Consider the following 56,027-nt stretch of genomic DNA (forward strand, 5'->3'; position numbering starts at 1 on the left):
GTCTTGGAGCTGAGAAGAGGCTCTTTCTGGCCATTTTTTCACAATCTTGGTAGTGGTGGGCGCTTTCCTTCTTAAAGGGGTGTATGCAGGGATTAAAAACACAGAAAGGTGGTCTGACTGCCCTAAATGAGGCAGTGGAATTGACCTGTAACCTTTCTTGACATTTGAGTACACCTTGTCCAAGATGTTTTCCCCCCTTGTTGCACATTTGATGTGCTGATGGAATTTGGGAAGAACTTTTTTTAAGTCTGCATGATTAAAATCCCCTGCTACGATGTGAACGGCGTCAGGATGAATAGTCTGATTGGAGTTTAGAGCGTGCAGCAAGTAGCTTTGAGCCGTGTTTGCGTTAGTGTCAGGTGGGATGTAAACAGCTGTAACCAAAACAGCGGCAAACTCCCGAGGTAGATAGAAAGGCCTGCACTTAACAGTGAAATATTCCAAGTCGTGAGAACAGTGATTGTCTATGATTTTAGCGTTGGTGCACCAGTCCTTGTATATGTAAATGTAGAGCCCACCACCCCTGGTCTTACCAGAATCTTTGTTTCTGTCCCAGCGGAATGCTATCCATCCAGCTAGATCCATAGCTGCATCAGGTATGAGCGGGTTCAGCCATGTCTCTGTTATAACAAGAATTGTTCGTGGCGATCAGCAGTGAATGTGTGCACAAATCATGTGTATGATTTGTCTAAGATTGAAAGTGATCCTCTCAGGCTGGGGTCGAGATTTGCTTTCAAAGCAAATACTGTTGTAAATTGCATCTGCCTTCATTTTCTGTAATTGGAAGATATTGCTTGAAAAAAAAAAGATTGGAAAAGCGCAGTGGTTGTTTAAAGCCACAGAACACCTCACCCATTGCTCCAAATTGCGTCTTTATAACTGCTTGTGTCAGAGATCAGTAGCCTTGACTACTTCTGTCAGAAATCAAAATAAAATGTCAGAACAGAGTATTTCAGTGAATGCCCACTTTCTGTAGAAGTAGGCATATGAGGGGAAACACAGGTCTACCTCATGTCACATGTGGTGCTGCAAAAGCACGGAAAAATACGCACACAGTAGTTAAGCAGTACAATTTCGGTTTTCAAATGGCTGCTATTGATCTCTCCTTATGGCGACATTTCTGGCAAAAGCAGAGCTCCAAAGTAAACACAAAGCATGTGCTACCTTTTTCCTCACTTCCCGTAGACCCAATTGTAAATGAATCTGATGCCTGTAAAGAGCTTGTAGGACCTGTGGATATGAGGTGTCTTCTGCATGAACTGGTCTGACACACAGGTCAGCAGTGGGCCCTTAAAGGGGATATCGGATGTCCATTTTCCAGAAGTTGTTATGATTCTTTAGGGTTTTCATGAAAAGTCTATAACATACTTAGGTTAAAATTTCTCAGTGATAATGTAAAACAACACCCTTTTAGCTTGTCAAAAGCAGCTCTGTTCACAGCAACCCGTTTCGGTGCATGTTCCTTTAAATGCAAATGAGCTCTGCTCATCTCGCCCCTTTCTTCCATGGGGTGACCAGCAGTTCTCTGAGACTGTTTAAGTGTCCCTATTATGGGTCATGAGAGGTTCATATTTTGGCTTTGGGAGTCCCCAACAACAGGTTGATATGCATGCAAGGTCAAAAACCACTTTCGTTGTCTTATATGCATTTATTTTTACCTTGTTTGGTGAACGACTCCCAAACAATTCACTCAATGATAAATTTTTCCAAACCCCTCTTTTGCATGATACTAATCTGCAGTGATTGGTCCAATTGGTCAATTTCATTTCCATTTCTACTGATGGTTTTACGCAGCAAACACGCAGAGCCGTAAATGTGAACCAGTATATCCCACAGGGGAAGCCCACCACACATAGAGTGTAAGTCTGTGGGAAACAATTTTGCTGTAGCAGTCTTCAGTAAAATGACAAGGACACAACACACGGTTGGGGCTATAGTGGTATTGCTGTAAAAATGAACTTTAAGCATTGATTCTTCACAGCCTCGTCCTTTGGCAGTTAAAAAAAAGGCTTTACTCTCACAGTGCAGAGCACAGCGTCTTCTCGACATGATGCTATGCACAGGAATCTGCTACGGTGTTTGAGGGAGGGGGGTTCAAGTTTTCCCAGGTCTGCGCATGCAACAATTTGGCAGGCAATATGCTAATGTTTCATTTTCACGAAACAGCATGGGATTCGTTTTAAAAACGACTCGTTTAAATAATTCAGAGTCAACTCTTTCTTTTGAGAGACAATAACACTGTGCACTTTCAGATTTAAAATTTTGCAGGACGTTTTCATTCACTTAGAGCTATGCACACTGCATGAAAGGTAATTTTCAAAAATCCATAATAAGGGCACTTTAACTTTAGCCATGTTCATTGTGGAAGTTGCTAACACATTATTAGGAAAGGCAATTTGCAAAGATTCATAAAAAAAAAAAAAAAAAAAAAAAAAAAAAACGTATACTGACTCTGGAGGTGAATCTGGATCACGAATTATTCACGCAAACATAGATGCATTTAGACGCATTCTCTTAAAAAACAAAAGTAATCCACTGTGTCTTCAGCATCTCAGATGTCTGGAGTAAATGATGACTGCTATGTTCATTATTACATCCAAAAACCAACACTCTTAAAAATAAAGGTTCTTTATTGGCATTAATGGTCCCATGAAGAACCCTGAATATCCATGGAACCTTTCAAATGCAGAAAAGGTTCTTTATAGTGGAAAAAGTTTCTTTAGATTTTTTAAATGTTATTCAAAATGGTTCATTTAAGAACTGTTCACTGAAAGGTTATTTGGGTAACCAAAATGGTTCTTCTGTCTTCCACTGTAAAACACCCTTTTGGAGCCTTAAGTGAACCAAGAACCCTACATTTTTATATAATATAATTTGGAAGAAAGATTTGTATTTGCATTACAATATGACTTTAACACACTGCCCTGTCAGACAAAGACATTTTTGCTCATTCAAAACAACGAGATGTTCTGAATGAATGAACAATCTCTATTAGGGTGACAGTGTCAAACTTGATAACCTGGCAAATGTATACTAAATATGACAAAAACACCCCAATTAATATTTAGGGACTCGAAATTGTGAATTGTTTTTGTGAATCTGTTCATGTAAATGAATTGTCTGAAATAACTGAATACTAAAATTATTAATTATTACCCCTTTTGAACAGTATAGTGTAAGTTTAGCATTGCCTTTTAGTTATTTCCCAACACTGCCCAACAGCTAGCACTGGCTTGTTTTCATGTGGTTGTTATAGCTTTCCAGCAAAAAGCCTTATCCACATATCAAGTGACTGCCATCCAGGAGACCTGGAAATTACGAATCCACAAGTCACCAGAGCTCAGAGCACAATGAACCACACAAGTTATGTAGAGAGGATGACATTTTCTAGGTACCCTTTTTACACCACTACACCAGCAGTGTCCTTTAGGAAACAAACCTTGGTTAAACTGTACAATGTACAAGCGGCCACAAATGACATCAAGTTTAGGTTGTGCTACTATAAACAAGCATGTGCCGAGTCCACTTGGTGAGTGCACCGTGTGGTAGACACAGCAGAGTAAATCACACACTGAGCCAGATCCACAGCTCCTTAGAGACCAATTGAGCACATAGAGAGAGAGAGAAAATAGACACAGCATATAAAACCACAATAACCTTTAGAAATGCTACAGTACGAAGACTTTCTATGGTAATAAAACAGACTAAAGACTAAACCTTATGAATTCAATATAAAGTCTATCTTTTATTACTGAATCCGCATTATGTAGTTCCTGAAACCGAGAAAACATAAAAAATATAAATATTACATACATAAATATATATATATATATATATATATATATATATATATATATATATATATATATATATATATATATATATATTTATGTATGTAATATTTATATTTTGCTGTTGAAGTGGTCCATCATCTTAAAACGTTTGAGCTACTCTTGAGTTACTTTGGGATTTTGGCTAAATATTATATATTTTATTTTTGATATTTTATTATTATTGTTATTATATTTTATTTATTATATATTTTATATTGCATATTTTATTTATTATATATTGTATATTTGATTTTTTCAATATATTTTATATTGTAATGCAGATTTAAAAATAAATAAATAAATAAAATGCCCCTTTTGGGGTATTTGAATATGTATAAAAAAATGTATATGTATATGAATATGTATTTTGCCTTTACCCTTCATTGACCCTTCTCATAGCGTTAAGTGACGACGTCACTGTCATCCACCAATCAGCTGACAAGGGGCGGAACTAGGAAAACATGTCGTCTATATCGGAGCTCTACGATGTCAGTTGGGAAGGTAAATTACTTTGTTTTCGTTAACAGCGGTTATTAAGATATTCAGTATCTTTCTATAGTAATTCTATCGATACCCGAGTAATTCATTTTGTACAGGTTTACGAACTATGTGCCTTATTTTTTGTGCTTTTCGTTGAAGACAGCATGCTATCTGGGTAGCCGGTTAGCTTTTGAAGGCAGCCTAGTAGCAAAACCTGTGTTCTAGAAAATATAATTTTATGTTAATATGAGATGAAAAGGTTAAGTGTGTATTTTACTATTATGTTGTGCTTTATTTAAAGTGTAACGTCGAGACGTAAGTTAAGCGAATTAAAGTTACTAATGTAAATCTTTTTATGACACTTTGGTCTGTTTATGGCGAATCCCTTGTGGATTTGAGGATTTGCAAAGATCAGATCAAATGTGATGTTAATGCACCTGAATATCATGTTGTTCACCTACAATCAGACAATAAAGAATGATTCAATTCACTTGAAATTATCATCATTTTCCGTTGTTTTTATGATAACGCTGTTTGTTTCCCTAAATCTGACATCTTAATTCAGTGCATTGAGGTTTATAATAACCATCACTGATTAATTTAGATGAATTCATCACTGATATATTATATGATGCATGACTTACTCTTTAGTCACAACTTGGTTTCTCAAATTGGGCTGGAGTGCTAGCAAACAAGGATTTCAAATACTATGACATTGTGATGATACTTTTTACTTAAATTGTTTTTCTGATCATTTAATTTGTAATGATGGAAAAATTAATAACTATGCATTAAATATGCATAAAATCATAATTGCTGCTCCCAGACCTTTGTAAACCCACTATATGTGCTTTTATTTTAAATATAAAAAACCCTCTGATATTTTTGGCCTTTAATCTGTTTGTAGTTTATTTTTTTTTTTTGTATTTTTATAAAATACTGTCATTATCATGTTGTATTGTTCTTTTATAGACTATCCTAAAAAGGTTTGTTTTTGTTTAATTTAAGCAAAGTATATAGTCAGAAAACAAGTCCGTCTGATGGAGCACTAAAGATACTAAAGCCAATGAGGAAGATGAATATAGAAAGTTGTTATGTTAGTTTCAGTCAAGGACTAATGTGTTTCTTTATTGCATTTCAGAGATGCGTGACAAACTCCGTAAGTGGAGAGAAGAGAATTACAGGAACAGTGAGCAGATTGTGGATGTCGGTGAAGAGCTGATTAATGAGCATGCATCTAAACTGGGAGATGACAGTAAGTACATTTACAGTAAACAAAAGCAAAGTTATAAGAAGTTTTAAAACACAAATAACCTTTAGTCTCAGTTTATTATAAGCTTAATGGCTTTTTATAATTAGATCCGGTTTAGGTTGATGTCTGCCTGGCAACGATCAAACGCATTTCTTAAGCACATATGGACACTAAGCGCACTCCTTCAATAGAAGAACTGACAGATATTTAACAAATAAATAGGCTGAATAACATAACATTTTATTGCGTGGAACAATCATAGTCCTCGCAAAACATTGAGGTTATATTCCCATTAGACAAATAATAGGAACATTTACCACAGCAGGCGATCTGAAGTCTGACAGTAATTGTCTTGAAATGTATTAAAGGCGTTGAGTTTGTTACAAAAACAGTGGTTTGATGGCTGTAGCGGCAGTGATTTAAAGTGGAATGAACTTCTCGGAAAGGGTTTACTATTAAAATGTGAGATAAAACACTCTGAGAAGTTGTTTCTAAATTCACTCTTAAAAGTACTGCCACTAAGAACTAAAGATTTTTGTTAAATAAAAATATATACAGATAAACTTCACTTGACTGCTTAAAGTTTTGCGGTCTGTGGAATAGTCTGGGCAATAAAAGTTAATTGGTGGAAGCCATTAACCTTTATTTTTCTTTAGGCAAGACTTTTCAAAAAATAAGCAGTTATGCCAAATTTCAACATTTAAAATGTTTTTTGTTTTTTTTTGGCTGAAATATTTGGATCCATTAATGGGTCCAAAACCAGGGGAAAACAAAATGATAAAAACACATATGAAGTTGCTGAACACTGGCTTATTTTTCTCTCTAACAAAAGTATTGTCTGTCCAGTGTCTGACCGCTTGAATATGACTATTGCAGAAGGTGGAAAAGAGCACCAATTCTTTTTTCTTTCCCTGGTCTTATCCGATAACAAAATTACTCTTCAGTTTTTCTCTTGACATTGAAATGAGGTTATAGTGGAAGCAGCAGAAACATTTCAGATGGCTTAATATTTATTTGCTTTGGTCAGTTATGGGTTTCTAAGCCAGACAAGCTAATGAAGTCCTGCAATCGTGTTGTCAAACATAGCCACTAAAGCCAAAACTCTCTTCAGCTAAAATCATTATCTCAGAGGTGATCCAATCCTTCATACTGGCTCTAAAACTCACTCCTATAATTGACGATTTTGGTTTACCAGTTGGAGAAATTGGGCTCTTTTTCTACACAAATCTAATTTTTTTCCTTCGTTATTTCGTTACATATTGTTATTTTTAACCACATGTAATCTCAAATAACATTTATTAAATGTCTTTTGGCTGTTTCGTAAGAGAACAACACTACTGTTTGAGGAATCTTAGCAAACAACGATGAAAGATCCAAGCTGTAAGCTGCCAAACAGTTCTCAGTAAGGCATTTACTGCAAAACGTAAAAGCAAACAAAAAAATAACAAAGGTATTCGTGGTTATAGGAAGTTTTTCAAATTTCTAATTAAGGAAAGAATGAAGCAAAGATCAGGGAAAATCGTCGTATTTTACTTCTCACAAATTGCACCTTGATACAGACGAAGAGCACTTGCTGAGTGATGCGAGTTGTATTTTATCGATGCATGGTGAACTTTCAGTTTTTTGTTGTGATTATGATTCATACTGTCCTTAAAGAGCAGGGTAAATACTTTACACAGCTTGTTTTTATTGAAACCAGCTCTTAAATTGGCTGTGAAACAAGATGGTAATTATCAAAGCAAGACTTGGAATCATAAAAACAGCTCAAAAAAACTCCAGGCCTGTGTTTGTTTTGGCATATCAGTTTTTTTCTTGTTCAGTGGGATTTTATGGTTCTTTCTCAATTAGCACATTTGAAATCATTCAGCTGATAGACTCGGGCATGCTTGTCAAAACACACTTGTCTGTCATGGAGCATTAATTTCATTAATTGGATCCATTAGCCAAGCCCCCTAATCAGTTTTCTTTATTGTAAATCGAGTAGCTAAAGCCACTCGCTTTGTTACGGTTGCCAGTTGAACATTAAACGTTGCCATCTTGGAAATTACTTAAGCATTTAATTGTAGGAATTTAAAATTCCTGTAATCTGTCAAAGTAATGACGCACTTCTTGGGCCGAGACGACGATAGCTGCGCAATTTCATCACATAACGCATGTCATGACGAATAGAGGGTGAAATTCGCTCACCCTTTGCGGTGTTTGACTGAACTGATACATAAAACTGATGAATACGCTAAGGTTTTCTTGTCAAAATTCAGTGTCTTAGTTTTGTTTGGCGGCGTGGCGTGAATTTCCTGAGCGTTTCCACGAAACCTGCCAGCTCGCCCACACACGGCGATTACGAAGACAAACTATGTCGCTGATGGATGCTAAAGATTGTCTTTTCTAATGATACAGAGAAGAAACATCACAAAGGAGTTCACATAGCCTCGATGTTCATTTGTCATCTTTGCTAACATGATGAAAAATGGACTTCCTAATATGGTGTTATTTTATGTTTGTCTCCTGTGTTCAGTTTGGATAATTTACGAGCAGGTGATGATTGCGGCTCTGGACTGCAGTCGTGACGATCTGGCCTGGGTGAGTTTTCTTTAAGTAACTTTACAATGGTACGCACTGTATAAAGGTCCTAGATTTTCCAAACTGACAACTTTCAAGCTTTTGTGTACTGAATGTTTTTTCAAAAAGACGTTTCACCAGCTGAACAATCGGTTTGTTGTCGAACATCAGTACAGTTTTTGCCAGTTGAAAATGCAACGTTTCGCATGTTTCTTTTGAAAAAACCAAATAAATGGATTAAGATTAAAACCAGGGATGTTCTGGATCCTCCTTGTTGACTTGAGACACTTACAGTAGTCAGTTTCTGAGGTTCTTACCAGTGGCTAGGAAAACAGCGGGAAAAACCGTCTGTGAGTATGATGGGTCAGCCGGGCTAAGCCACAGAGCAAACTTTCCATCTTAACCAGGAAAACATTGGATTTGACAGTAACCATTCCTCACCAAGTCACGAGTGTGTGAAAAAACAGGGGCCTGTTCATCTCAGTGGGAAAGAACTGGTAAAAGTAGCATCCTGCTTCTGCTTTTTATAGTAGCCAGTGTGGAATTGTGGGATCCCGCTGTGCAGTGCTCTGAATTCTCACCCACGTCACTTGTAATTTTTCACGTCTTCCCTCACAGCTGTATGGTCGACCTGTTTATCATGGCACCCGTGGACAGGAAAGTTACTGTTTCATTTTTGGTCAGCAGAAACCTTAGCTGTAATATTGTCTTGTCAAACTAGTCACATCACACTTTTTAGAGTAGATCTATTTAGTTTTTAAATGCTGTGGATGAAAAAAATGTACGAAGCCCACATTTCATCACCCTTGAGAGTTCTAGTATAATTTTCAAGTGCTCTATAATCCAGCAGGCTTTGCATAGTCACTCAAACTGTGGTGCCAAAAATGCATGATTTATTTATTTGGGCAAACAATTATGACTTATGTTTAATGTTTCAGTATTTTTGATGTTAACCCTGTAAAGTAGATTTTGAAAAAATTGAATTATCTATTAATTATTAACCTTTGAATTATTTCTGTAGATTTTTTTTGTTCTTAAAAAAAACTTTTAATTTCTCTCTGTTCTAGTCAAAAACAAAGAAGGAAAGCAGGTTCTCTATAAATAATTAACACTACTGTTAAAAAAGCTTTCTGAAAAAACAAATATTACAGTTTCCTCAAAAATATTAGGCAACACGACTGTTTTCAACATTGATATTAATAATGAATGTTTCTTCAGCACCAAATCCGCATATTAGAATGATTTCTGAAGGGTCACGTGACACTGAAGACTACTACATTTTAAAATATATAAAAATAAAAAAGATATTTTTATTTGCAATAATATTTCACTGTATTACTGTATTTAATTCAAATAAAATTAATTCCTTGTCGAGCATAAGAAATGTTTTTCAAAAACATTTAACTGCATAACTTTTGAACAGTAGTGTAAATTTATAAATATATTAATATTTTATCTTAATATTTAGGGGAAAAAAACAAACAAACACATTTTTTGGTTGATTCTCACACTGGCCCAAGCAATAGCAAGAATTTACAACAGGACTTTGACAGACCAGTGGAAGACAGGGAATGTTTGGAAAACCAGTTTACGGAGACCGTTTGTTTGGAAAAGTTGCATGTTCGCTTGGTCAACCCTATCACTGTTGTTATGTTTTGCGTAGAGTTGCCTACAGGAGCTGAAGAGGCAGTTTCCAGACAGTCACAGAGTGAAGCGATTAGCAGGGATGCGGCTGGAGGCTCTGGAGAGGTAAGACACACCACAGCACCGTCTTAACACCATGGCCTTGGATTAGCAACAAGGGAGGGTGAAGGGGAGGTTCTGGGACGTAAGTGGCAGGATGCGTGGGAAGGGAGGCTGTTTATTTTGCAAGCCACCGTTCCTTCTGCTAAGTGGAAAAGCGAGAGAGAATGGTTTAGCCCTCGGTTGTCCTGTGGCTCTTTTGCCTGAGCGAGGAATTCTGAAAAAACGGAAGTGGTCTTTCCCGCTATTATTCTAGGGGTCCCTCTATGCTTTTTTTCCCCCTCTTTCTGTTTTTGGCTCCCTGGTTGGGAAAACAAAGCCGGCCAGACCCGTAAACATAGTACCTATGTTTTGCGTTTCCTCTCCGAGAGAAATTCGCCTTGTCTCTCTGTTTGAGCAAACAATTAAGAAGCTCATAAATTGATGTTAATGTATAGAGTTTCAGCAGGATTTCAGATCTGTGTCGGTCTGCGCACCATATCTTCGACGTGTTTATCAGTTATGCCAGAGGCTGTTCCGTAATTGTGAGTGATTGTGCCTGCACGGTCAGATTAAATACACTGCAAATTTGGGTTTAATTGTCATCAGACGCTCTGCTTAAATGAAACTCTCCCCTCCACTCCCACATGGTTGAATCCTACATAAATAGAGTAAGTCAAAGCGGCTAGTGCCATGTGAGATGTGCCAGAGAATGATTGAGCTCTAATGTGGATGTGAGAAGAGAAGTGGCGTTGGAGTTCAATGATAATAAGAACCAGAGCTGCTTCTGTTGTTGGTTGTGGGCTGAAACAGGTTTTGATCATAAGACTGACGTTAGCTTTGCAGGTTGTCCCTCGTAAAAAAACAAGCTTGATTTCATCTTTCATTCGACATGACAAGTGAAGTGCTTGTGGTATTGTCCTCCGATTCTTCAGAAAACACTGTATGAGATCAGCATCGTAATTCATAACGTCTTTTCAAACACTCTGTGCTCTCCAACCCTCAGTTCAGGTTGAAGGGCCCGTCGGGTGTATTTATTTATTTTTTTGCATCTGTAACTCATAGACGTCTCTCCTCGGAATGCTTTTTAACCGAAATGCACTTCGAAACGATGCCTGATTTGTGGTGGAAGTGCAGGCTGATTTGTTTAGAGGTAAATCAAAGTGCAGGCAATCACGTTTGTGGATTACGCTCTTTGTGGAGCTAGTAAACCTCGCACAACACTGGCTATTTGAGGAGGTACGATAATGACTGTTTATTTCTGCCGCTTGGATACGTAGCCTCAGCCACTATAGAAACAAGCCGCTCTGTATACAAAAAGTTGGTTACTGTCAATTTTATGTGATAGCCCTACCACTTCATTTCACTGTGTTCCTGTTGATTATCCTTAAACATGATCTCTCTGTTGAAGGTATGAGGATGCCAATAAGCTGTATGACTCAATACTACAAGATGACCCGACTAATACGGTAAGCAAAAAAGTGTGGTTAAAAGTTGTTTTGCTGTTTAAAAAGTTTTTTTTTTCTCAAGTCAGCCATATATGTTAAACGCTTTCTCACCTCAGTGACCTAAGCTGCTAAAATCACACACACGCAAACGCAGTACACACAAGTGTGTGAGGTAACAAAGAACATTGATTTATGGATTTCAGTTGTATTAAACACGGCCGGGGCAACCTCAGCAAAAATAAATGCCTTGTTTTTTGAAGATGGGGATTTATCACTTTTCCTGAGACTCCATAGAGAGGTCCCGGGGTGCTGATTTTTTTCCCCTTCGTTTTTTTTACCTTTAACCTTTGGATAACCTAAAGGAATAGTTCATCCAGAAATGAAAATCCAGTCTTCATTTAATCACCCATATGTCATTCTAAATGCATAAGGTTTTGTTTCTTGACGAAATAAAATAGTTTTTGGAGTTCAAGTGAATTGGTTGGTCTCACAAAACCATTCTTGATTATTCATCTACAAATTGACTCATTCTGTTCTGGAGTTCAACTCAATGACTCAGTGATCCACTAGAAGTGAGGATCAGTGAATAACAAATTACATTTTGGTCTGTTTCTCACACAGTTACATTATCATTCAAAAGCATACCAATGCTCCAATATTTGATAAAAACAATACGGAATAAACAGTAATATTGTGAAATATTATTGCAGCTTTAATATCAATATTTCTAAATGTATTTTATTCCTGGCAAAGGAATGACAAAGCTGAATTTTCAGCAGCCAACTCTAGTCATCAGTGACAGATGCTGATTTTGTGCTCAAGGAAACAAACTACTAAATATTTAAAACATATTTGCTGCTTAATATTTTTGTGAATAGTATAATAATTTGTATCTTTCAATAGAAAGTTCAAAAGAACAGCATTTAGGTTAAATTCAGGTTGAACTGACAGGGAAAAATAGTCTAATTATCCTGAATTAACCCTTATTTGAAATCTGCTGCAACATTATAAATGTCTTTACTGTCACTTTTGATCAATTGAATGCTTCTTTTATGAATAAATATATACTTAAAACAGTCTTACTGACTCCAAACTTTTGAACGGTAGTGTTTTTTTTGGGGGGGTGAAATTTCCCTTGTATGTGTATGTGGTTTAGTCTTTATTTATTATTTAAAGATCACTTGGGTATTAAAAGCCCAAATGTACTGTTAGCTATTGATTTGTCTTGTCTTGGCATAACGCATGAAGCCTGTTTTTTATTCACTTAATATTTGAGTTTCAGTGGAGTGGTTTACAGTATCCAAGTATGCTCCATGTTTTTCCAATATTTATCCTCCATCACCTCAAAACATATTGTACCTGCCCTTCATTCTTACATAAGGGCTGTGTAGCAATGCAAGAAAATAAATGTTTTAAAGTGTTTTCATAACCTTATTTGTTTTGGCCCATCCCTGTAGACACAAAACATATTTTTTGCGCTGTCTTTACACATGGACTTGCTTAAATGTTTTAAACATTTTCTCTCGGCTGGCAAAGTGTGCGTGATGAAGCAGATACTTTTGTTCTTTGGACATCGTGCACGGATTCCACACCTCACCGTCTGTCTGTTTTGAGCACATGGAGACTTTGCTGGCAAAGTCAATAAACCCTAATGTGCGCTCTGGCGGGACCCCCTTCCCCCTGGTGATCTCTCTCTGCGTGTTTTCGGCCTTAAAGAGACAGTTCACCCATAATTAAGAGTCTGTCATCATTTGCTCTCCCACATATTGTGCCAAACCAGAATGATTTTTATTCTTCCATGAGAAATTTTTAGTAATGTCACTCTTTTGCAGGCAATTATGATGAAAAAGGTATGTCAAAAGTTTCAGAAAGTATGTAAAAACAGGATAAAAATATAATAAAAAATGCAATGTAATTGGTTATTACACTTTCTTTTTGAACCTTCTGAAGTCATAGCAATAGCCAAAAATACATTGTATGGTCAAAATGATTCTTTTATGCAAAAAATCTTTGGGGTATTATGTAAAGATCATGTTCCATGAATATATTTTGTAAACTTCCTACCTTAAATATATCAAAGCATAATTTTATTAGTAATATGCATTGTTAATGACTTCATTTGGACAACATTAAAGGCGATTTTCTCAATATTTTGATTTTTTTTTTTTTTGCACGCTCAGATTCCAGATTTTCAAATAGTTGCATCTCAGCCAAAAATTGTCCTATTGTCCTAACAAACCATACATCAATGGAAAGCTTATTTATTCAGCTTTCAGGTGATGTATAAATCTCAATTTCAAAAAATTGACACTTATGACTGGTTTTGTGGTCCAGGGTTACATATGATAGCTTTAAAATGTTATTTACTGATATTTATCTCCTTTATTGGACTGATAATCATTTTGACTGCATCATTGAATGAGGATTTGAATTCAAGAACCAGATCAGTTAGATTCATAAACTTATTCAGACTGGTTTTCTAAACTAAATCAATGATTCATTGATCAGATCTGACTAGAAGAATAATTATTTCACACATCAGACATTGCTGCTGCTTTCAACTAAACCTGCCAAGGTGACCAAAAACGACTTTTATGATCTTTGTTTGACTTTAGGGTAACTTTTTGACAATTTTTATCATTTTGGCGACATTGACAGCCTCTGTCCTCATTCTGTTTTGTTAAGATGAAATGTGGCCAGGATATTCTTAAAAAAAAAAAATCGCTTATTGCATTTCACTAAAGAAAGTCAAGCGGTTTTGGAACAAGTGAATAAATAATAACAGAATTTACATTTTTGGGTTTTTCATTTTAAACTATTGCTTCAAGCTATCACGGTCTTCATCTTGTGAGCACAAAAAAAACTCCTGTCCTCCGTCCTCTCGTCCCTGCATTTGTTATATCATTACAATTGATATTTATTTAACTATGTTACTGTTGGACCGAACTACTCCCATCCGTCTTTCTCCCTCTGAAAACAAGAGGCCTGCACTGTTTGTTTTTTGTGCACTTCAACCGAGGCACTCTCCCTATTCCCATGATCAAGGTTAAATTGCAAGCACATTTAATGGCGTGTAAATGGGAAGTTGAGAAGATCGGCGCAAAAAGGATATCATCAAACCAGTGCGGTTACATTATTCTTCACAATCTAGTAATCATATCGCTTTGCCCCTCTGTTAACATCCAAAAGATATGAAACAAATTTCCCTTCAGGGAAATATGTTTCCCAGTGTCCTAGTGTTATCCAAGCCAAATACGCTTTGGAAAAAAATGTGGCAATAGCGTGATTTTTGCAAACGTCCCCATCAAAGTCTTGCGTTTTACATGAACTTCCGTAGTAATAAAAACCATGAGGTGAAATACGATATTCCATTACTAAACACCTGCAGGTAGAAATATAATATTTACACGCATACCTTTTGTGAAATCTACTGGGTAAACTTAACTCAAAATTGTTAAACTGCATTTTAACCCAAATTTGAATTGTCATCATCAATATAATGAAATGGTCCTTTTACACACAGTTCAGCAGAAAAATCGCTGGAAAATACTGTCCAACCACGTCTCATTACCTCATCAGTCTCTCGCAGAAACCGGCTGCAACCATCATCTCCTAAAAGGAAATGTGCATTTGTGAATGATCACTCAGACAGCCGTCATTTTTTTGAACCAGTAAGTCTGGGAAATGAAGTTAAATGGGCTGACAGATTCTTAAAGATTTGCTTGATCGCTCTGTGAAATGTTATGCTGTAGGATTTTACTCTTTCAGGACTTATCATTAGGTGGCTCTCTATGTCAAAAGACCAAAACAGGCCATCAGTGTAGCCATCAGGGGCACGTTTCTCCAGGAATAGCAGAAAAATCCCATATCTTATCTTCATGCAAAATGCACATTGACAGGACATGGAAGGCTTGGTCACCCACTTATGGAAATGGTGTAGGCGAGAACCATGTGAACCACCCTGACACAATTCGTTTCAGCCCAGGTTTTTCTGATGGCCCTGAAAGAGATTTGCCTGTTTCCTGATATCCAAATGCATGTCGCCTCCCATCAAATCCTATGCGTTTTGAGGAAGGGAATGGAAGAAAACCATGGAAGAGTTGTTGTGCAGTGGCAGCTAGACTGTATTTTCCCACAATACAATCCCAGGCGGGGTGACAAGAGTTTGTGGTATGGGAGGGATGACATCATCTAGGTCACCTGTCTGTAAATGCGAGGCTTATCTAAATGCTGTGTTTTTTAACATGTTCAGTGGAATGGGATGAGGGCACGATCCAAGAAAATGGAGGAAAATTGGCGTCTACTGTGAGGACTTGTGAGGCATCCCAGCATGCAGAGCTGAGATTGGAAACTGAACTGTTGTAATTATAGACTGTGGAATAGATGTGGTACCCATTAACCAAAATTGTTGAATCAACAAAAATTGCTCAAGGTTTCTCTGCCATGGCGGTGTCCAAAAAATGTTCGAACTCCTAGCCCTTCCATCGCTCATTATGGTCCAATACCTACAGCAATGATTTGGAGAAGTTCTTCCTGGCTCCTGTCAACCTGTCTGTTTATTACTTTATCTTTTTATCTCTCTCTTTATCTCTATCTTTATCTTTATCTCTCTCTCTCTCTCTCTCTCTCTCTCTCTCTCTCTATCCATCTGTCTTTTCTTTCCATCCATCTGTTGTTTCTTCCATCTATCCATCTATCACTCGTTCTATCCGTCTATTGCTCATTCTATCCATCATCTGTCTTTGAAGTGGTTTACCTTTACTCACCTAAAACGGTGCCAATTGCTAAACATTTAAGTGTAATGTTAACAAGCTGTTTATTTTAACACTGATTGACATAGCAGGCTTAGTGCATTCACTGAATTTCAGCACTTTCACTCTGCCTGTAATTCAGCAGGATAAACATGGTTGTGCTTGTGAAAGCAATTGAGGTCAATAAGAATCCTCCTGAGGTTGACCCCTAGAATTACACACAATTACAGTGCAGAATATAAGATGGAGTTTGTAAAGGTCAAACAGATTTCTTCTGAACTGAAACTACATTTTGGTCCAACTATATATTTTTTCATACAGTTCTTAGAAAACTGTTTTTTTTTTGGTCTATAAAGTGAAACTCAGTGGTGTCTTAATGTTGCTTTACACCCTTTTGAGTTTCATTTGTGTAGACAAGTACAGTTGGAACATTCTTTAAAATAATATGTGACATGAGGGTGAATAAATTATGACAGAATTATCATCTTTCCTTTTAGCATTGCTTCAGAAGATTTGTATGTTGTCATGAATTTGAACATTTTTACTTTTTTTTTGTGAAAACACAACCACCTTTTTTGAAACGACACTTTATGAGACCGTTATTCTAAGCCTTTTAAACACTGTTAGAAAAAGCTCATCGACTGCTACTGATTTTTTTCTTAAGCCGTTCCTGTAGATTTGGTCTGGATCGACTGCTGCTGATAATTTTTTCTTAAGCCATTCCTGTAGATTTGGTCTGGATATGCTGAAACCACTAGCAGGTAATTCTCTTATTTAAGGATGAATTTGAAGTCAGGTCGTGTCCGTACACCACAGCGCTGAGAGTCAACTCCTCTTCACCCTGTGGGAACGACGTTTGCCTTTGAAATCCCTGGAGGTGGGCTCTCAACGGCAGTCTGAAAGTGGAGCCAGGGGTTGATAGAAGCAGCCAGGTCCTTCACGGTGAGAGCCACTCAGAAATTCTTAAGAAGAAAGAATCGCTAAGAGAATGAAAATGAGATGCTGGCCTTTCCTGGATCACGTCGAAAGAGAAGTGAGAGGGAGGGAAAGAAATAAAGAGACTGAAATGGTTTGGAATAGCTCATTGTTTAATAAAGTTTCGTAAGACTCTCTGGTCTACCAGCCTCCGTATGTTTCTGTCGGTGCCAAGTGCGCTAAGAGGAAACGAAAGACAGATATGAGGGCCGAGTAAATAACCTGCGGTTGCAAACAGCCTTCCGTCTTGTTCAGTACCGAGTACAAAGAAATCAGATCGTGGCAGAATGGCAAAAACTGAACATTAACAATACAATTTGATAGCTTAAACTATTTGGAATTGCCATTTGATTCCGTTCCACAGTTTCTTTAAATACTTTTGGAGGATAAAGTTATATAGCAAAACAGAATGCGTACAATAATCCAAACAGCTTGAGGTTGTAGCTCTAGCCTTATTTCACCTGTCATCTGCAGCCCGGTAATGTGAAACCATGTCTTCCGCTGATCCAGTAAGTACTATCAGACTTGCGTACAGTAGGGGTTTGGCAGTTCATCAACTCCTTAGCTCGAGCAGCCAGTGAAGCAGGTTCGTCTGGCCGCCTGGTTGATGGATAAGTGGATTTGGAGTGGCGGTGGTATCATGGCAGTTCCAGATTTATGGCCTTTCAGACGTGACTCATGCCCGGCTTGATGGAGTTTGGTCCATGCTGTGGTAGTAGGGAAGACCCACTCTATCAAGTGCCAGTTCATAAATAATATCTGGGGCACTTCTAACGGTAAAGCTTCTGCTCTTTGCTCTCCTTTCACCAGCGAAGGGAAAAAAAGAGCCTCTCCTGGAAAATTTGTCGAACCTGGTGTAATACTTTCTGATTCAGATTGATGAGATTCTAATCCGCCTGAAGGTCACTTCTGCGTCGGAACAAGGCGGACGTTATATGTGGCTGATGCAAGCTGGGCTTTGTAATTTTATGTGAATGCATATGGCCCGCGGCGCTTTGGCAATGTGTTATTTTCACCACTTGAAATGGGTACTTGCTCTTCCTTATGTGAGCAGCATCCTCGCTGATGCTTGTGCGCCATAATCCACAGGATTTCTAATCTGATAAAGACATTACTTCTCAGTATCTGCTGTTATATTACTTACAACTTGAATGCAGTAATAATATGCTTTCAAGGAAATGTCATATTGGACAATCTGATGGTGCAAGGCTGTTTATTATAACACTGCCTCAGGGGAGGAAAAAAACTGCACATGCACTTCTGTCCAGTGACTGACAGCATTTATTTCTCCTTATTTTTTTTTAAAAGAGCATTTTCTGTGCTTTGTGTGTATATATATATATATATATATATATATATATATATATATATATATATATATATATATATATATATATATATATAAAGAACATGACATTTGAATTTTGTAAATTTTACCTTTTAGATTTAACATTTATCAAAATAGAATTTAGCAGCATATTTTATAATTTTGAATTTGAATGTTCTAAATATGAATTTTACATGTAAAATGACAAATTTTTTGTAACGTAATTTATTTATTTTTCTTAGATTATTTTTATTTTGGGTTAGTTGTTTTTGTTTTTTATATGCTGAGGTTAAAAATCTGTGTAATATTCCTCAAAAATTTTTATATATATATATATATATATATATATATATATATATATATATATATCTATATATATATCTATATATCTATATATCTATATATCAAGTGTCTAATTAAAAAATAAAAGGAAATACAATTTAGAACTAAAATAGGCCACAAAAAACATATCACATCTATAATTATTATTAACAAAATGCTAAATCAGTTTTTTGGTCTTTTTTTGCTGAGGACAATTTGCCATAAGTCAGAAGTCTGAACTTCTGAAACTGAAATAAGCGTTATTTTGTGACAATCTGACAATGTTTGACATCACTGTAATGTATCTAAATTGATTTTTGCATTTAAAACTCAGAATCAGTATTTGTCTGATCTAACTCGTAAGATGGAGGTAAAATCCAATGGTGTTAGACTGTGATGCCATCCCTGTTGTCTTCAAAGTCTGATCAGAAGAACACTAGGGGATTGTGGAGATTCCTTCAGCTCTCATAATACTATGATCATTTACACATCCCTCTTTCTTTCACTCTTTGCTCTTTTCTGTTGCTAACAAACACTTGAAACTCTAAAGCCCTAATCCTCTGTTGATATCAACTCAACAGGCAGCAAGGAAGCGTAAGATCTCCATCCTACGAGCACAGGGCAAAAGCAACGAGGCCATCCGCGAGCTCAACGAATATCTGGAGCAGTGAGTGTTTTACAAGAGGATTTAGACCCCCCCCCCCCCCCCCCCCCCCTTACCCTTCCCTTCCCCTCCTCTTTTTAATTAAAAAAGGTTTTGCATTTGATTGAGTTGGCCCCCAAGCCTTTCCCTAACCCCCCTTTTGTTCACAGTGGCCTTTCTGATGAGCTAACTACCACTACTCTGTCTTGCAGGTTTGTGGGAGACCAGGAAGCATGGCATGAGCTGTCAGAACTCTACATCAATGAGCATGAGTAATGATTTCTTACCTAATTTCAATTTTGAAGTTGATAGACCTTGAGGGTTAATCAAATTCTCTGGTCCAACTGACCCCATACGGAAACAACATAACTAGAACTTATTCAGTTTTCTGAAAAATACTTTTCATGGCAAAACGGGGAAAAGAGCAGTTATATCTGCATACTGGGTTTCAGTTAGCTCAGATGAATTTGACGGGAAAATACAAGATTAATTTTAATCCATACTTCATTGCGTGTAAAAACAGGAGTCTATTCCATCAGAATGTCAGTATTAATTAATTAATTTTATTTTATTTTTGTACCATTTCAATTATCAGACATTGAGGTTTTTTTTCAGTATCGGTCTGTATTGGATAGTTAATCTTTTTAAAAAGACTAATGATTTCATAACACCTGTTAAATGTAATCTTACATTTAACAGTGTGATTTTTTTTTTTGTGCAAATTTTAATTTATTCAGAGAAAATAGTTTAGAATTATTTACATCTACCATTTATTGGTTATGCCCATAATATAAAAATAATAGTACTAGTTGGAAAGAATTGGTTAGCTAGAATTGTTTTTAGTGAGCATTACAAATATCAACTGATTTACTTCAGTGTATTTAGTTTTCAGATTGAGTTTATTGTTATACAATGTAGAGTTTTTCCTTCCTAAACTATAATTTTAAGATAATTTCATCTCATCAAAAACATTTAATCAGCGATTAATCAGACACCAGTGTGTCAGTAAAATATCCAGAAGTTGTCCGCACGGAATGTGCTGTTTACGAGGGTTATGAGGTCACATTCACCAGCATCTTGCAGGTCATTCTCAGGACCTTCGGTTGACGTGCGACGGTTGCTGCAGAGCTGTGGGACCCTCTGGAGTAAAAGACAGTGAAATGCCAGTCTCAGCCAGGGGCCCTGCTTAAAGCTCCGTGTCTGTTTGTCCTATGGTGTAGGGCCATAATAGGATTTGTTCCTTGAGCCCCCTCTCTAACTCCTGGGATAAGACTGTGCTCCCCTGCTGATATCTCTTTTGCCAGGGGTTACTTTCTGCCAGGCATCAGGATTGCAGGAAACTTTCTTTATGTCTCCTCTCCTCCATCCTTCTTTAATTGTTTTGGTCATTGTCCACGAGGGGGGCTACGGGGTGTTAGTATGCGTGTGAGAGAGAGAAAAAGTTGGTTGTCCCGGTCGGAGGGCGCTGGCCGTAGGAATGCAGTCGCTCGGTGAGAGCACCGCTTATTAGATACCTCATGGTTTTGTGTAAAGGGCTTTATTGCTGTAGCAGACAGAGGAAATCCAGGGGTGAGAGGATTATCTACCCGCTTAGCCCAACTTTTCTAATATCACACCATTCTCTGACAACCCCCTATCTATAGCCGTGTCAGTGTCACTCTTTTTCTTTCTTCCCCTTTCTCTTTCTGTTCTTTATTTCAGGTCACAGACTCGCTTTTTCCCTTTCCCTCCTCTTCCGGCAAAGCCCACATTATCACATCTCTCTTTCACGCTGTGAAAGAACAGGAGAAAAGGGAAAAAGAGAAATTCCCAAGAGAATGAGGTGGCACCCATTCTCCCAACCAGTCAAAACAAGATGAAGACAAACAAACGCCACCCTACCAGCTGATTACATAGCTATGACGGGCGGCTATCTAGTCTGTAGTACAAGTAGGCCACTAGTGGGTCAAACGTTTCAATGAGAATTAAACCGAATATACAGTTGTGGTCAGAATTATTGGAACCCTTGGTAAATATGATCAAAGAAGACTGTGAAAATGAACCTGCTTTGTTAATCCTTTTGATCTATTATTAAAAAAATTCACAAAAAGCTAACCTTTTATTGGATAATAAGAATTTAAAATGGGGGGGGGGGGGGGGGTATCATTATGAAATAAATGTTTTTCTCAAACACACGTTGGACACAATTATTGGCACCCCTAGAAATTCTTAAGAGTAAAATATCTGAAGTATACTCCCATTCATATTCACAATTTTGAGCACTCTAGGGTGATTATGAACATGAAATTATCCAGCCATGGCTTCCTGTTTCACAGAAATATAAATAGGAGGGAAAACAAAGCCCAAATTCCCTTAATCATCCATCACAATGAGAAAAAACAAAGAATATATTTCTGATGTGTAGCAAAAGATAATTGAGCTTCACAAATTAGTGAAGTGGCTTTAAGAAAAGAGCTAGAGCAGTGAAAATCCCCATTTCCACCATCAGGGCAATAATTAAGAATTTCCAATCAACAGAAAATGTAATGAAACTGCCTGGAAGAGGACGTGTGTCTATATCGTCCTAATGCACGGTGAGAAGGAGCGTTTGAGTGGCTAAAGACTCTTCAAGGATCACAGCTGGAGAATTGCAGAAAATAGTTGAGTCTCGGGGTCAGAAAACCTTAAAAAAAATTGTCAAACAGCCCCTACATCACCACATGTTGTTTGGGAGGATTTCAAGAAAAATTCTCCTCACTCATCCAAAAACAATCTCCAGCATATTCAGTTATTAGACAGGACTGGCACTTCAAATGGGACTGGCTTCTATGGTCAGATGAAACTAAAAAATGAGCTTTTTAGCAGCAAACACTCAAGATGGGTTTGGTGAACACAGGGATAAAAAGTACCCCATGTGTACAATGAAATATACTGCTGTATTTGTGATGTTGTGGGCCTATATTTCTGCTGAAGGTCCTGGACATCTTGTTCAGACACATGGCATCATGGATTCTATCAAATACCAACAGATAAAAAATCAATAAGTGACTGATTCTATTAGAAATCTTATAATGGACCATGTTTGGATCTTCCAACCGTACAATAATCCAAACACAAACCTCAAAAACAACACAAAAATGGGTCACTGAGCACAAAACCAAGCTTCTGCTGGCCATTCCAGTCCTCTGACCTGAACTCTGTAGAAAATGAGTGAGGTGAACTGAAGAGAAGAAGCACCAACATGGAGCTGTGAATCTAAAGGATCTGGAGTGATTCTGGATGAAGGAATGGTCTCTGATCTCTTGTCAGGTGTTCTCTAACCTCATCAGGCATTATAGGAGAAGATTTAGAGCTGTTAAACTGACAAATGGAGGTTTCAAAAAGTATTGAATAAAAAGGTGTCGTCAATTGTGACCAATGTGTATCAGAGAAAAACATTTATTTCATAATGATACCCCACCCCCCATTTTACATTCTTATTATCCAATGAAAGGTTAGCTTTTTGTGAATTTTTTAAATAAAAGATCAAAAGGATTAACAAAGCAGGTTAATTTTCACAGTCTTCTTTGATCATATTTACCAAGGGTTCCAATAATTCTGACCACAACTGTAGTTATTTGTTATAGATTTAGGTTGCAGGGTGCAAAACTAGTGTTGTTACACTGGTTGGTCATGTAAACCAAACACAAGATTAGACTAGATTCTGTCAAAATCTGTTAGATGGACCGTACTAGAAAGGAGTCTTGATAAACTCTAATCGACCTGTTGGTTGTTGGACAGCTAATCATTCTAACCCATCGCTAGTTGTAGGTTTGTAGGTTCATTAGGAGATGAATGTGGAAGCACTTTTACGTCTTTGAAAAATAAGGTAATTGCACCTTCATTTCTCAGAATTAAGACACAATGTCTCTCAGTGTGACTTTATATTTCCCAGTTTTCCCAGTGTTATTGATATTGTTATAGTTTTTATTAATAATTAGAAATTTATAAATTTTGTAAATTTTTTAGTTTTTCTGTTTTCTTTAGTTAGTATGCGTGTTTAGATTTTGTGTGTGGGGTTATTTTAGTATGTCTATAGTTTATATTTTAGTTATTTTAGTATATGGAGTTAAAATTAAATATGAGACATGCTTCCTAGGCAACTAGCTGAAATTAAAATAAGGTTACAGTTTATTTTTAATATATATTTATATATATGACCCCGGACCACAAATAAGGGTCAGTTTCCAGTCATAAGGGTCAATCTTTTGAAAGGGAGATTTATACAATATTACTATACATCTGAAAGCTGAATAAATACGTTTCCCACTGATGTATGATTTGTTAGGATTGGACAATATTTGGCTGAGATACAACCATTTGAAAATCTGGGTGCAAAAAATAAAATCTAAATATTGAGAAAATTGTCTTTTAAAGTGGTCCTAATGAAGTTCTTAGCAATGCATATTACTAATCAAAAATTAAGTTTTGAGATATACAATCTTTTGTTGGCTTTTGTTACAAATATACCCATGCGACTTATGTTGAATGCTCATTTGTTGAGTATAGTATTGATGTGGATTGGTGCCTGTCTTGCTTTCTCTGTGTATCTCCATATGTCTATCTCTCTCTCACTCTTTGCATTGCTCTGCCACAGTTTACGCCACGGCAGGAGCGCATCTGAAAGTCTTTATGGAGAGGAAATGGTAATTGCAAGCAGCCTTCAACCTTCTGAGTGGCCTGATCTCACTGGCGTATTCCTTCAACCTCTTTGACTGTCTGTGTTGTTCTCTCATTCTCTTTCTTTGTATTCAAAGTCCCTTGAACATTTCCTAAACTGCTAGATAAGATCATCTTATACGAGTCAGCAACGGCAACAGTTTTTTTCCAACCAAAAAAAGGCCAGTTTGTCAACACATTATTTCTGCCAGTCTTAAGATTACCATCCATAACTCGATTGGATGCACTCCAGCTCTGTTATACAATTTGATGTGTTGTGATAAATTGATATGTGTGCACAAGCACGTACTAAGTGGACCTCGATGTGTGGACCTCGCACGGAATGAGACTGAAAGCTTGCTAACGGTAGCTAAAAAAGCTGTGCGGTTTTCGGGACTTGAGGCGGTAACGAGCCTTTCAACCCCGTCCGCAGCTTTTGGACACATTTGGCTCATTTTTGTGTCTTGTGGCTTTGTCGTAATAGTCCTGAAGTTCTTTTTGAAATTGTTTTTTTTTTTTGGTGGGAGCATTGGGGAAATGTGCAGGACTATGTTGTATACTTATAATGGAGAGAGTGTCTGAGATATGAAACTGTAAATTAGTGTGAGGCCAGCGGCTCAGCTGTGATATCATGTATAAACAGCTCTTGACAATGACCTTAAGACAGTCTCGAGATGTCAATGATAAAGCCAGATTTGTTTTTGGCCTTCTGGGAAAAAAAAGGCGATAGTGCATCTAGGGCAGGATTGCCACATTTGTTGCAAAGCTTCATTCATCATTTGACCATATGGGTGTTCATACACAAATTTCCATTAACCCTCATAAAAGCTGATGAAAGAGAGACCTCAGACTGTCACGTCTCTTGACTGTCAACAAGATGTATAGTGCCCTCCATAAGTATTAGAACAGTAAAGATAAATTGCTCTGTTGGCTGTTGAGTCAAGACATTTGCAAATATGATTAAAAGATGAATATGAGACAAAACTACAGAATGTCACATTTTATTATTAGCCGTTTCAACACATACATGTTTTACCAAATAAAAAGAACAGCACTTTTAGAGTTCATCCCACTCATTGATGTGAGCATAAGTATTGGGAGAGTTGAACATAAGGCAGATATAAAAGATTAAAAGCTATTATTTAGTTGCAGATCCCTTGCGCACAATCACAGCAGTGAGTCTGTGACCCATAGACATCACCAGACTCTTGGTCTCATCCTTTGAAATACTTTTCCCAGCCTTTAATGCAGCCAATTCCAATTGTTGCTTGTTTTGAGGAGTTTCTGCCTTTACTCTCCTCTTCAGCTGGTGAAATTCATGTTCAATCAGACTTAAATCTGGAGATTGACTTGGGCAATCTAAGACTTTCCATTTATTTGCCCTTATGAATTCCTTGACTGAGCTGGCAGGGTGTTTTGGGTCATTGTCCTGATGCAACATAAAGCATTTCCCAATGAATCTGGTGGCATTTTCTTGAATATTGGTAGGCAAGATGGTTTTGTACCCTTCCAAATTCATTCTGCTACTGTCATCATACATTAAGTCATCAGTAAAGATGAGAGGGCCTGTTCCAGAGACAGACATGCATGCCCATGCTATGACACCACCTCCATCATGCTTTTGCAGTTCTCATTTTTTCTCCACATTTTTGCTTTCCCATCACTTAGATAAAGGTTCATCTTTGTCTCATCGGTCCATAAACACAGTTCCAAAACTCTTCTAGCTCAACTTCATGCTTTTTTGCAAACTCTAATCTTGCCTTTCTATTTTTGGTGCTGGTCACAGGTTTGCATCTTGCTGTTTAGCATCTGTAATTCTGTGTCAAAGTCTCATGAGGACAGTAGATTGTCAGAGCATCACCCCAGCTTTCTGGAAGACACGTCTTTTAGGGTTCATTTTCACAGCTTTTATGATTATTGATCCAAGATGGCGGCGCGGTCAGATGCAGCGGCTGCCCGGGTCCCAAAGACGATGCTTTTATGTATTTTAATGTCGTCTGTTTGTCTTCAAATAGTGCAAAATTACCGCTAACTCACAAGGAAATCACTCCAAAACACATATATGATCGCCAAAACCTTCTGGATATCGGCAACGCGTACAAACACCAACTCTCGCCGGTGGCTACTGAGAAGCTACGAGGCCTTTGTTTACTGCTGGAGCCGGACCTCGAGATGGCGGCATCGCCTACTGACGCTACCCGCACAAGGCAGCGTCGCAAGCGGTGTGAGAGAGGACGGAAGCGTGGTAAGCGCCGAGGTATACGAGCTAGGCTAAGGGCTAACCCCACAAGACCGGCTCTTCCAACACTCATGCTCTCTAAACGTTCGCTCTAAACGTTGGAAAACAAACTGGACTTAAAGAGCATATTGCAGGTTTAGAAAATATATATATAGAATGTATAGAAAAATACTGTAGGAACTAGATTTTCTTTAAAATACGCTATTAAGGCTTCTGGAGTCGTTTTTATGAGATTTTACTTTTACTTCCGCATCTGAAACGTGCCAAAACTGGAAGTGATGCATCAAAAGGGAGAGCGGTCCATTTAAACCATAGGAAAACAATGGATCACAATGACAGTTCGGACGCTGAGGAAATTTTAAATGTGTATTTACACTCGTATGACGGACCACAGATAAAATGATGCCTGCTATGTAGCCAAGAGAGCAGGACAGGCCAGGATTAGACAGAACAACGATCAGAGAAGACAAATTGAGTTGATGCGAGGAAAACAGGGCAGGTGTTTGGTGAGAGATCAGTGTTAGCTTACAGATATACACACGTTAGCTAATGTAATCAGGCAATAGCAATGCTAGTATTGATACTACCAGTAATAGAAACTAATAACTCACACTCGTTGATATCCGACACTAACGTTACGTGATAGTGGTTTCTTATCACCGCGGGAGAGAGAGATAAGCACGTTTTTGATTCATAGGTGCTTGTGTGGGAAATGCGAGGAAAGCATAGACCTCTCCAGGCCAGCAGACACGTTTTAGGGCAGAACTTATTTATTACTCGAAGCTAAATACTTGTATACATGTATAAATACATTGTTAAAGATTTTAATATTAAAACAGTCTGAATAATTTTGATTCTCAATTACAAGTTAGCTCTATTTAGGTCATGACTACCTATAAGTAACACTTTTTGATGCCATTGGTGTAACACAATCAATAATGATAGCATACAGACAAGTTGTCCGCTGGGCCTATGGTGTTCTGGACAGCCCTTACCTGCATGTGTTGTGTCAGCCATTAGAAGATAGTTTACAGAGGAAGAAGGACTTTATAAAGGTTTTGAATGGCCCCATTTTGTTGACAATCAATAAAAAATAAAATCACATCAAATCTGCATTTATGGTTAATTCAATTCAGTTTTATTTATACAGCACTAAATCATAAATATTATTTCATAGCACTGTTAATACCCAACTCAAAACACAACATTTCAACTTAATATATATGTATATATATATAACATTTAACAATCTTTCAGTCTGGGTATCACACTAATGTGTTGTTAAAGTGTGTTAAATCATGAAGGCTGTGCTAGATATACAACAACAGCCTCATCATGTTGATCCTCTGACTGGAGGGATCTGGAAAGAGGAGCAGGTGTAGTGGACATGACAGTGCTGTGTTCTTGTGGAGCCTGTGGTGACTTGCAGTATTCCTCTCTCAGATGGCATATGCTGGGAGAAGCAAACACAAGTTTAGTTCACATTCACTGCTGACCATGCTTTTCCACTTGGCCTCCATCACATCTGTTAAGTTGAAGCAGATGCATTAGTGAAGTCAACTCTCTTCACCTGCACTAATGCACCGAGGCCCAGTAGATGCCCTCCTATTTCTTGTTAGGAAACCTGTGGACTCGATGTCCTGACAGGCTGGAGATTGTGCAACCTCCACAAACACAATAATTTACCATGACAATGATAAATTGAAATAAAAATAACTAAAAATAATTGAAATAAAATAAGTGTCATCACCACACGTGCAAACCAGAAGCCATGGATGACAGCAGAGGTTTGTGGGCTGCTAAAGACCAGAGATGAAGTATTCAGATCAGGAGATAAAGCAGCCCTCAAAACAGCAAGAGCCAATCTGTCCTGTGGCATCAAAACTGCAAAACGGTCATATGCTCAAAAAATCAACAATCACTTCACAGACAGTAGAGACACACGGAGCCTGTGGCAAGCCATTCAGACCATCACTGACTACAAGCCCCCGCCATAGGCCTGTGATGATGACACATCCCTCCCTGCACTCAACCACTTTTATTCACGGGTTGAAATGCAGAATGACACAACTGCACAAAAACTGCCCACACCTCCCAACGACCGGGCGCTCTGTCTGTCTCCAGCCAACGTAAGGAAGACCCTATCTAGGATTAACCCACGCAAGGCTGCGGGTCCTGAAAACATACCTTTGATTGCTTCGGCAACGGTTCGGAGGGCGCTAAAGAAAGTGAACGTTAGGAAAGCAGTCGGACCTGATGGGATAACCGGCCGTGTTCTGAGGTCCTGTGCTGATCAGCTCGCTGGTTTGTTCACGTCTATCTTTAATGAGTCCCTTGCTACCTCCGTGGTTCCCACCTCATTTAAAAAATCCGTAATAATCCCTGTGCCTAAGAACAATAAACCCTCTTGCCTGAATGACTATCGCCCAGTTGCCCTCACATCTATAGTCATGAAGGTTTTTGAGAGACTTGTAAAGAGCCACATTTGCTCCTCCATACCTGATACTTTGGACCCTCTTCAGTTTGCCTATCGCCCAAACAGCTCTACGGACGATGCCATCTCTCACGTCCTCCACTCGTCCCTCACACACTTGGACAGCAACAATGGGAATTATGTAAGGCTGCTATTCATTGACTATAGCTCAGCTTTCAACATTATAGTCCCCATCAAGCTGGCTTCTAAACTCACTGACCTCGGCCTAAACTCCTCACTCTGACTGGATTCAAGACTTCCTCACCGGCAGACCTCAAGTGGTGAAAGTTGGCCAGTTCACCTCAAACCCCATCACCCTGAACGTTGGAGCCCCACAGGGCTGTGCCCCTGCTCTACTCTCTCTACACGCATTACTGCGTGTCCTCTCACAGCTCCACATCTATTATCAAATTCGCTGATGATACTGTGGTTCTGGGCCTCATTTCCAACAATGATGAGACCGCATACTTGGATGAGGTAGAGAGACTCACATCATGGTGCCAGGACAACAGTCTCTATCTGAATGTGAGCAAAACTAAAGAGCTGATCATGGACTTTAGGAAGAGACAGCAGCAGCCCTACACTTCTCTTATGATCAGCGGGACCCCTGTGGAGAGGGTGAGTAGCTTCAAATACCTCGGTGTAAACATCTCAGAGAACCTGACTTGGACTACACACATCCAAACACAGGTTAAGAAAGCCAGGCAAAGACTGTACTATCTGCGACAGCTGAGGAAATTCAGGGTCTCACCAGCAATCCTGAAAACTTTCTATTCAGGGACCATAGAAAGTGTATTGACTCAGTGCATCTCAGTGTGGTATGGAAACAGCTCCAATCAGGACTGCAAAGCACTACAGAGAGTTGTGCGCTTACCTGAGCGCATCTCAGGGTCTGCTCTCCCCTCTCTGCAGGACATCTACCTCAAATGCTGCAAAAATAGAGCTGTCAAAATCATCAAGGACTCAAATCACCCTGGTAACCATCTATTCATTTTGCTTCCATCTGGTAAGCGCTTCCGTAGCCTGATGGCAAAAACTGAGAGACTTAGGAGGAGCTTCTTCCCCCAGGCCATCAGGCTCCTAAACTCTAACTCTGTGTCATAACATCACTTGTCTCCATGTAAATATCACTATATCAACAAGCTATTCATAATTTTTTCTACCTCATATTGCTGCTATTTAAATACCCTGTACAACTTTTTTGCACATTTTTTGCATATTCCTGTTATATTACTATTTATGTCAACAACATACTGACCTGCACATTTATATTTATATTTTTTTATTATTTTTATTTTTTTCTACTTTTCTTTTTCTTAATATTTGTATTCTATACAATTGCACTGTCCTTGGAGCGGACCTGACTTACATTTCACTGCAGGTTATACTCTGTATAATTGTGTATGTGATGAATAAAAATCTTGAATCTTGAATCATACCTGGCCGTGTTCTGAGAGACTGTGCTGCACAGCTGACAGATATGCTTACAGATATCTTCAACACCTCGCTGAGCCAGGCAGTCGTCCCCACATGTCTCAAATCCACAACAATCATACCGGTACCAAAGAAATCACCTGTGTCCTGTCTAAATGACCACCGTCCCATAGCACTGAGGAAGCACTGAGTCCAATCATGATGAAGTGCTTTGAGAGGTTAGTCATGCACAACATCAAAACCAGGCTCCCCAACACATTCGACCCGCTCCAGTTTGCATACCGTCCAAACCGCTCTACGGACGATGAAATTTCCTCCACCTGGCTCTTACACACCTAGAAAATAAAGACTCCTATGTTAGAAGGCTGTTCGTTGACTTCAGCTCGGCATTCAACACAATAATCCCACAACAGTTCATATACTAAACCTGCTGGGCCTTAACAATTCCCTTTGTAATTGGATCCTGGACTTTCTAACCGGAAGACCTCAGTCAGTACGTGTCGGCCACAACACCTCGAGCACTACCACACTGAGCACAGGTGCCCCACAAGGCTGTGTGCTCAGCCCGCTGCTCTTCACACTGCTGACCCACGACTGCCCTGCCAAGTTCAGCTCCAACCACATAATCAAGTTTGCTGATGACACAACAGTGGTAGGTCTCATCAGCAAGAAAGATGAAACGCACTACAGAGAGGAAGTGGCACAGCTGGCTGAATGGTGTGACACTAACAATCTGTCCCTCAATGTGGGGAAGACAAAGGAGGTTGTGATGGACTTCAGGAGAAACTCTGTTGACCACCCCCCACTGACAATCGACAGCTCAACTGTGGAGAGAGTCAGCAGCACTAAATTCCTGGGGGTGCACATCACAGAGGATCTCACCTGGACCACCAACACCATGTAACTCTCCAAAAAGGCCCAACAGCGCCTACACTTTCTCCGCCGGCTGAAAAGAGCAAGTCTCTCTCCACCCATCCTCCCCACATTCTACAGGGGCACCATTGAGAGTGTGCTGACCAGCTGCATCACTGTCTGGTACGGGAACTGCAGTGCTGCTGACCGCAAGACCCTCCAGCGGACAGTGAACACAGCTGCAAAGTTCATCGGTGCCCCTCTCCCCTCCATCCTGGACATTTTCCTTACACGATGCTCCAGCAAAATCGTGAAGGACTCCACCCATCCCTCCCACAGTCTCTTCCAGCTCCTACCATCAGGAAGACGGTACCAAAATGTTTCTCTTTGCACATGTACAGTATTTATGTGAAGCATTCGTATAGTTTACATAAGTATACTTATAGTTAAAATCTGTCAGTAGGTTAGTTGTGTATAGGTTTATAGTGTTTTTATACTTCATTGTTGTATGCCTGTATTTATGTAGCACCGCGGTCCTGCGAGGCACGACATTTCATTCCACTGTATGTGCCCACATGTAGCGGAATGACAATAAAGCTCAACTTGACTTGGCTTGTCTGTCATCAACTACTGTTGTCTTCTCAGCTGATCAGTTCGTTGTTGGTTGCTGGTGTCGCTGGTGCTTTCCAAACTCTTGATTTCTTCATGCCCTTTGTTTTTGCTATAGCTCTGATTGACTTTCTCTTTTCTTTTAGCATCCAAATTGCTTGCTTTTCTCTCAAAGTCAGCTCCCTCATCTTCATCCTGGTTTGTGTGTGTCATCATCTATTGCAGGATTCAGTATGCAGAAGTAATGGATATAACTGATACGACACATTCCCTGCTTTTAATATCTGAAGAATTAATGCAACAGGACAAAGCTGATCACTTAGAAAGACCTGTGAGGCAGCTGTTCCAATACTTATGCTCACATCAGATAGAGGGATGAATCTCTAAAAGTGCTGAACTTCTTAGCTGGTAAAACATCTGTGTTGAATCACCCAATAATAAAATGTAACATTCTGTAGTTTTGAATGTTTTTCGTGATCAGCCACAAAGCTATTGGGAGATGTTTTCTATGATCTTCATTTTTTTTTCTCTCTCTCTTGTTTCTTTCCCACAGTTACGCAAAAGCAGCTTTTTGTCTTGAAGAGCTGATGATGACGAATCCACATAATCACCTGTACTGCGAACAGTACGCCGAGGTATAATAGCTTTCTTTCTCCCTGCCTGAAACAAATGTTCCTTTTTAATATAAGGTGATTATTATAAATAAACATGTTAAGCGTTTAATTGTGTTAAAAATGTTTAATTGTGCCTTCTGAAGCAATTCATTTTAAATTATTGACATTTAACTAGTTTGTCATCACAAAAATGTCATAAAAAAGCTCAGAAACTCTGAAAAAAGAATGTGTGTGTGTCTTATTTATTTCTTTATAGATAAAATTAATAGTCACAGCATTTTTGTTGATGAGTTAAAGTAAAATATAACCACATAAATATACAAATGTATATTTATATTAGGGCTGTCAATAGATTTAAATTTTTTAATTGCGATTAATCGCACCCTTTTTGTGTACTTATCATGAAATTAAGCATATACCATTTATCTTGCTTAATCCATTAATTTTGTCATTATTTACTATATCCAGCAAAGTAAACCAAAAGATTCTCACACAACTGTATTTTCTGCAAGCTTATTTCAAGATAAATTTAGATATCTTTTAAAAAAAAAAACGACACTTGGGAGACTCCAAAAGGACATCAGACTCACACGTGCTTACGACTCCTGTGCGTCACCGCAATCGTCTTTACCTTGATTGCAATCCTCAATCATCAAAACTCAAACATCAAAAGAAGCTGCCGAGAAAACGTAGTTTGCATATCATACGGTGGTGGGATGTTTTGACGTTACGTTCAGTCTGTATTTCACACTGCGTAACGCGAGTGAGCTTTCGCGCTCTTCAGAAACAATCACAGAGCTTGTGTTTTAAAGCGAAACACACTGGAATTAATAATTCACGTATCTATTCTCTCCGCCATCTCTTATGTATTCAGCCTGGTTTTCTTTACATTAGCCCTGTTTTTGGACTGATTCCTTGAATGGATTCGCTTGCTGGGTCACTGGACTGAAAACTTTCCCGGAGTTTAGCAGCTTAAAATGATCTGATTGCAAACAATCGGAAATCGAAATCAGGAAGAAAGGTTTAGAATAGAAATTGTTTCAGTAATTTTGCGTTAATTGCGCTAAATTTATTTTAATGCATTAAGGGTTTTGAATTAATCGCATGCATTAACATGTTAACGTTGACAGCCTTTATATATATTTGTATACACAAACTATTAACTTGTATATTTGTTTTCTGTGTATGATCTTATGTTTGAATATATTCTTGTTTTTAGCAAATATTTTATTGTTAAAATAGATAAAAAGTCGCAGCATTTTTGTTGAGTTTTTCTCCAGTTGGCGAGTCTATATACAGACATAAGTTTGCATCAGTTATTCAAATCTTAGTCATATCCTTTTATATCTTCTGTTAATCCGAGTTGTTTTTTATTTTCTTCTACCCTGCCCCCAACCAACCTTAACCATGACCACATTTTTTGCCACTTAAGTGGGTTGCCCAAAAATCCCATTGATCAAACAACCTTATCCACACCATTATTAAACATTGAATATATTCTAAAAGAATATATTCTAAAAAAAAAATTCGTTTGTAACATTGCATTTGTAATGTGGACAGGAATCACATCGCCATATAAGCTAGAACTCCCTTTTGTCACTTTTACACTCTATGACTAGGTGCATCCATCATATGTTGTATGCTTGCTTAGGATTTTCCTGTTTATTTAGATCATGTTCTGTTTATTTGGATCTCATGTCAGCTTTAAGTGTGCCTATAACACAACATCACCTTTCTGTTTCCTCTGCAATCTCCCCCAGGTAAAGTATACCCAGGGAGGTCTGGAAAACCTCGAGCTGGCCAGGAAGTATTTTGCGCAGGCACTGAAGCTTAACAACAGAAACATGAGGGCCTTGTTCGGCCTTTACATGGTGAGTTGTTCAGAAAACAGGCACCTTCTCTATTTTTCTCTTTTTGTGCATGTGAATGGATCCAGAGGCTGCGATTGTTTCACACGGGTGCAGTTGCAATTGATGTTTCCAGTCCCTGTGTTGGAAAAACTCTGACTCACAATTTTTTTTTTGCTGTAACGTAACCCTCCGGACCTTTGTAGGGCATTTCTCTGTTTATTCCAGAGATAAACAAACCTTTGACAATAAAAGAATGGTAGAGAAATGGCAACCGCTCCATCACACGTGGCTCTGCTGGAAAGGTTCAAGCAATATGTGCGCTGAATAAGCCTTTCATCTGTATTTATTTAAACAGGAAGTTGTCCATTAACACCAATGCATCATTTGTAAGTGACTCCTGACATATGAACACAAACAGCCAGCCAGGGGCAGAAGGCCGACAGAGGGTGCGCAGGGAGCCACACACAGGCCCTCTGTTCAAACATACATGCACACACGCAAGCTTCAGTAGTTCAAACACACAACCATGACAGTCATCAGCACTCTTTGATGTGCAATTTGCACGTGAAACAAGGCCGGCAATAGCAGGATGTCGGTCAGTACAACAAAACCAAGAGCTTGTTACCCGGTCACGATCCGGCCAAAACATGAGATTGTGACCGAATTTGTCAACTGACAAAAAAGTTTTTTTTTTTTTTTTTTCACACAATTTTTTTTTTTTTGTCAAAGATAATGAAGGTGAGCCAAAAAAAAAAACATGCATTACGAGGAAATGTCAATTATTTTGCAACTACTATCACAAAATTCAGAAAATGCACAAGTGAACTCACAAGAAGAACCGTTTTCACACATTGTTTTTCTTAAATGTTGATGCTAGTGTTAACAATACTAGTGTCAACCTATTAAAAATAATTTTTAGTTAATTAAAATAAAGCTAAAATAAAAATATGTACAGTCAAACCAAACTTTATTCAGACACCAGAAATAATTTTTGATATTTTCATACTAGTTGGTGCAGGACACTACAGTTAATTTATGTAAGTGAGGATAGCAAAATAAAGTAGCCTAAACTGACATATTATACCAAAAAAAATTGTAATAAAATTGATAAAAATTTGGGAACAAAAATTATTCAGACACTTTAACCTGACTATGTTTTGCTTAAGTGTTTTTCTTTAATTGCTAATATAAACTTTTTACACCACAGACTGAGGAAAATTAAGCATTGCTTGGTTATTGACCTAAATAACATCTGACAACTATTCAACTTAATTCATTATATACCTTTCTTTCAAAGTTATCTGACATCAAAATGAATTTGTTCTGACACCGTTTAACTCTTGAGTTTTTGTCATATTTTATTACAATTTTCTAAACTATAGCGAATAAACTGTGATAATGTGAGAAATGTTGTAGGTGTCTGAATAAATTTTGGTTTGACCATATATAAATATTAGATGAAATACACAAAAACGTATAATTATAATGAATGAAAATTTGAAATGTTGACTTGGAAACTACCTGAAATAAAATAAGGTTAATTAAAAACGAATTAAAGCTAAATAGAAATATTAAAAAACAAAACCTAATAAAAACGACTAATCACATAAAAAATATTACTAAAACTTAAACTAATATAATAAAAAAAACAAAAAGTAAAAATAACTTGGAAGTATTAATAAACACTATAATACTATATAAATAATATCCAGTTGATACATGTTTGAGTTAATATAAAGTTTTGGAATAGTTGCTTTCATTTTTCAGTTCAGGTAAAATGTTTTCATCAACAGTGAAACTGATGAGTAAATGACAAAAGTTGACTACATTTAAAGGACATTTTCGCCAATTACAAGACTATAACTAAAACAAAAAATCTGTAAAATGATTACAGATTGGGACTCGTGTGACCAAACATTTTCCTTATTTGCCGCATCTCACCAATCTTGTACACCCCAAAATCCAGAAGGTTGTCTGTGTGCAGTTAAAGTTTCAGCACATCCATGGGGAAGGGCTTTCTTGCTAGCCGACAGAGTACTGCGAGCTCTGCTGAGCGGCTCTTATAGCTATAACGAGGGAAAGATGGAGGATTTGTGGTTGTGGAACGGAGATCTTGTAGCGGCTGGAGAGCATGATTCACGTTGCGCTATGCCATTCACACGCCGCCTCCCTGACACTCCCAGACCTGTCAGCACCGCCTATCCTATCTCTGATGCGTTAACACAGCGCCCTGGCTTTTTTTCACTGCTCAACCAGGCTCAAAACCATCACATTTTCCACCCTTTAAAAAATACCCTCCGTTGCCATCAGAGTTGAGCCACCCTTCCATTATGTGGGCTTAAAGTGGGAGTCGATTGGTATTTATCTCATGACTCTTTATTGACGCTTTGCAGGAATGGTGATGCTCTAATCTTTATGCGTTTCCCCCAACACTGTTGTCCATCTCACCCTTGTTTGTTGTCTCTTTTCCTGCAGTCGGCTAGTCACATCTCTGCCAGCCCAAAAGTTAGCGCAAAGGTGAAAAAGGACAACGTGAAGTACGCCGCATGGGCCACTTCTCAGATTAGCAGAGCCTATCAGGTGAGAGGAATTCATGAGTAGGGATGTTGATTTAGTTTATCTGAATTTATCGATTTATTTATATGTATCTAGATAGATAGATAGATAGATAGATAGATAGATAGATAGATATTAAATATATAAAAATATTATATTTAATGAATTTATCAATTAATATTGTGTGTATAAATACATGCCTATTTATATATTTATATATATATATATATATATATATATATATATACATACATGCAATATATATATATATACATACATGCATATAATATATATATATATATATATATATACATATACATATATATATGTATATGTATATATATATATATATATATATATATATATATATATATATATATATATATATATATATATATTATATGCATGTATGTATATATATATATTATATGTATGTGTGTATATAAACACACACACACATGTCTTTTATAAATATATTTTATATAATTTATTAATTTATACATACACGTTATGTATTTTACACTTCTATTGAAAAGTTTTTAGATTGGAGTTTTTATTTTAAGAAAGTAATACTTTTATTCAGCAAGGATGTGTTAAATTCATCAGTAGTGACATTTATCATGTTACAAAAGATTTCGGTTTCAAATAAATGCTCTTTCTTTGAACTTTCTATTAACTGCAGAATTTTGAAAACAATAATTTTGTCATGGCTTCCGCAAAAAGAAAAACGTAAAATATGCATGGTATGTCCAAATGCTAATTACAGTATTTTGTTTTATGTTGAATCCTTTAAATCATGCCATAGATATACCGTCTCTACCTACTCATACTGCCCAGCCCTAGTTACTGGCAGTGCCGTTTGGCTGCCTGGGTTCTTTCTTTTCTGTCTTGCAGGCGCAGTCTGATATACAGACAGTGGAGTACATCCCCAGACAGTGAGCGTATGCCATGCCTTCACGCTGGGTCTGTGCTGAACACGCGTGCCTGGGCAGAGCGCAGCTAATGTGTTGACTTAAGCCCACAGGGCCTGGCATTGTGTTACGCAGCTGTTTTCTATGTCTGCATGTTAAAGCGCCACTATCCCTATGAAGCATAACAGCTGGTGCCAAACACAGGCCTTGGGAGTTAGCAAGGGGAAAATATGCAGTCCGCACACCACGGCTGCAAAGGGAGGCAATAATGATAGCAGAAGAGAGGAAAAAGTGAAGTGCAGCTCGCATGGTATCACTAAAGCGGTTTATACTGTTGCCATGGTACACAGAATGTAAATATTATACATTTAAAAGAAATCTTGACTGCCATCAGGGTTATAATATACGTTTCTTTTTCAAGGATTGACAGTTAAAAGTGTAATAAAGAGGCCCTTAGTCAGCAAGTAGGGGCGTCAGGGGCCACACACAAACACAAATGTACCCTTGGAGTGTTTACTGTGCGGTTGGAGGACTCATGTCACACACTCTTGATGGAGCCCCCTTTACTTTGACATGTTGGTGGGCATCTCAGTTCCAAAGAGGGGATCTTCAGAGGTTCACCACAAGACGAGAGTCTGATCAGAATGAACTAGATCTTGCTGCAAAGGCATAGTTCATCCAAAAATGAAAAATGCTATCACTTACTCACATCATGTCGTTCCAAACCTGTAACAGACAAACATACACAAAAAGATATTTTAAAGAATGTTTCAACTGTTTTTGTCCATACAATGAAAGACAATGAGGTCCAAAACAACTTTGGATTCAATTGACTTATAAAATATTCATTTTTGGGCTTATAAAATATGCATTGTTACCTTTTAAAATTTTTATAGAAGTAAACATTCAAGGACTGTTTTCCACTTTCAAAAGTAACATATAGACCTTGTGGTCTCCTAGCCTCAGGGTGGTTTAAAACTTGGCCGGGTTTCTGTTGGAATTTCCAGACCACCCAATAGCGGATATTAATGTTCCTTTCGTTCCTTCTGTCTTGCTTCAGACAATCATCTTCTGTATCTTTCAAGATTCCTGCATTTACTGATCTGTATGCCTCAGGAGAGACTTTACTCACAAGAACGTCACTGCTTATGGATGGCAGTCATTCTAACACTGTCCTAAGCATAACGTAAGCAGCTTTGTGCGTCAAGACTTTGTGACGGTGCTTGGTTCCTATTTTTGTCGTGGTGTGCCTGGCAGTCCCTTACACAGTGAAATCTAATTGGAAAGAAATCATGCTCCATGTCGTTTTATTTTAAATATAAAATATAGTTTGATTGATTGGCTGATTGATAGTCACTTCGTGCAACACTTCGCGTTCAATAAGGACAGAAAAATCCTTTGATACTCGATCCTTGACATCATGTAGTTGCACTTTACGTGTATAGTTCACCCAAAAATGAAAATTCTGTCAATAATTACTCACCCTCATGTCGTTCCAAACCCGTAAGACCTTTGTTCATCTTCGGAACACAAATTAAGATATTTTTGAATTCCGAGAGCTCTGTTTAAGTTCAGTGCATACTCTCCAAAATGGCACCAGGGTGACGCGGAGGAGACAATTTGTTGAATAAAGTCATTATTTTTGTTTTCTTTGTACACAAAGTATTCTTGTATCTTCATAAAATTACAGTTGAACCACTGATGGCACATGGATTACTTTAACGATGTCCTTGCTACATTTCTGGACCTTGATCGTTATAGTATGCTTGCTGTCTATGGGAGGGTCAGAGAGCTTGGAATTCATCAAAAATATCTTAATTTGTGTTCCGAAGATGAACGAAGGTCTTGCCGGTTTGGAACAACATGAGGGTGAGTAATTAATGACATAATTTTCATTTTTGGGTGAACTATCCCTTTAAGGTTAGTTTTCTGGTTAGGGTTAGACAGAACAATGACAGTTTTAGTAAACACTGTGAATAACATCTTTAAGACAAGGTGTTACTGTGTTTTGTCAAAACAACAGATATCTGCTGACAGTGTTGGTGCTTGGGAGGTATTGCATATGATACATAGATTTTTTTGACATACAAGATGAGTCAGAGGCTTTGATGTTGCTTATAAGAGAAGGCTGGAAGCTTGAAATACTGTCCTCTAGAGACAGATATGGTGAAACGGCTTTGAATATGCAAGAAGAAATTAACCTAAGGCTGTTCAGAATAAGCCATTTATCCTGAACCTTGTTAACTACCTGAAAGCACCTTGGTTGTATTGAGAGGTCAGCATAACCTGTTGTATTGCTTGCTTTGAAGAACTTCTGAGATCTTTCAAAGAGAAGTGGAGTCACCCTTTAGCAGAGTAGCTTTGATTGATGAGGTCTTCTGGAGGTTAACGGTGCCTCCCAACCTCTGTTGGTTTGCATACCATTCAAGTCACTTTCTGGCCACGGTTGATATCCTCGGACAATTGTTGGAATTTAATTTGATGGCACATTCTCTACTCAGCTCACTACTTTTTCCTCTTAGTGCTTTCTGTTTGACTTTGAGCATAAATACATTAACTTCATCCTTCTCTCTCAGTATAGAGCTAATAATTCACTGCTGATATCACTCAGCCACAGCGGCTGTCAAGGCCTGAGTCAGTCCACGTTTCATAATAGTCATACAGACAGATGACTCACTTTGCTGATGGATTAGGGTGCAACAGAGGGCTTCTGATGCGTAATGCCATAGCCCTCACTCAAAGGAGATTGAGTGATACGACAGGGTCGGACAATCATAGAACACTCAGAAGCAAAAGGCACATGCATATTGCTTAATTTCATGAGTGAGTAATCACAATTACCCAGTCGTTTGTTTGCAACAATCAATGCAAACATGAAAACATTGGCATTGAGTCAGCATGTTTTGAAATGCATGATATGCTTGGACTGCTGAACATTGAGTAGTCCTCTGTGCCATTTATAGATGCCCTTGACTTTTGCACTCGCCTACAACGTGATGGAATCCATCATTCAGAATAAACCACACTGCTCACTTGCACAACAATGTGGGGATTTTGTGAGAATGCTGGGAACGGCAGCCTGGCACAGACCACATATCAACTCTATTAATCTAGCGATGTTTCCCAGTAAGAAAATAACATTTGTCTCTCTGTATGTGTACATGTCCAGCGGGACCCATTAATTACTTGCAAAGACACAGATGTGCACTGCCAGGCTCTCTCGGCCATGCTTTGTGTGCTTTTTTTTCTGCTTACCCAATGAGTTCACTTGGGCTGTCTGGCTCGTTCCTTCTACAAGCACACCCAAAGCCCATTACGATGCAGATGTTTCCTCAAAGAAGGTCTAGAATATGTGGCGAAATCTGTCTATTAGCATTTACAATTGATCTCCATGGCATTTGTTAGGCTGGCGCAATTGACCCTTCGAATGGAGTTTGATTCACAGGTGATCTGACCAATCGTAACACCGAATCTGCCATTTTTATCTGACAAACAAACCAGACAGGAGAGTAGATTAACGTTGGTGGAATTGAACTTGAAAAATGGTGTGTATTGAAGTCTTTCCACGGTTGAAACGGATACCTCTGATGTTCATTCATGTTTATTTTGTGCTATGACTAGTAAAGAGGAAGAGATGACCGCTTTACATGCCGCTTGAACTGAGGCGCTACAGCGATCTGTCACGACACCTTAAAAAGCCACAAAACTGTTTATTGTTTGAATTTTTCTTAAAAAATTACGACATTTGAAAGCTGAGACTTGTCTGTCAGTGCTTTGTTAGATTTCTCTTTGCTCCACGATGTATTTTTCATTGGTCGAAAACATGATATGTGGAGTGAGAGTGCCATGGCTTGTCGAAGGGGGTGGGGGGGTCTTTGCGAAGGGTCCATTTGAAATCTGACATCTTTGCATGGGGCATATATGCAAATCGGCATATTCAAATTTTTTCTGAAGAATCATGTGATGCCGAAGACTGGAGTAATGGATGCTAAAAATTCAGCTTTGCCACAGCAGCTTGAGTTCAATCCCCCAACATTATTGACAAAATTGGATTATTTGAAGCAAGACATTTCTTCTTCAAAAAACATTGTTTCCAATGGTGTTTATTTGACTTATTTTGGTCAACAGTATTGTTTTTAATGAAAATACTTTAATTATCATCATGATGCTCATTTTTGGTGTAGTTACAGCATCTACCAGCAGGGGTTATGCTAACCAACCTTGCCCTCTTAATTTCCTCCAAAATACCTTACACAACTGCTGCTTCAGCTGGAGTCGCTGTGGTGATCGGGATACGAAGCAGACGTCAGACGTGACTAATGAGGAGAAACGGAGAGCACAGCCTTTAATGGATAGGGGATTGGTTTATTATGTCAATTGCTGGAGGGGAGGATAGAGGAGTGAGCTTTGGCCGATATGCTCAATTTGTCCAGTTGGAGTGAGGCAGAGGGACTCTTAGCAGATGAGTCACAGGCGGATGTGGCAAGAGCGTATAAGTATGCTTGGCCATGGGGGCTGTCGGCTAATGGGTCTTTGTGAGTGAGCTTGTAAGTTGGTGACTCATTAGGCCATAGTATCCCTCCAATCCTTTTACTGTCATAGGGCGAACAAGGAGAGATCTGCAGCGGCGTCTCAATTACTCTACTAGTGCAGGCAAAAGCGTCATCACCATTCAAACTATTTTTGAGCCAGTTTTCAATGGAACTAAAATTGAAAATGAAGATGCATGATAATTTGTCTCAATTAAATTAAAATACTTATAATAGACTTTAGTTATAGCAATGAAATATGATTTGCTAGAGTACTTGCTAGTCGTAGAGCAATGCAAGTCATTCACTTTTGCTCTGTTTTCCTGGAAGAAACAGACAGTACATGTTAAAATGCTCTGAAGGTTTATGAGTGCCAGCACATTAATACAAACCTTGGTTGCTTAAAGGGTGTACTGGGGAGCCTCCAGGAAATACAATTTTAAAATATCACATGTACTATTTTGGTTGCATTCTCTAATTTAGACACCCCCAGAATAGAGCCTTAAATTGCAAAGATTTGTGACAATGGTCATTATGTACTCTTCACCCTCTTAGAACAAGTCTGAAGTGCTTTAGGAATGCAGCTCCTGCAAGGAGATATGGGAATCGTACACAAATACTTGTCTTTTAGCATTAGTATGTCATGGAGTCTGACGCGCCACAGTGTTTGTTAAAACGTAATACATCCTAAAACATTGTAAATGGAATTATGCCCTTTCATCAACCCCTCTCTCTCTTTTTGTTTCTCCTAGATGGCGGGCCGTGGGAAGAGGGAGAACAAATGCTCGGTGAAGGCGGTGGAGGAAATGTTGGAGTCCATGCAGATCACCATGTCTTAAACCTCAGCTCTGCCCCCCCTTCCCACAACCTCTGTCACCACAACACCATGGCAGCTCTCCCTGCTCACTAGAGTACACCACCACCACCCACAGACCAGACCACCCAACCAACCACCTCTGTATCAGTTCATCCATCTTTGTATTGTTTTGAGGTCTCCGGGTAGGCTTCAGACACCCTGAACCATTCCACACAGTTTCTTGATTCAACCTTCAGCACTCCTTTATTTATTATTAAGAGCTTATCGTTGGGTCGATTGGTGGAATCAAATGCGTCTGTGATGGAAGGGAGCGTGAAAAGGAAAATCTACATAATGTTTTTAGTTCTGTCAGTTCTTGTAGTTTATAAGTATTCGATTAGAGAGAAAACTGTGAGACGATGGAAATATACTTAGTGTATGTGCAAGAAACTGATGTCATGACTGATCTGTTTCTTAGCTAAATAAATGAACCAGCTGGAAGATCAGCTAAGAATCAGTTTCTTTCTTCGCAAAATAAAGGACTGCATTTTTGACTAACCATACCAATGTTTTGGTGGGTCTCTTCATTGATCAATTAATATCCAAGTATCATTTCTTCTGTCTTGCCCTGTTTTCTTGGAATGTTTTGACTTGTCGTTTTAAATCTCACTACTGGAAGATCATCTAAGAATCTCTTGCTTTTTTAAGCAAAATAAGGGACTGCATTTTTTGACTAACTATAACAATACTTGGGTGGGTCTTCTTTGATTAGTTGTCTGTTCCATGCATAGATTTCAAATCATCCTTTTTTCTCTCTTGCCCTGTTTTCTAGGAATGTTTTTACTTGTTTTCAAAGATCAGCTCTTCTCTGAGCCACTATAAGCTAATGAGCGGTTAGAAGCCTGTTCGGACCACCCTTGGACCACTGAATAATAATAGCAATAAAGAGGATAATAATCGCCATTACTATGGTCATATAATGTGCCCTCAGAAGACTTCAAGAAGTGATAGAGCCCCAGCTTCGTGCTACCCCATTGGGCAGCTGCTGGGATCTGCTGAAATACTTAAGAGTAATAGAAATTCCCATTAAAAGAAGGCTGAGCAGCAGTCAGTCTCTCGCTCCCAACGATCCGACTGGGACTCGTGCTCCTCAAATACAGCAAGACTGTCAGGAAAGCTTGGCCGGTAATTAAAACAAAAGCACTTTGAATGCATAAATTTGGGTTTTTCTCAAGTGGCAGAAAGGGAAAGATTGAGAGAGGCTGTGAAAAGGAGGTCTGGTTTCCTACTGTGTTCATTTGTAACGGTCGCATCGCTTTCGGGACTAAATGAGCGTTATTTTCTCACTCACCCGTGCCGGGTCAGCTGCTACTTCCATCTCTTTTGTTTATTAAGTCGTAGCAATTGTCTCATAATTTCACATGCAGTCCGGTGGAAAAGTTGAGCGTTGACTTTATTGCCTCTTTTTTTTATTTTTTTTCCTAGTGGACCGACTGACTTGTTAAGGGGCTTGAAAGCCTGAAGTGGGAGCGGTGAAAGTCATTTACTCATCAGTTTTAATACTTTGGTCAGTGGATGTGTCTGCGTTTGATTTCGCATTCCAGGCTCGCAGAACCGACGAAAGCCTGGGGACCGCGGAGGGAGACTGACAGAGCGGTTATTTTTACAGGAACCGCTGCATTGAAGTGTAGCTTTTTGAGGAACCATCAAGGATGGTTCATTTGAGAGAGAATATCATTTACATGTGGATGCTTGTCTCCCAGGCAACTAGGAATGGAAGAAGCCAATGCCCTCTCTTGTAAAGGTCATTAAAGGCTTGTAAGTGGTCTGTAAAAGAACATGTCAATCACTTTGATGTGTGAGTGATGTGCAAGACCCACAAAACCGCCCTTAACTTAACGCAATAGTGCCATCTGTAGTCAGGAGGGTGTTTTTCTTTTCCTCCTCTTTGCTCTTTTCCAAGTTTAGGGATCTTTTCATGAAAAGTAAGAAGTTTTTAGAGAGAGGAAGTGGAAGAGTGATCCGTCTCGCATTTGAAAAGAATTTGCCAAGATGCTCTGGTGTAACATGAGACATGCTATATACAGGTAGAAACTAATGCAATTAAGGGGAACATGTTTATACGGTGTTGTTCATCATCAACACAGATTACAGTTCCAGTAATCACAGCTCTAATTTCTGCGGTGCCTTCTTAGGAAGATGGAAAATCAGTTGAACCAGACTCCTTCATTCCAGAAAGATCCAACAGCTGGGGCATTTAAATGCTATGTCATTGAGGTCAAAGACAAAGCTCTGTGGATTAGTTGTTTGTGTTATTTCTAATTCCTTTAGGTTATGTCACAGCTCAACCTCAAGTCTACGCCTGGACAGCAAGCTTGAGAATTGATCCATTGATCTGTTATGTATGGATGCAATTTCCACCACAGAGTAAAAGTTGAATTGGTAATTGCATATTATTTTACAACTTTGTTTCTCATAATGGAATTTATATTTCACAACAAATATGCTTTATATGACTTTATATCTTGTAATGACATTGCAACTTTTTATTGTAAATTACAGCTTTAAATATCACGACGTGACTTGCAATATGATTCTCACAGTTCAAACATTCTGACTTTATGCCTGCTCAAAATTCAGTGTAAAGAGGTGCTGTGTTTAATGCTGCATTAAAGTCAGGCTAAATTATGCCTTTTTTCAGCCCCTCGTATCAAGTTGCAATTGCTGTGTAAATGCATATATGCCACCTCTAAGTAGCATTAAACAATTTATGCAAAGACACCTATTTGCCCCTACAGAAGCGCTTCTGCCATTAATTTTTGGCATACATTCGATTTTAGAGGATGCAACACCTTTTTTTTTTTTTTTACTATTTTTTTTTTTGTTCTGAGGTAGAAACAGGCTACCGTAGTACTGCATGGGAAATGGTGGGTCAAGGCAGAGAGGAGATACTTGGATGTCTGCTGTGCATTACACACTTACACAGCCCCTGTGAATACTCCCCAGGTGATGAGTCAGTGAAGGTATTAATCATCTGTAATCTATACACTCAGCACCGCAGACGGCGAATGGAGATAAATCTCCATGTGTAGAAAGTGACTTTTCTCTGTGCTGTTTTTTGAAGAGAAACGCAATCATCAGAGGGAGCCCATGAAGGTGAGGAAAGGGAGTCTCCCCATTGTTCCCCCATAGAATTCCCAGGGTGGCTGGAATTGGCAAAGATAATTAAATTTGAGCATGGGGCTTCCCCCCGCGGCAAATCTGTCTCTCTCTGGTTTAGGGATGAGGCTGGGAGGACTGAAGATGAATGAGACACGTTAACCCTGCCTAGTCAAGTCACAATGCACCATGCAGTGAAGAAACAATGTTTGCCTCAGAGTGAGGTGTGTCTTCTTTAATTACATTTCTGGATTAGAATTAAAAGGATAGTTCACCCAAAATTTAAAATTCTATTCCTCATGTTGTCTTCGGAACACAGATTAAGATATTTTTGACGAAATCTGAGAGCTTTCTGACCCTGCATAGACAGCAACGTAAATACCACATTCAAGGCCCAGAAAAGTAGTATAGTAGTATATTTTGGGGTGAACTATCCTTTAAAGTGCAAATAACACATTAATTTAATTCTTAGTTTATTATGAATCAGATGTAAATGAATGAATGGTATATGGTTCAGAAAGTCAAATTAATTCAGCAACTGTTCCAACTGATTCGTAAGTCTTTGATTCACTAAAACAAACCAGTGCTGTTCAAGATTCTATCACCTCACAGAATCATATGATCTTGAATCATATATTTTTTATTGGTGGAAAAACCTTTAATTTGTAACTTTATTCAGTGCCTTATTATTTCTTTATATGTTTTGAATACTGTTATCCAATTTGCTTGATATAATGTTTATCTTATTTTTAACTGATCAGGCTGTTGTCTTGGCGTGTCTCTAACTAATAGTTTAGCTACCATTGTTACAAAATGACTGGAGATGTTTTTGTTTTAAGTATTTCGCCATATGTTTCTGAACATACCATTCTATGGGGATTGTTTGGTTGAAAAAAACATTGTACAACAACTCATTCATTCAAGAATCTGACTACACTGTTTGCGCTGTACACTAAACATTCAACCTCTCCACATTCAATCATTGTTTGCAGAACCAAAGGTTATAAAGGAATGCAAAAAAAATAAAAACTCAACGGTGTTGCACTATATACAAGTAATACCAGTCTTTGCTCACTTTACAAAGAGAACTTTCATGTGAATTAGGAGAGGATGTAAAGAATGCTCTGAATAAAACAATTTTCAACAACAAAACCAGAAATAAATGTTGAATCTGTAAAATGTTGGCAAAAAATCTGTCCACTATATCAATTGGGTGGATTCAGGGTGGACAGCAAAATGATCAGAAAATGATCCGTCTGTGGTTTTCGCTTTTTACTTTAATTTGTGATTTTCTTTTCAACACCTGGACAAAGTGTTTCTCTCTCTCTCTCTCTCTCTCTCTCTCTCTCTCGGTCACTGTCTCTCTCACTCGCTTTTTTAAAATATGTGAACATTTCCTCTACAAAAAAATAAATAAGCATGTAAATAAATATAGACAAGATAATGTTCTCAAACCACAGCAGTTCCTGTGGGCCGCCGTCCTTCTTTCTTTCTCTCTGGCTGGAGTGAGTCCACTAGGTTCTTTGATATCCAACATGGAAACTCTCCACATAGACAGGAAGACGTCAGCATCCATCAAAAGACTTTCATGAGCTTTATAAAGCTGCGGATCAAAAGCATGTGTCCATCTGAAAACGTATTGATGAAAAATCAGTGCCAGTAAGGTCTATACGTGTGAGTACTTGCAGGCAAATATTATTGTGCCTCACGGCTTTACGTTCCATATGCTTATAAAACAGTATGCTTTGCTATCTGGCCAATTTCTTAATGCATAGGAACCTACAGTATGTGGACTCACTCAACATCTCTGATATCTGTCTTTTGGACGCTTGTGTTGTTTAAAGTGAAATGCGCGATTTCCAGGAACAATGTGTTTTCGTATTTAATGATCCTTCAAGTACAGGGCTAGCCATGAAAAACAGGCCCTGAACTGTCCATGCACTTATGCAATACCAGAGCATATTGACTACTGGGTAAAATGGTTATTTTCAGCATTATTGATTTAGAGATTTAGATCTCAAGAGGCAGTTTTCCGCTCTGGTGAAATCAGACACATGCGTGTTGTTATATAAACATACCATCTAATTTGTCAGAATGCAAGTCTCTTGAATCCATTTTCTTTAAAGATTATTTGCTTTTGTCGTTTTAGTCTATCTAGAAGACATGATGCATTGCTAAATCAAGTTTCAATGATACCTTTTTCAGTTAGTATCGGCTGTTCATACTGTAGTATTTCAATGTAAGAACTCATTTGGAACAGGGAACAGCATTTTGATAAAAATGTGCCGTGTAGCAGAGCCAATACTAATCTTATTGTTTATATTCATGAAACATGTATTAGCCCAAAGTGGAATGCTCTCTCAGACAACTGGCAGATTATTCACAGCGGTTTTGCCTCAAAAAGGAATAATATAGTTATAATGTGATGGAAATAAAAATTATACGATGTGTTCTACCAGCCAGAGTCTACCACAGATGTATGCGGCGAAATCAAAGTGCTTTGCAATATTTACATTCGATATGTAACATGAGGTTTAATCCTTCACCTTGTGTGCAAGGTCCAGGCTATATTATGCCAGATCTGTCAGTTTTTGCGACACAGTTTTACCTCAGAACTTGTAAATTATACATGATCTCTTTTTTCACTGTACTTCAGATGCATGTTTCTTGCTTTCAGCTGGTGGAGAGGGTTGCCTGCTCTTTTCCTATCTGCACTGTCATGGCAAGTCCAGCAGTATGTCACAGCACATGGCATCTGTCATATTATGGGAGGGGAACAGAAAGGCTCCAAATTTTGAAGTTTTTCCACCAGGCCTGGTCCTTTGAGACATCAGCACTTATTAAATTATCTTCTGGGCTCAGATGCAAGTGTCTCATCCCATGCGAGGCTTTGCAGCCAATAAAAAGAGCTACCGGTGTTCTACTGAAGAGTGCAAATTAATATGGGATTTGGGGTGTCTGATGCAGCTAATTATATTGATCTTGAGGGTCCTAAAAGGGATCCTAAAAATTAGGCAGCGTATTCAAGTTTTAATTATACTTACTACATGACTCATATGGACATATTAAATATTGTGGAAGCTTAAAAATGATATACAGGTAAGGGTCAGTCCTCTGTTGTGTGTGTCGTGTCATGTTCCCGCCTCTTGTTTCCATATTTGGTTTGTTTCCTGTCCTCGTCTAGTGTGATCATTAGTTTATTCTTGTCCAGCCATGTATGTCAAATTATCTATGATTATTCTGTGTATTTATAGTCCTGTCTGTTCAGTTTGATTTGGTCTGGTCTACTCGTTACTCCCCAGTGTTCCTGTCTGTGCCTGCCTTGTTTTGCCCTGCTTTATTTGAAGTAAAGACTGTTATTTTGAAGTTACATCGTCTGCCTGTTCCTAGTTCCTCCCTGCTGTTTGCACCATGACAGTAAGACTGTAATTCTAATCTACATGTATTTATTGGTGATAGACCCCTCTGCATATTTTGAGATAATACGGCATTTCACACTAGTGTACCTTTTACACTTGTAATTTGAAGCGGGGTTGGCACCGCTTTTTACCTGGAGTTGGCATCTGCATTGGCTCAAATAGGAAATATAATGGTCATAAAAATTGGTAAAGATGTTTAAAATTGGATTTTGTTTGACCATTAGATTGTGTATCATGCCAAGCCACAGAATTATATTTTATGTGCCTTTGATAATGCCAGAGAAACAGTACTTTAAATCATGGCTATGGGAAAGACACTGTAAAAAAAAATTGAGCCAACTCAAAAGTTTAAAGCAACCAGCCTCAGCAGATTTTTGAGTTTTCTCAACTTTTTTTTTTTTGGAAATTTCTCAACTTTTTCTTGTATAAAATTAAAACAAGAAGTTGAGAACTCAAAAATCTGCTGAAGCTGGTTGCCTTAAACTTTTAAGTTTGTCCAATTTTTTAATTTTTTTTTATTTTTATTTTTTTTACTGGATACAAATGCGTTATGGAAGCATCAATAAGTAACTGACTAATAAATAACTGGATTCAACCGCATGTTAAACATACAAGTTTGTGTAATAAAATTGAGAAATGAAATTATCGTTCACCCAAACTGGCACTCGTAAGTATTACAATCTCGCACTACCATAAGCATTTAATTCCAACGCAACCCATTGTCCACCACCAAAGTATTGCATTATTAAAATCAGGATCCTCTGTATGAATGCTGTGCATGTCCATCTGCATCTAAAGTACCACAGGTTCCAGAATCATTGAATTAAGTCCTTTCACACTTCCCCACATTAATGCCACTTCAAAGATGCCTCATGTGGATTTCCGCTTGCAATCAATTTAATATAACTGACAAACATATTTCAGGGTCCTCTCCTATTTTTCTTTCCAGAAATTCAGGCTGCTGTCTCCAGAGGTGGCTCCAACTCAAGCCCCAAAACCTCTTTAGGTACCTCAGAACTGATCTTCCCAATAAATCACTCGTTAAAATCCCTTCTGTACACCTCTATTAATGCTATCCTCTAAGCCGTTTCACATAGAACCCTCCAAACATACTTTGCAGCATTGAAGTGTTGTCAAGCATTTCACCTCTCACAGACTTCTTTCTATCAAAGGCATCGAAGAACCCATCCCACCTACAAAAAAGCTAGACAACCTATTAGAAAACTGACACGCTCATCAAATGTATTTCCACACTCCATTGGTTACACTTTATTTTGATAGTCCACTTTAGACATTCTAACTAGAAGTAACTTTGTAACTACATGTCAACTACATGTCAAATAATTCTCATTAATTTGCAACTACATATCTACTAACTGTTAGGGTAGGTTTAAGGTTAGTAGAATAAGTTGACCTATACTTGCAAAGTTTCTAATTGTCAGTATGTTGTATGTTGTGGACTCATCAAAATAAAGTGTTAGCAAATACTAAGCAGAGTCTACTAATACTCTAATGACTGCTAGTTGACATGTAGTTGCAAAGTTATTTATACTGTTAGTAGAATGTCTAAAGTGGACTATCGAAATAGTGTTACCAAAATTTCTTAAAGTAAAACCGATTGAGATAAAAAGGTAATTTTGTTTATATCTTCAATCTGCCGACTCCCATTCTTCTGTAACAGTACAGGTGCTCTATGATCAAATCTCCTTATGATCGCATTTCATTGGCAATCATCTGGTTTAAAAAAAAATTAATTGTCTCTCAAATTAATTCTCTCTTAGTCCATTTCACAGCAGACCAATTTTCTAGCCATTTTTTCCACATTGGTCACTGGTCATAAAAATCTTTCAAAAACTACATTAGATCCAACTGTTTCCATATCAGAAATGCACACCAAGCCCTAATTCATTCATTGGGTGGGGTCAGTCCTGCCCTTTCGAAGTGTCAGTCGAGCCCTCCTGTGCGAATGGTAGTGAAAGCTTGCTTTTCTTAGGTGGCACTGGATGCCCATGTTCGTGTCACTGATGTGGGCTCCCTGTTCAAAGACTGTGCGGGACCATTTTACACCCATTTCTCAGTCTCGCCCCTTCAAATTGCCGGTCAATCTCTCCTGACCAAATGCAGCGGGCATCCCCGTTCTACTGCAGACGGGGCCTACCCATTCGATGCCATGAGCAAGATGGCGATTTTGTGTAACTGGAACCGCTTGCCAAATTTTTATGGTTTGAAAGTGGCTTCTGTGTGAGTAGTGCTTTACACAGTACAGACTTTTTTCGCTAATGTGATCGCATATTTAATCATACATTTAAACAGATGATCATGAAGAAGTATTGCATAAGCATAAAGTGATAACATAGCAACAGTCAGGATGTGAATCTGATTATACGGTGTTTAAATGTTTTGAGTAAATTTAAATGATTTAAATGCAAATTCATTTTTAAAAAGTCGACCACCCTGAAAGTCAATGTATAAATCTCACACTGTGAACGTAATCAACAAACAGGAACTAGATATCGGCATTTGCAAGGAAATCTCCTTTTTTCACCGAGACCCTCTTAGTTTTGTGAATAGTGTTCAGGTTGAGGCATGTCGAGTTGATATGAGAAGATGTTCTTGTTGAGTTTCAAAAAACGCCAGCTCTGTTCTCTTCACAACTTCTTCACAAGCATTTCACTCTGCTCCTCATTTCTTCTTTCAAAACAATGATGCCTTTCAGCTCAAGGACAAAGGAGTCTTAGACATGTGCCAGGTAGAATTCATAATGGCAGCTATTGGAGGTGAAAGGAATTTCACTACATTTCCCTCCTTTGATGCTGACACTTCCTCTTCATGGTTTGGATATCTTGTGAACAACACAAGTCTATGTGTCTCTGTGTATGGCACATGTGCACACACATTTAGCTGTGACTCAGCAATATGATTTTGCTCCTGAAATAATTGGATCTCAACCCATTTGAAGGCATGGTGACAACTTGCATAACTTGCATATTTTTTTGCATGTCCAGTTGAATGTGCACATTAATGTATCCAATAGTGGTGCTTGTGAAACTAGATCCACCAATGAATTCTCGCAATAAGATTAAGCTACTTTCAAATCTGACATCCAATTTCAGCTTCCAGATTGTAAAAAGTTGTAGTAAAGATGTATATTGTTACAAAGGATTTATATTTTCAATAAATCTTTTTACCTTTTTATTCATCAAAGAATCCTGAAAAACGTATTACAGATTCCACAAAAAAAAAAAAAAAAAAATTAAAATTTTTTTTAGAATGACACTAAAGATTGTCGTAATGACTGATGAATACGAATAATAATATTTTAAAGTATACCATTATTTGAAATTGTAATATTTCACGATATTATAAGTTATATAATGCAGAATGACTCAGTTAATAAAAAGAGCAATCATAATAAAACTAAATTATTTGGAACAAATTTCCCTGCCCTTTGTGGTGAAGACAGCATGTAGTTTGGATAGACGTTTGAGGATTGTAAAATCCTGGTTGAAAATAACCTCATACGCTTTCTTAAAGTGGTGGTTACTGTACTTCTCCTACAAAACGAAGAGGCCACTGGTATAATTTTATTATGCTTCAACATTTTTCCTTTTCTGTTTTTTTCCAGTGTCTTCTCTGCACTCATCCCAGCACCAGTATTATTTATGACATCCACATGTGCCGAAATGATTTGTGGACACGCATGGTTTGATTTACCAGTAAGCTGTTTACTTTTCCTCTTGGAAGACGTTCAGATTCTCCACACAACTAGAGGTAATTGGCCACTGCTAATTTAAAAAATAATAATTGGGAAACATGGAAGGCTTCTAAAACCCCAGAGATATGATCTGAACAGCCTCAGCATCCGCTCATGTCTCATGTTTGATTCTGCACGGTGAGACAAATTCTCATGCACATCTGTAAGGCATACAAGGATCAGGGTGACAGCTGAACCGTGGTGACTTTTACATAAACAGTTCACGGTCGGCTCGTGTTGACAAACACGTTCTTTTAGCGTGAGCCAGGTCAGAGATTGACGTGTTTGATGTGGGCTGTTGTGATCTTGTGGATATCACAGAATTACAGAATCTCGTCCCTGTCATGTAATCCCATCTAAGCAGCTGTTCTCTGCCAGCTATTAGGCTTATGTTTGAAATGCATCTCAGTGGATTTCTCTTCATTTTTTCCAAGTACATGTTTGGAATGTGCTATTCTTGTAGTAAATCTCTCTCCCTCTCACTACCCCTCTTTCATAGCACTGATTAGAAAGAGGAAAGAGACCTACGTTCATATGGATCAGTTGTTCCGCGTCGTTACCTCCACTTCCTTTGGTCACAACCCTCCCTCATTCCACACTAAAAATAGTGTATAATAATTTATTTTATTGTGAATTGAGTCAGTTGTTACAAGATTCATAGTTTTAAATAATTTTATATTTATTCAAATTATTTCCTATATTTTTGTGGGTTTAAGTTTATATATTTTTTTTTATTATTTCTATTTTTTTATTGTCTTTTTCTCTTTTTTTTAGTTTAAAGTCACTACCATTCCAAAAAGTTTTTTTTTTTTTCTTTTTTTTTTTTTTCTTTCAATTGATCAAAAGTGACAATAGTATGGAAGCCCGTTTCCGCCAATGAATAAAAAATAAAACAATGTAATTGCGACTTTTTATCTCACAATTCAGACTTTTTTTCGCAATTCTGAGATATAAACTCGCATTTCTGACTTTTTTTTCTCAGAATTCTGAGATATAAACTCGCATTTCTGACTTTCTCGCACCATTAAACCACTCTCCGTGTAAGGCTTTGCAGTGCTTTGTTCAATTTGCTATAGATGAACTATATATTGAACTAGATGAATGTTGCGTCCGAATATGATTTTTGAACAAACATAAAAATGACTCATTATTCTTTATTTCTGTGTTTTGCGCTCGCGGTCTATATCTCAGAATTGCGAGTTTCTATCTCAGCATTGCGAGAAAAAAAGTCTGAATTGTGAGATAAAAAGTCGCAATTACCTTGTTTTATTTTTTATTCATTGGTGGAAATGGGCTTCCATACTATAGTATTTTACATTGACCAAAAAAAAAAAAAAAAATCTAATTCATATATATGCTGTTCTTTTCATCTATCCATAAAATAATCATTAAAAATAGTTTCCACAAAAATATTAAGCAGCACAACTATTTTCAATGTTGATGATAATAAAACAATACTTCTTGAGCATCAGCATATTAGAATGATTTCTGAAAGATCATGTGACATTGAAGACTGGAGTAATGACAGCTGAAAATTCAGCTTTGCCATCACGGGGATAAATTTCATTTTAAAATTTATTAAAATAGAAAGTCTAATCTTAATTTGTAGCAGTATTTCACAATATATCTGTTTTGTCGATCACATAAATGTAGCCTTGGTAAGCAAAAGAGACTTTTTTTAATAAAAAGACAGACAGAAAGACAGACAGACCATGATATGAATATCATTCAGTATGACCATACCATCTGACACAGATGTACAGATGCTATGGTGTCTGTACAAGAGATTGATGCTAAAATATATTGTGGCTCCTCCTCTCACTAAATAGTTGGCAGACGGGAGAGATGACCATCTGTTTGTGGAAAAGCGAGATGCCAAAGGGACCACCACAAACAGCCAAGGTAATAGTGAAGGGTTCCACTCAGTCTCTGTCTTTGTCCGCAGTCATCAGCAGCACGTGGCCAACTGCAGGATTCACTGTCACAATTACCCTACACAATTATTAAAGCTAAATACTCAATACACCAGTGCTGCTGAACGCTCTGTCTCTCTTGCTTTTTCTTTCCTGTTTAACTGTAGTGATTGATACACTGTGCTCTTTGTTGTATATTTTACAAAGCAATTGTTTTTGCAAGAATCTGCCAGCCAAAAAAAGCCACAGTTCAATAATTTTTATGTTGGGAAACCAGAATAAACAAGTTGAGAAGTGCCAAACATAATAAAATCGAACTCCTTGCCGCTGTTGTTATCGAGAATCTGTAGAAGCAGCAGGCAAAGTTTTGAATTGAGGGTTAATTGTAAACGATCAATTAAATGTGTATCTTTTGGATTTTTTCCTTGCTAAGCACAGACTTTATCCAGTGCACATATTAAATCTTTGGTTTTCTGTATTCATCACCTTCAGAATACTTTTTTTCACGTATTCTATTGACCATGACTAATTTCTCACGACTGAAGTGATTGTTTTTGGTGGAAGGATAATATAAAACGTAATTAGAGATACTCAAGTTCTGCACAAACGCAGACATCCAATAATATTTATCGCATTTGGAATGAAAATGGAGAAGAATAAAGTGCTATACAGGAGTTGGACAACAAACCTAATAGTTTAAGTGGTTGGCTGGTTACATAAATGATGGTTGAATGAAAACAATGGTAATGAAATGCTGCTGGAAGATGACTCTAAATAGCCCACTTACTACAGTATGTTTGCTTATGCCAACATATGCCATTATGTAATATTAATTTTGTAATATGAATTTCAATCAATGACACACTGAGGAACTGACTGGAATATATACGTATTGGGTAAGAAAAAAATGGAAACCGCAATAAATAAAACA

General features: G+C 38.0%; 1 protein-coding gene across 1 annotated transcript; it reads left to right on the plus strand.

The window, feature by feature from the left end:
* Window positions 1-4,266: 4,266 nt before the first annotated feature.
* On the plus strand, window positions 4,267-43,448 carry LOC306887170 (ER membrane protein complex subunit 2-like). Its single transcript, XM_079444729.1, has 11 exons — window positions 4,267-4,334; window positions 5,455-5,568; window positions 8,081-8,145; window positions 9,788-9,873; window positions 11,258-11,315; window positions 19,250-19,335; window positions 19,524-19,583; window positions 32,149-32,230; window positions 33,970-34,080; window positions 36,535-36,639; window positions 42,808-43,448. The coding sequence occupies exons 1-11, from the start codon at window positions 4,295-4,297 to the stop codon at window positions 42,892-42,894; spliced, it is 894 nt and encodes a 297-aa protein (XP_079300855.1). The 5' UTR covers window positions 4,267-4,294; the 3' UTR covers window positions 42,895-43,448.
* Window positions 43,449-56,027: the final 12,579 nt, after the last annotated feature.

The sequence above is a fragment of the Barbus barbus genome (assembly GCF_936440315.1).
Source record: "Barbus barbus genome assembly, chromosome: 21".
Lineage (NCBI taxonomy): Eukaryota > Metazoa > Chordata > Actinopteri > Cypriniformes > Cyprinidae > Barbus > Barbus barbus.

Excerpts from the sequence above, each read along its gene's own strand:
- LOC306887170 (XM_079444729.1), top strand. The coding sequence starts at position 4,295 with ATGTCGTCTATATCGGAGCTCTACGATGTCAGTTGGGAAG. Across the intron at positions 5,569-8,080 it reads ATCTAAACTGGGAGATGACA|TTTGGATAATTTACGAGCAG; the intron begins GTAAGTACATTT and ends TCCTGTGTTCAG. Across the intron at positions 9,874-11,257 it reads CGGCTGGAGGCTCTGGAGAG|GTATGAGGATGCCAATAAGC; the intron begins GTAAGACACACC and ends TCTCTGTTGAAG.